Genomic DNA, 70,671 nt, shown 5'->3' with positions numbered 1-70,671 from the left:
TGGCAGTAACAGACTGGCTGGGCCCGGGGAGCCTGGTCTCTCCCAGCAGTAAAAGCTGACAGCTTTAGCACGGCTCTCCCTGCACCTCCTTAAAACGTCTCCCTGCCCAGCTGGGAATGTGGCCGCACGTGAGACCACCTGACCAGCACAGAGCTCCCAACCCATGTCCACATTCTGCCTCAGCGTGCACGCGCCCACCGATCCACAAAGCCTGGCCCAGGGCACATGCATAACCCCCCCCCCCCGTGCATGCATGTGCACCCACATCCTGCCTCAGCATGCACGCGCCCACCAATCCACAGAGCCTGGCCTAGGGCACATGCATACCCCCCCCCCCGTGCATTCATGTGCACCCACATCCTGCCTCAGTGTGCACGCGCCCACCGATCCACAGAGCCTGGCCCAGAGTGTACGCGTACACCTGCCCACCCCCCCGTGCATGCATGGGCACACACACAGACTGTCTCAGGGTGCATGCGCGTGCACACACACACACACACACACACAACGCCCCAATGCATGCATGCTTGCATGCACACAGACTATCTCAGGATGTGTACACCCTCTCCCCCTCTCACCTACACCCCTTTTTCAATGCAGGCATATGCACGCACACAGAGACTCTCAGGGCACATGTGCACATGCACACACGGCGCCCTAATACATGCATGTGCACGCACACAGAGACTGTCTCAGGGTGCAGGTGCATGCACGCACACACACCCTGCCCCAATGCATGCATGCATGCGCACGCACGTCTCAAGGCGCTTACACCCCCCCATACACTCCTGTCTCAGTGTGTGCGTGTGCACGCACACAGAGACTGTCTCTGGGTGCAAGCACATGCATGCATTGGGGCGTGTGTGTGCATGCATTGGGAAAGGGTGTGTGCGTGCGTGCACACATTCCTGCCCCAATGCATGCGTGCACACATGCAGACTCTCTCAGGGCATGTACACACACACACACACACACACACACACACTCACTTTCCCAATGCATGCATGTGCATGCACACAGAGACTGTCCCTGGGTGCATACACACCCACACCCACACCCCCCTTTCTCGATGCAACAGACTGTCTCAGGGCGCATACACACATACAGACTGTACCCAGGCACACACCTCAATGCATGCACGCACTTGTGCACAGAAGGACTGTCGCAGTGCACACACAACACAGCCGACCCCGCTGCGTGCTGCCCACACACAGCCCGGAGCTCATACAGCGCACACGCCCTAGGAGAAAGATATTTTTTCAGTTGACTTTGGGGGAATTTTGTATTTATGCTTTAAAATCAGGCTGGAGCCTCACACCGCACAGGCAGGAGCTCTGGGAACGTCCGCCAAACAATTCTACCAGGGCGCCTCAGTCCTGATTTCCCACCTCTGTCTCCCCACTATCACACCCCGCTCTGCTGATGGCCCTCAATCCCATCCCACAGCTCCCTGCTAGCCCTACCCACTCTGCCAACTTACCCCGGTCATCCAGCTGCTTGCGCTGCTCTCTGCTGGTGCCTCCAATCCGCAGCGCTTTCTTCCAAGGCGGTTAATAAGAATGACAGATTAGCCGCACACCCTACGTTTCTATGAGTCTCTTCATTATTATTATTATTTATTCATTTTCTCTTTAATTACATTGAAAGGTCGCCAGCATAAAGACTGGCCTGGGTGTGTGTGTGGGAGCGAATGATGCAAAGAACACAAATCAACCTTTCCTTTCCAGCACCCTCATCAAGGCAAAGCAGACTGTAGACTCCCTGGGAAAGGAAGCTGTGCAGAGCACGTGAAGGCTGGTGTTTCTGAACGAGGGAGCAGCTCAGAGAGCAGGGGCAGAGGGGCTAGAAAATCCCGGAGCTGGAAAAGCAGGGAGGAAACCTCACCAGGATACGCAGCACGGAGGAGGGAAGAGAAAGAAGCAATGGGCCAGATTCAAGGTTGCACTGTCGTCCCTTTGCACCGGGCCTGGCCACAGGACGGGGAGCAGGACTGCCTAGCCCAGGGAAGACTGTGGTGCAGAGAACTCCTTTGCCACCACGGCAGCCCTGGACATAAGGGGGACTGAAGGCGGGAGGGAGGGAGGGATCAATAGGGACCATTGCAACAAGTAGGTCTGAGCTGGGACCTGCCTCCTCCTTTCCATCCCTGCACTGGGACTTCTGCCCACGCAAGGGTGAATCTGCCCCAGTGAGTTAACGCCATCCCAGGAGCAATCCAGCGAGAGAAAGCTGCCCCTTTAAGAATAAAGAGGGGCAAGAAATTAATGACGATTCTACAGGGGCCGAGATGCTGTGAAACCTTTACGTGTCCTTAATGAAAACAAAGTTCGGACAATTAGGACGCAATGAAAATGCTGTAAAAAAAAAATCAGCTGATAAAGAGCCATCAAAGGAGTCACACAGCCGCCGCTCAGCTGATCTGGAGGGGACACACCCTAGGGCATGGAGGGAACTGGCAAACAAGCTTCCTGCACGGCTGAAAATTATTTCTGAAAGGCCGTGGACACCAGGGAAGGGGCTGAGGGGAGCAAATGTGGTACCGAGCTTCAAACAAGGAGAGGAAGAGCGATCCTGGCAGTGACCAGCCTCTCCATTTAGCTTCTTCAGCCCTAATAAAAACAACGGAAGACGTAGAAAGAGGCAGAGAAAAAGTGGAGGATAGAGGAACTGCAAGCAGTATCGGGAGTTTATCAAGGCGTAAGCAGGCCAGGCCAAACAAACGCGCTGCGCTTTGTTTGATCGAGTGGCTGAGGCAAATGCATTACCTGGACATGTATCTTAGTGAGGTATTGAGCACGGTGTGGCAAAATCAGATTCTCAGGGTAACTCTAATTGGCTTAAAGAAGGAGGAGTCCTGGGACCGAAAACAGGCTGGAGGGTCGTGATAGCGAGCAGTGGGGGAGGTGTTCTGGGAAGCAGACGCTGTGGCCAAAAGAACTAATGTGATCCTGGGATGCATAAACAGGGGCATCTCGAGTAGGTCACCTTGGCGGCTCCAGTGCAGCGACACCAGGGATGGGTTTGGCCCAGTGATGAGCAGCAGCTAAATCAAGCCAATCATGGATGGAAACCTGGGGGTGGAGCGGGAGGGCCCAAGTGGGAACCCCCTGGTGCCAGGGTCATGGCGCTGAGCAGCCCTTCGGAGGCAACTGCATGGGGCGGGGAAGGCTGAACCTTTCTCTAACTCCCCCAATTCCCTCGGAAGGGGAAGGGTCAGAGGCGGGTCAGCCGAAGGGAACTCTCTGGCTGATTAAAGGAACCACTCGGTCTGGGATTTGTCTGGTTTCTGTCAGATGGGCCCTGGGGAAATGAGAACCTCTGAGCCGCACACACAGCGAGAGCTGGCAGAGCCCAGCCCGAGGGATGGAAACAGAGCGGAGAGGGAAACCGGGGGGCTGGAGGGAGGGGGGAGGGACAGCCCCCCAGAACTAGGGAGGAGGGGAGAGGGCAAGCAGCTCCTGGAGCAAGAAACCGACCGGCGGCATCCACCACAGGCACTAGGCGAGTCTACATGGAGTCCTGAGCCGGTCAGGGGCCCAGCACAGAGATAACTGCAGCCAGGGCTTAAATCCTCACAGAGTATTTCCCTGAGCCTCGGGGCTTCTGCCCCACAGGTTTGAAAATATTGACCGGAGCTCCGCTGAATTTAAGCCCCGGCAGCAGCCTTCGGTCACACCTCTCTCATCTCCTCTCAGCCGCTTCCGCGCAGCGCTTCAATGAAGATTAATGGGAAGCTGCTCTCCTGTCACAGGCAGCCCCAGCGGCTCCTCAGGCAGGGAAAGGGAGCCAGTGCGCGCGGAGGTGGGAAGAAGTTTTCATGCTCTGGAATTCCAGGTCATCTGCAATTAGATTAATTAGCTAATGTTAATGGCAGCTAATTAGTAACTGTTTGCACAGGGCTTTGGGAATGTGACGTGCCTGATAAGGGTTAAGGATCATCCCTCATCAGCCCTCGCCCCACTGTGAATTTGGGCGGGGAGCTCGGATACCCTGGTGATGGGCTCAGTACCAGTACCCTGAATAGAATAAAGGGGGTTCTTAGGGGTGCCAAGGGCTTAAGGGGCAAAGGGAAGGAAGGAACTTGCCTGGGACTCTGCCACCGATGGTATGTGACCTCGGGCAAGTCATCTAGTGTCTCTGTGCTTCTGAGAATAGGCCTGCCCTCCCTGGCAGGGGGATGTGAGGATCCATACACCAGCGCTCATGAGGCGCTCAGGTACTGCCGTCATGGGGACGCCCCACCTGACAGGCTCTGCCCAGAGGGGGGAGCTGTAGTGACTAACTTGACAGACTTCCTGTTTACGAGACACTAAGGGCGTCTCATGGCTTTGGGCAGCCCGCACAGCAAGAGCCCAACTAGAAATGACTTTCCATGAGGCTGGCATCCCCCCAAGACATGGTGTTGAGCTCTGGGAGAGGGAGGTCCGAGGAGAGCCGTGGGAACTGAGCAATGGAAATATATTGAGGGGTATACTATGAACAGGTATAAATGGTAGCTAATGGCAAAGGGCCAGGCCGTGGGCAGGCAGCAGTGGGGAAAGAGGACAATAGACGAGGGGCTGAAGGGTGCAGATGACAAGGAGGCAGAGGCCTGGGGCGATGGGATAAAATGCAAAGGTATCAGCAGGTGTTTGCCTGACAGCAGGATGGAGCTGGCTATGGGGGAAGTCCCATTATCTGATACATTTGAAACTGACAGGCCCAATCCTTGGAGAACAGGTTATCAGTGATCCTGCCCTGCCCTGGGTGGGGATGGGTTCTGAGAGTCCTACTCATCGTCTCTAGCTCCAATCCAAAGGCCCATGTCCCAATCATGAGCAAAACTGAGTGGGAGGAAAAATGTAAACACAAGAATGTGACTGATCATTGGGAATGGTTGGAGGATATTTTGAATAGATGCCTAAGAAACACCAATTCTACAGTTGTGACAGGCAGGTTCTTTGAGTAAACAACATCTGGGCGACAACAATATATATAACAAATGGAAAAATGGGGAAGCGGATAGCAATGAGTACAGATCAGCAGCTAAGATATGCAGACAATTGATAAGGAAAGCTAAAGGTAACACTGGACTATCTATGGCCAATAAAGTTAAGGACAATAAGGGAGTCTTTAAATATATCAGGAACAAATGAAATCCTAGCAGTCGTATATATCCAATATTAGGTAAGGATGGTAAACTTGTCAATTGTGATGTAGACAAGGAGGAAGTATTCAATAAATATTTCTGTTGTATATTTGGATGATGTATTCATATCTTATCTTACAGTCATAATGAAACACTCTCATACCATCAGTAACTAAGGAGGGTGTGAAACAGCAATTATCAACATTAAACATTTCAAAAGTGTTTAGGGCTAGATAATTTGCATCCCACAGTATTCAAAGAATTGGCCGAGGAGCTCTCTGAACCAGGAATATTGATTTTTATCAAATCCCTCGCTCTCTGTTCACGGGGTGCGGGTTCCCCCTAATCCCTGGCCGGGGGGACGGGACGGAAAGTCTCTGGGTCTCCGATAGAGGCCCTAAGCCTTGGCTATATAAATGCTAGAGACTTTGGCTTCAGGTTAACAATGGGCATGGTGAACTGGCACGAAGATCCTGTGGCTTATGAGACCAGTCTCAGTTCGAGAGCCACAGAGGAGAGGGAAAACCTAGATGGGGCCATGAAATATGCAGCACAGACCTCTCGCCCCACTCTTAACATTCATCCCCCCTCCCACCGCGGCCGAGCTAGGTGCTCCCCCACCCCGAAGGTGAACTGCCCTCTACGGTTGTGTGAACTGGGTTCCACACCTGACTTGGGACTCTCCCAGTGTAAACGCGAGGAGATGCCCAGTCACGGGCAGTTATAGTGGGGACAGAAGCCGAGGCGGGGGTGGGGACAGAAAGGCGTCCAAGGGGGGTCAGCTTTTTAAAGCCTCTCAGCAGGGCTGTTGCTGTTTGGCTCTTCCCTGTCACTTTCGAGGGGGAAGGTTAAAGTATAGACCATTCTGCTCAAGCCCCCCTTCACCAGCCAAGCTGCAGTGAACTCCATTTCCAGGCGTTCTCCCTGACTTCCTTGGTCAGTTCCCACCAGGTGAGGGAGCTCCCTCCAGAGCCCACGCGTAGCCCCCCACCTCACACCCCTCAGGCCTTTGTTCTCCAGCTGGGGTCTCAGCCCAGCGTCCTGTTCCAGGAGTCCTTGGAGCTTGCACTGGCTGTGCGGATCCCTTGCTGATCTGGCTTGGTTTCAGCCAGTTTCTTAAGAGCTCTATTCATTCCACCCAGACAGGGAGGAGAGAAACACACAACCTACGGCTCTTCGCCTGCCCTGAGAGCAAACTTAATCCCTTTCCCCCTACCGGGCAGCAGTGCAAAGTATGGGGGGAAACTGAGGCACACATCGGCTTCATAAAAAAATTCCCACTTCGTCACAACAGGCCACTGTGGTAGACAGGATACTGGGCAAGCTGGGCCGTGGTCTGACCCCGCATGGCAGCTTTTATGTGCTTATGGACCAGAAGGGAGACAAACAAGGCGCTTCGCATCAGAGTGGCTTGGAGTCCTCACTTGGCTGCTGGGGACGCAGCTTCTGGCTGGAGATTGTGAGGCGAGAGAGAGAGAGGGGAGCCCCTGGCCTTGCTTCTCAACCCACGCAGCAGCCTCACGTCCTAAGGGGGCCCCTCCCTCCCAGCCCTACGAACAGGCTGCTCTGCCTCACAGATGGAGAAGGCCGTAGGTCCCAGGGCTGGCGTGCTCCCCAGCGTACAGCTCATGGTTGTGTATCGCAGTGGTGCCTGCGAACCCAGCCGAGATCGGGGCCCTGCTGTGCTGGCCTGGGCACAGACATAGACGGTCCCTGCCCTGGAGAGCACACAGTCTCAGCAGACACGACAGGCACTGGGGGGAGCGGGAGGAGGGATATAACATACAGGCTATTTCTCACTGTTCCAGCCAGTCTAGCGAAGGACTTCCTGGGCTGGGTTCCAACTGACTGATAAACCCGTCTGTTTTTACAGCGCTGCTTGTAAATGCTGGGTGAGGTGCATTAGTCCCCGAAGAGCGGACAAGTCTCCCTCCAGGAGTCTATTGCAGTGGGACTCGCTGTGCAGAGCTCATGATGTGAGCCAGGGGTGCAGTCTCAGGAGGTGGTGAGGCCCTGCGGGAAGAATGAAACCCCTTCGGGGGTCTGGGACATTGAAGGACTTCTGCAAGAGACTGTTACAAAGGTGGGGGCATAGACCAGATCCTGTGTACCAGAGCTTCAGGGGGAATGTCTGGAACAGGGCAATTATGAGTGATCCACTCCCGTCTTCCCTTCCTGGCTTTCAGCAGTCACAGGGTCAGGGTTGCCCTAAGCATGGGATTGTGTCCCTGACCATCTCGGCTAATAGCCATTGATGGATCGCTCCGCCATGAACTTCTCCAGTTCTTTTCTGAATCCAGTTATTCTTTTAGCCATCACCATATCTCATGGCAACAAGTTCCACATGTTATGCATTGTGTGAAAAAGTACTTCCTTGTCCGTATTAAACCTGCGGCCTGCGACAGTCATCGGGTGACCCCTGGTTTTTGTCCTGTGGGAAAGGGTAAATAACACTTCTCTAGTTACTTACTCGTAATTTTATAGACCTCTATCACAGCCCCCCCTTAGTCGTCTCTTTTCGAAGCTGACCAGCCCTAATTGTTTTAGTCTCTCCTCGTACAGAAGCCGTTTCATACCCTCAATTGTCTTTGTTGCCCTTCTCTGAGCCTTTTCCAGTTCGCTATATCCTGAGCTGGGGCAACCAGAATTGCACACACTACTCAGGGTGTGGGCGCACCAGGGTTTATATAGCGGCATTATGGTATTGTCTCTTATTTTCTACTCCTTGCCTAGATGCTGCACACGGAGGGGAGGTTTCCACAGAACTATCCAGGAGAATTCCAAGATCTCTTCAGTTCAGTGGATTCTCTCTCACTTTGAGGCAGGAGCACGTCCTGTCTGTCATCGCACGGCTGCTGCTTTGCTCTCCAATATGTCCTGGGACATGGGGGCATTGGGGAGGAGAACACAGGCCGTGTGTCTGTCTTGGGGGCCCTTGGCCACCATCCCCTCAGAGCAGTGAGCATTAGAGGCAGTGCGGTGAGATGCTGGGCTGGGCACCAGCTCCAGGACTCTTCTGAACAGCATCAGCTCCTCATCTTCTCCCACCAAGCACGGTTCACTCTGCTCTGGCAAAGTTCTTCACTGCGGTCCTCCTACCTTCCTGCTGAGGGGCTTTCAGGGCAGAGCCGGGGTCACACACCCTACACACACACACATGCACACGGAGCCTGCAGCATGGCCCCCGGAAACACCCTGGTTACCAGCAAACCGGACAATCTCCAGGTTTGAACGGAGCGGCTGTTCACTGCAAACCAGCTCTCAGCTCCCCTACCGCAGCCAGCCCAGCCCAGCCATCTGTCCTGTGTGCAACAGAGGCCAGGGCCAGCCGAGTACATCATCCTACACCCTTCCCAGTGCTCCCCATTCTCGGCTTCAGCAAACGGGGGGCAGCCACCAGCTCACCCAGGCCTGGACAATCCCGCACTTTGCAGTTCTCCAAAGGATCAGCACGGCCCCTCGCCCAGCTTTTGGGAAGAACAAAAATAAGGCCGCAATCACCAACTGCTTCCCCCCCCTTTGGGAGGACGACGCACTCCAGCCGTGAGGCGCTGCAGAACCACAGGTAGGTTTGTTTCCCGGTTTCCCTCCACGCTGAGTGGGGGAGGGACGGGCAATGGCGCAGAGAAGGTTACCTCATAAATTCCAAAAGCTGGCACAAGATGTCCTGCCTTCAGAGAAGGCAGCGAGTGTGAAGTTAAGAGATAAAGAGGGAATTATGAGATAAGGTCTCCTTAATCCCAGTCGCTTCATGCAATTAAAATGAGCTTCACCCGCCTGTAATTGGGTGGAGGCATTCTGCCAGCAACAGCGCGACCACAGGCAGCACACAATCAGCAGAGGAGGGTGCGCGGAACGGAGCAAGGAGACTTATCTCCGCACCGGAGAAACCAAGGGGGCAGCAGGAGAGCAAACGGGAATTAATGAGATGAGTGCGGAAAGGCTGACACAAAGGATTAGCTCCCTCCCAGCTCCGCTGGCGCAGGCCCCAGCTTTTCTGGGAAGGATCCCTTGCATTTCACGCACCGGGCCAGCTCCTGCCCCGCCCCACCGCCCCGTGCAGCCCCGCTGGCCTCCAGCGGCAGCTCAGAACTCGGGCCCTGCTGACTGCTTTCGAATGGGCCCAAATGCCACCCCGCTGCCCTGCCCTCGTCCCACAGCAATCACAGTCTGCAGCCTAAATCTACTACCACCCCCTCCCTACCACCTCGGGCCAGCGGTGCTAGGCGCCAAGCTCCCTGACCCAACCCCCCCAACTCCCACCCTGTAGCCATTCCCTAATGCTGCATTAGAGCCCAGGGGCTGGGATGCGTGCCGGTCAGAGCAGAGGGGATGCAGCTGGGGCTCAGAGGGGGGGCCTGGGCTGGTACGTAGGGTGGTGGGTGCAAGCTGTAGTCCTGGGCTCTGTAACAGAGGCTCCCATGGCAGCGCGGCTGCCCAGGGAGGGGAGTACAGGTGGTCGGTTCCCAGGGGCTGGAGGAAGTGGAGGGGCTGTCCCAAACACCCGGCGTCCCCGGCGATGTGGCACCGCTGAGTTGCGGCTCAGGGCCGGGATACAGCCGAGGGGCCACACTCGGGCCTCGTACCCTAGCGAGTATTCGTTTTCAGGCTCGTCTTCCGACTCCCCTGCCCTGCCCCAGTGCCTGCCTGCCCCTCTGTCTGAGCAGGCAGGATTTACGACGGGGGCGGAGGACAGGATTCAGCGACGCTCTGCGACGACTGAGCCTTTACAGCTTTAATACACTTTTTGATAATGAAGTTTAGATAGCCTCATAAAAGGCCCCCCGAAGGCGGGAGAAGCCTGCGGTTTATTAGGGCCATAACTCTTCGGCTGGCATTTCATCAATGTCCCTTTAATCGGCACTTGGTTATTTTATTTCTGGTTAATATTAGCGGCTGTAAATGTTATTACGGGTGGTCTCATCCCGGAGCCAGGGGTCCTGTGGGGAGACCTCTCCACAGCAGGGGCTCAAGGGGAGCAGGAGGCCCAGGACGATGGGGACCCCGGGGAGGCGAGACTGGCAGAAGGCTTGGGGGCCCAAGGGAAGGAGGAGTGGGGCAGGTGGGACAGGGAGCTTGTGGGCTGCGGGGAGAGTCCTAGAGCCGCTTGGCTGCAGACTGTGGGGCTCATCACAGATGCAGGGATCCCCTAGGCCAGGCATAACGGGGGGACTCAGGCCAGCCAGCCAGAGTGGGCCAGGGAGCGAGGAGGTTCTCACTGCGGGGGGACAGCAGGGTCCTGGAAGGGGTGAAACTGCTTTAAAACCATTAATCGGCTACCTGTAAAAATAACATGCTAAGAGGATTTAGTGGCTCAGCGTCTCTCTCCACAGGGCAAATGCTGAGCTTATCCCCCACTAGTCAGAAAGAGAGTCATAGCCAGAGTCTGAAAACTCCTGAAAACTCTGCCGACTACTCTCACTGCTGCCTGTCAGTCCCCTGTTAACCCCGCCCTGCCCCATGGCTCTGCCGACTGCCCATCAGCCCCCCGCTAACCCCACCCTGCCCCACGGCTCTGCCAACTGCCCTCTGCCCATCAGCCCCCCGCTAACCCCACCCTGCCCCACGGCTCTGCCGACTGCCCTCTGCCCGTCAGCCCCCCGCTAACCCCACCCTGCCCCACGGCTCTGCCGACTGCCCTCTGCCCGTCAGCCCCCCGCTAACCCCGCCCTGCCCCACGGCTCTGCCGACTGCCCTCTGCCCGTCAGCCCCCCGCTAGCCCCACCCTGCCCCACGGCTCTGCCTATGGGAGAAGCCCACCCATCGACATAACACTGTCTACCCTGGGGGTTGGGTCGGAACCACCAGATTTTCCACAGCGTCGTTATACCGGCCAGTTTGTGGTGTAGACCAGGGCTCAAACCCTGAAGGAAGCAGAGCCCTGTCAGCCTCCTTGGTTTGCGTGATCCCTGCACACCAGTGGCTCTCAACCTTTCCAGACGACTGCACCCCTTTCAGGAGGCGGATTTGTCTTGTGCACCAAGAGTGACCAGATGTCCCGATTTTATAGGGACCGTCCCGATTTTTGGGCCTTTTTCTTATATAGGCTCCTATTACCCCCCACTCCCGTCCCGATTTTTCACATTTGCTGTCTGGTCACCCTCTTGCACCCCAAGCTTCACCTCACTAAAAAACGACTTGCTTACAAAATGAGACATTAAAATACAAAAGCGTGGCTGTGCACTGTTACTGAAACATTGCCGACTTTCTTATTTTTACCATATAATCAATTGGAATATAAATATTGTACTTACATTTCTGTGTCGAGTCTATACAGCAGTATAAACAAGTCAGCGTCTGTATGAAATTTTAATTTGCCCTGACTTTGCTAGCGCTTTTTATGGAGCTGGTTGTAAAACTAGGCAAATATCTGGAGGAGCTGATGTGCCCCCTGGAAGACCTCTCCGTACCCCCCAGGGGTATGCGTACCCCTAGTTGAGAACCACTGCTGTACACCACGGATCTCACCGCCACGCCGCAGCCTCCCAGCGTCTGTCACTGGCCAGGACTCCCCCAGCCTCTCTGGCCAAGGAAGGAAAGATTAGGCCGGGGCTACATTAAAAAGTTTGGTCGGCTCAGCTACATGGCACAGGGTGTGTGAAAAATCCACACCCCCGAGCAAGGTAATGAAGCCGACCTAACCCCCGGTGCAGATAACACTTGGTCGACAGCAGAATTCTTCCCTCGACCTCGCTACCACCTCTCGGGAGCGGGATGAACCGTGCCGATGGGCGAACCCCTCCCGTCGGCGTAGGCAGTGTCTGCCGTGCGGCTGTAGCATTTCGAGTGTAGACAAGCCTATATCCCCTGCCCGCGGGCCAGCGGGCGGTGTGCAGTGGTGCCTGGGTGAATGGGAAAGGGAGGAGAGAGAGGGGACCGGGACAGGTCTGTTATTCCTTGCTGGGTTCCCAAGGGTGCCGATGGCCCAGGAGGGTGCTGGGAGCCGGCAGGGAGATGGGACAGGCGCACGGTTATCTCTCCGCAGGGCTCAGGAGAAAAGGGAGGCTTTGGTTGTGCCTAACTCATCATTTTGCATCCAGTTTTCCTGGCTCGAGTTCACAGACTCGGAGAGATCCGTCCGCTCTGACTCGCTGCGGCACGCCCGCCGGCTCCTCGCGGCTGGGCCTGTGGCCCTGCAGGGCTAGTGCTGGGGCGCTTCCCTTGGCCTTTCTTCCACTGCTCGGCCAGAGCCGATCGTCCCGAGCCGATCGTCCCACACTCTAATCTGGCCTGCCCTTGTGGCTACTTTCCCTTCACCTGCCGCGGCCGCTGGAAGGGAGGGACCAGCCAGCGCCGTCTCCTGAACCGTCTCTCTGGACTTTGGGGCCCCATGACGGGCGGGAGGGGGAGACCAGAAACACGCCAAAGCCAGGTGATTTAAACATGCGGGTTCCCGTGGCAATGCTATCTCAGCCACACACTGATCACGGCCCTCGCAGAACAGGATAAATGAGGCTGGATCAGCCCCTGCAGTTTGTTTGGCTGTAAACCCTTCATAGTGCCAACTGCACCACCACGGAGAGCTTCTCCTGGGCACTCCCCTGCCCTCTCCCGGCCTTGGCCTCCCTGCCCAGCCGCCAGCACCTACTAACCTGCCCACCCAGCCCCATCTCCCAGCCCAACCCCCGCTCCCTGCCCAGCCCCCAGCGCCTATCAACCTGCCCAGCCCCTGCCTCCCCATCCAGCAGCTGATTGCCAGAAAGCATAGGCTGACTATGAGAGCCCCCCCCAGGACCGTGATCTCACCCAGCCCGTATGAAACAGAACTGGGGGTGGGGAAAGGAAATCAGCCCTTGCTCTAGGATGGAGTTTCCCTCTGGCTCACGTGTGGGGTTTGGCCGAGTTAGCACAGTCCCTGCACGGCGTTGCTCTGTCTGTTGGTAACGCCCTAACGTTTGAACCCCACAGCCGCCCAATTCCCAAAGGTCAGGGCAAGTTCTAGGCATCCATGGGCAGAACCCGACTGATTTTGAGGAAAATCGGGAAACCAGAAAGGGGCAAACGGGCGACACCCGGAGCCCCTGGCATGGGAGGGGGTTGCAGGTAGTCCCTGAGATAGAAGGGCAGGGGAGGGTGGCAGGAGCTTGGGGTGGGGTGAGGGGGGGTGACAGAGGGATGCAAGGAGCAGCTGATGTGTGCGAGGCGTTTGGCCTACAGAAACAACCTTCTAGCGCTATCAGTATCTACCACCGATTTATACTGTTGTCCATCACCATGGCCTCTGCGAGCCTGTCTCTCAGGTACCGTTTTCTCCTCTGGAGCATACCTCTGAGAGCACCTGTCAGGGCTCCACATAGAATCATAGACTATCAGGGTTGGAAGGGACCTCAGGAGGTCATCTAGTCCAACCCCCTGCTCAGAGCAGGACCAATCCCCAGACAGATTTTTGCCCCAGATTCCTAAGTGGCCTCCGCAAGGATTGAACTCACAACCCTGGGTTTAGCAGGTCAATGCTCAAACCATTGACCTATCCCTCCCCCCAAAGTAACAATAGACACATCCTACCAATCCGATCGCTTTTCCCCTTTCAAGGACACAGCGGAGACGTGGGCACATTTTGCAGAGAGCGAGAGAAAGACGCTGGAGAGACACTGGTTCCAAGTCAGGGCTGCTTGGAGTGGAAGGTCTCCGGCTCGGCCACTGGCTGAGCAACACTGCCGGTGTGGGGGTGTGTGTGTGTGTGTGTGTGTGTGTGTGTGTGTGTGTGTGTGTGTGTAGGATCCAAGCGGGCGTGTCAGTGCTCTCTCTGCGACCCCCGGCCAAACAGATCTGCAGGGATGACATTTGACAAAGTTCACGCCCAAGCTCTCCCCCATCAATAACCCCCCCCCCTCCGGGTTTGCTACAAACTGGCACGGCCCATCTCCCCAAAGCTGGGCAAATGGGCAGCTGGACAAGTACAATGGGGAGACCCTAGAGACCCCTAGCATGGGACGGGCCATGCAAATAAATGGCTGCTGCGTCGGGGGGGCGGGGAACGCTGCCATGCTAATGTCTGTGTTACGCTCCGAGCATGCCCACTGGATCCTGTCTGTGCCCAGGAGCTGGAGGTGACTCATGCCAAGCCAGGGGCTGGGCCCACAAACCGGCCTCCTGCCTCGTGCGGTTCCTCACGGGGATGTGTCTAACAGACGCCAGCTGCCCCAGGCAGGGGCCGGGCCTGGTTTCATTGCCCAGGAGGCTCTGGGCCACCAGTAGCCCGCTCAGCGTGCCCGTAATGTTGGGGTGGTGTGCGAGGAGGCTGTTGAAGGTGCAACGCGCGGAGTGGCGTTGTTGGTGATATTGACTCCCAGGATCTGCTGCATCGTGGTGCCGTCCCGGGCCCTGGCAGGCGCCGGCGTGACCTACTTTACCAAACCCGCCTCGGCGGTTGGCTCTGTCACGCTTAGCAGCTGCCAGGATTTCACCCCGGTGCAGCCAGTGGGCTACTTGACTGGGTCTCTCGGCACGTGAGCTGCCGACGGGGAAGGAGTCACATGAGCCTCGCAACTGAGCTGTGCGTGCGTGTGTGTGTGTGTGGGGGGGGGGGGGGCAGACAGCACAGGAGGGCGCTGTAGCAGGGCTGAGGGGCAGCGTCGCACGGTGGGGACAGACCAGTGTGTTGGATCTACAGGAACAAGATCTGTCACCCCCTGGCAGAGACTCAGGATGAACGCTCAGCTCTCCTGCTCCCCCCGCCCCCACACACAGCATCTTCGGGGCAGCCCCCTCCCTGAGCTGGCAATCACAGACCAGGTGAACAGATGTTCCACCTACAGCTGGGCCAGGAGTTTATCCAAGGAGCAGAAAGATACCGTTCAGCAAACCAGACGCTCTGTCTCTGTCCAGCCAACCGTGGTGTGATGCTGCCAGGGCTGGGCAAGGGGCACTGGGGAAGGCGGCAAGCGGGCTGCGCATCGCTGTGTGTGTGCGGGGGCAGGAGCGCCGAGCCGGGGAGATGGGGCTGTGTGCAGGCCACACGCAGGCGGCAGGGCTGGTGTTGGCAGCACCGCGGCTGCAGATGGCCCGGGGGAGAGCACTGAGAGCGGAGGCAGAGCTCAACTCCGGGCACTCCGGGAGGATGGGGAGTGCCCAGGGCTCATTGTCCCCGGAGCAGGGCTGAGAGCCCCGTCGCTCCCTAACGGGGGATAGATCCTGCCGGAAATCGTCCCCGGGGCAGGGCTGGGAGCCCCGTGTGATCCAAGCACCGGAGAACGTTGTAACAAATCCGTGTCCCCCTCAGGCTTCACCAGGGTCACTCTGCTGCCCAGGGAGAATGGAGATCTGCTCCCCTGTGCTAGGGACACAACCCCCTGAGCTAGGGGTGAGCAGTCTAGGGCCTAGGACACAGCTGAGCAGGTCTGATTCCACCCAGCAGAGAGCAGCGGTGACAGCTACAGAGACACCCCCGTGCCAGCCAGTGCCGCGGGGCACAACGCTGCCCTAGACGCCACCAGTCTCCCCCCACGCGGACATGCCCGTCACGCTGCCAGCCCCCTGCCTGCACAGCACAGAGCCTGCCCCCTGCGTTACGCAGCAGCTAGGGAGTGAAGCCAGGCCGAGGGGCTCCGAGCCTGCCCCCCACCCTGTTACTCCAGCTGCAGCTGGCTTCGGGGAACACCCAGACTGCAGCGGTCCTGGAAACCATCCCGCCAGAATGTAGGTTTATTTGCACAGCGATGAAAACATCGGCTCACATACCTCAGCATGTACACCGGGCCCCAGCCACGCCCGCCTGCCCCGCAGCCTTTCCTCGGCGGCCTGGCCAGAGCCGGCTGTGTACACAAACACCCACTGCTTCCCCCAACCCCGCCTGCTGCCATCTGGCCCTGTCGCCCCAGCGCCCCGTTTGCCTCCTCTCGGCTCTCCTGGCAGCTTTAATCTCCAAGCCGAAGGCAGGGAGAGGCTGGGGCCACGGTTGCCAAAGGAGGCCGCCCCAGCCGGTCTCCGAGGGACAGACTCAGAGACGGGTCATGGTTTCAATAGATTCTCCTTCTCCAAGCCCAAGAACAGCCCCAGCCCTGCTCTCTCCTGTGTGTCACTCTCCTCACTTGAGAGGCGCTGGCGGGAAGCAGCCAGACCTAGCCAGGCAACCGGCCTTGCAAGCCTAGGCCGTGGCCAGAGCAGAAGAAGCAGCTCTCTCTGCTCTGTCATAGAGTCACGCTGCCGCCATCAGCCATTTGCAAACCCGGCCGGCCCCAGCATCTCCGGCGGAGCAGCCTGCTTGGCAGAGAAGAGCGCCCGCATCCCAGCTGGGCTCGGCAGGAATAACAAGGCCCAGGCCTAAGGCATGACCAGGACTCGGGCACTAGACGTACCCATGGAAGCACTTGTGGCAAGCAAGGCTCTGACCTCTCCTCCCCAGCCTGCTGGAAGAGCATAGAGTGCCCCTGGGCCCCTCGTGACAGGAGCCAACCCCGGTGCCCACACCAAAGCCCACAGGCGTACAACACGTAGTTCAAGGGACTGTCCCATGGCTGATGGCACCTCCCTCTGGAGGGAGGACTCAACGCACACCACTCTCCAATGCCACCGCCAGCATCCTGAGTCCATCCCAGCCCGGCTTCAGGCTGGGGTCTGGTATGAACCTGGCCCTTGCTGCTCCCATCCATAGCCCAGAGCCACCTGTCCACACTCGCCCTGCTGGGCCTCTCTCTCTGCAGCCAGCGGCAAAAGGTCAAAAGCAGCAAACAACTCTCGTGAACTCAAAAAGCTTTGGAAAAGCAGCGTGATTGGCCCTGACGCAAACGCACGCATTTTTAGCACCGGCATTATGTCTGGCCTCCTTTGTGGAGCAACCCGGAAATCTCCATCAGCCATTGATAAGAAGATCAACTCGTTCTAAAGTCAACGCCTGCGGAAGTGCTTCAGATTCCCCTCGGAGGAGCTTCTTGGAACATCACAAATCCTAAGTGATGCAAACCAAGCTACATCATGGGCTATGGCAAGAAGGCAAGGATGGACACGTTGAGGACGTGCTCTAAAGATGCCACCACCAGGACTTCCAGGGCGAGTGAGACCATTGACACCCCCTGGAAAGAGAAAAGGAAGCCGGCCTCGAGAAACGCGCAGAACAACGGAGAAAGACGCCGGATCCATCAGCATGACACCCCGAAGCCTGAACAGACCGAAATACGTGGCGGAACCTGGCAGCCGTCCCATACACCCCAGGGTGCGGGTGGAGAAAGCCCAATGATGAGAAAAGCCCACACGGATACAGCAGGAGATAAATACACACGAGCACATAGACAGGCAAAGAATGGCCCGCACTTTCTGTATGTGTGTGTCTGTGCACACCCGCCCCCACCACTGTGCTAGGTACACACACAACACAAGCCATCGCCTGTTCTCTCTCCCTCCCTCGGAAAGCCCCAGTCCCAGTGGGGATTTGCTGGGATTCGGGCTGCCAGGCTCCCCAGGCAGGGAGGCAGCCAGCGCACACTGGTTTTCTTTTCTTGAAGGGGCTGTTTAATCTTTAATGGAATGGCGGGAGCAGCCGATTGTTTAGAGAATAATTCAGGAATGTGAGCGCTTTGCAGTTTGGGGCTGGCGGGGAAGGGGGAGGGGCTGCGATCCTCTGGCAGGGGGGCAGAGGGAGAGATTGGCTTGAGTGTAGGGGCTGCAGGTCAGGATTGGGGGGCATCGGCAGAGCTGGGGGGGGCCCTGGATTGAAATATCAGGGAGTTGCAGGTTGGGATTGCGGGGTGCCAGCACAGCTGTGTGCGTGGGGAGTCCAGGGCTGGGACAGCAGGGGGCTGTGGGTCGGGATTGAGGGGCACTGGCAGAGTTGTGTGGCGGGGGGGAGTCCAGGGCTGGGACAGCAGGGGGCTGTGGGTCGGTATTGAGGGGCACCGGCAGAGCTGCATTGGGGAGGGGAGTCCAGGGCTGGGACAGCAGGGGGCTGTGGGTCGGGATTGAGGGGCACCGGCAGAGCCGCGTGAGGGAGGGAAGTCCAGGGCTGGGACAGCAGGGGGCTGTGGGTGGGGATTGAGGGGCACCGGCAGAGCCGCGTGAGGGAGGGGAGTCCAGGGCTGGGACAGCAGGGGGCTGTGGGTCGGGATTGAGGGGCACCGGCAGAGCCGCGTGAGGGAGGGGAGTCCAGGGCTGGGACAGCAGGGGGCTGTGGGTTGGGACTGAGGGGCACCGGCAGAGCCGCGTGGGGGAGGGGAGTCCAGGGCTGGGACAGCAGGGGGCTGTGGGTGGGGATTGAGGGGCACCGGCAGAGCTGCGTTGGGGAGGGGAGTCCAGGGCTGGGACAGCAGGGGGCTGCAGGTTGAGGGCCCTCGGCAGAGCTCTGTGTGGGGTGAGCGCTTGCTCGCACTAGGCCTGACTTTAGCCATTGCTAGACAGCTCAAGTTTTATGAGCGGTAAAATTCACACGCCGCCCCCACACAACAGTGCCCCAGTTTAAGGGCCCTCAGCCCCTGATGTTTCACACGCTGGATCATTAACTGGTGCAGAGAAAGGAAACCCATTAATGGCATAAAATGACTCCAGGCTGCAGCCACCGAGCGAGCGAGCGTGGAGCGGAGATGAAACCCACACAGCTGCTCCGAGAAAAGGGGGAGTTTTGCTTTGAACTTTCTCAGCAGCTTCAAGCACTGATTCATGCTTTTGGAAACTCTCTAAGGGCTGGGATTCCGGGGCAAGGGGCAGGGAGGGCACGGGGAGCTGGCAGACGAGGCCCTGGCAGTGCCGAATGGCAGGCAGATACCAAACCCATTTTCACACCTCATTACGCGTTACACACGCAGCCTGGAGCAGGGCATTCATGTCAGCCTGTGGCTGCTTCTGCACCTTTCTAGGCTGTCGTTGGTGGGCTCTCCCTGCTGTGTCTCGCACAAGCTGGCACGAAGAAGGGATATGTGTGAGCATGCCCCACCTGCGTAAGGGACTTAGGGTTCCCAACCCTCCAGGATTGTCCTGGAGGCTCCAGGGATTAAAGATGAAGCTTTAATTAAAGATTACATCATGCGCTGAGACTGCAGGAATATTGCCAACCACAACTGCCAACCCTCAGAAAGGTGCGTGCGCACACACACAGATTGCCACCTGTGCAGATGTATACACATCAACGCATATGTGCAGAAGCCTGCACCCCCTGCACAAATGTGCCCCTGCACATGCACCACATGTGCAAATGCATGCCCACGTACAGGAGCGGGTATTAGCTGTGCAAACTCTTGCACCAGTGTGCACTTGTGCAGGAACGTGTATTGTCTGCTTTCAACACACACACACACACACACAGACACACGCACGGAAGAACATGTTCTGCGTGGCTTATGGGACAGCCTGCAGTGATGCCAAGAGCAGGTATTTGCCCAGTGCCTCCCCCGCCCCCCCCCGCCTGCAGCCTGGAGCGGATTCGTGCTCCACTCAGCAGTGAGCTCTGGGCTGGGGTCTGTCCGGCTCTAATTCCCCATTAATGGGGAGCAGGTGGAAAATGCCACACAATGCAGCTCCGCTCCTGGCCTTCCCCCCCAACCGCCCCCGCCCTGTCCCTGGCTGTGTCACATTCCACAGCAGCTGCACCCAGGCCGCTCAGGCAGGGACATGCAGAAGCGTGACAGCTGCCCCCTTCCCTCGAAGACTCAGGCAGAGACCGGGGCTAGCACGGGGACGCTACACCCCTGCCATAGGGCGGGAGGGAGAAGTCCCGCGTGCAGAGAAGCCCCGTGAACCATGCTTTTAATGGGCAGGGGAAGGGGCTGCTGCGGAAGTCACTCTGCCCTCCCTCGGGGTTCCCACTTCCCAATGCCAGCCACACCCCGTTTTCTGGAGACATCACGTTGGTGAGGCAAGGGCGACGGGTCTGGTAGCAGAGCTGGAGGAGGGGCAGGCTGGGAGGTAAAGGAGTGAAGTAGGAAGAGGGACTCGGTCCACAATAAGACCTTACGCAAGCGAGAAGGAGCCCTGGACCCTAGGAGTAAGAGGGGAGGCCGAGAGGAGCTTACCAGGGCTCAAGGCGCTCGCCTGCTGGAGAAGGGGCCAGCCCGCAGCCGCAGTCACTTGCCACATGGCCTCTTTGCAGCGCTACCTGCACCTCTGCTGAATGCAAAGGGCCAGCCCCCAGAAAGGCATGCTGGGAAAAAGTGCTTGTGATCTCACCGGCAGCTGCGCTGAAGGCGCGATTTTTGTGCAGAAGGCCGCATGGCCGCGCCAGTTGCCACTGAACCAGGCGCAGAGCGCTTTCGCGGGAGGCAATTAGGAACAGGTTCAAGCGAAGCCACAATATGACTCATCGACTGTGAGGCCAGCAGGGACGAGCCTGATCTCCTGCACATCGCAGGCCACAGACCCTCCCCCACCCGCTGCAGCAATAGGCCAAGAACCTCTGGCTGAGTTACTGGAGTCTTCAAATCTTGATTTAAAGACTTCAAGTTGTAGAGAATGTGCCTCCCTTAAGCCCAAATCAGAGCGTCCCCCAGGGGTTTGCATTTGTTTGACTCAACTGGCCTAAGAAAGGATTTAAGTCAAAGCTGTGCAACTTCCTTGTATAACTGCGGCCTGTCAGAAAGAAGTTCCAATTCATGATTTCTCCCTACTGTTCAAGAGGCAGTGCAGCATCGTGGATAGAGCATGAGTTGGGACTCGAAAGAGCTCGGGTCTACTCCAGGGTCTGCCCTTGGCCTGCTAGGTGACTAAGCCTTCTGCATCTCTGTTTCCCCGTCTGTAAAATGGGAGTAAGAATACATCATAAAGTGCTCTGAAATCTGCTGATGGTAAGAGCTAGGTATTATATTATCAAAGGGCACCCCTGCACTACGACCCCGGTAATCATCGAGGGCGGGGTCTCTGGGGTGGGGATTGCTGAGATGTAGTGTGTCTCACCATTATACACTGGTGCAAGGAGTTTAAAAACTCGAATGCCGGGCAGTAGAGGAGAACACAACAGGCGTGACTGAACCATGGTGAATAGCAGCAATCAACAGCATAGTGTATGGGTGTTGCCAACTCGCGTGATTCTGCCACAAGCGTTGTGATAAAATCAGCTGCTGGAATCGAGAGAACCTCTGCTTTCATTCAAAAAATATGTGAGTTTCTGGCCCTGATGGGTGCAGAGAAAAAGCTTGAAAATACAAAGCAAGCGTGGCCTAATGGATCAGAGGGAAAAGAAAAAGAACCCATGACATATTATTTTAAAATAATTCCAAGCTGTTCTGGGGCCTACCCAGAATGTTGTAAGAGCCTATAAATTATTGAGGAAGGTGGTGGGTGGTGGGTGGATGAGAGGGGAGGGGGTGAAGTACTATACCGAAAAATCTTCCTAGCATCTAATGAGCTGACATTTCTGAGGAGCTGGGATGTGTGGTAGAAACTTCCTGGATACAGCTCCCAGATCATAAGAATGCACATATAGAAGGGGTGGGGGGTGGAGGGGCAGCATTTGGAAAAGGGTCCTGAGTGCACGGTTTTGAGGGCGATCAAAGAAGTAGCTGAGTCTAATAAAAGGTAATAATGGGTGACTTCAGCTTCCTGCACGTAAACTGGCAAAAAGTGTTACACGAGGACGGGGTTTAGAGAAGCAATTTCTCAACATCCTAAACAACCGCTTCTTGGAATAACTAGTTCTAGACTGCTCCAGCCGGGGGTTAGGTAATAAGCAACGTTGATTCAGACAGTAACACTAGGTGAACCATCAAGTCATGGTCACCAGAAATAAGTTCAGCATTCTCCAGCGAAGATTCATAGTTTTTGGGTTCAGCTCCAGGAAAGGGGATTTCCCATACAGAAGGAAACTCGTCACAAATGAAGAATTTCAGCAGGGAGGCTATGGGAGTGAGAGGAGCAGAGACGCAGCAGGTGCACACTCCCCATCACAAGAAAGGAAGCAGGAAGACAAACAAAAAACAAAAGCAGGGTGGTTAAATGGCAAAGGACAGGTGGTTATAGGAGACAAACTGACATCCTTCAGAAAATGGAATTCCAGCCCAACTGAGCACCAGAGGAAGGAGCATAAACTATGGCCAGTTCCATTGTAATAAGGATTTTGAAGGCAATACATTCTTTAAGTTAGATCAGAAGCAAGAAGTTGGCAAGAGAATTGTTGGCTTCGCTGGGCCACCAGGGAACAATTAAAGAGGAAAAGGATATTGCAGGAAAACTCCCCAACCTTTTTTTGTCCATCAGGCTCCACCACAGGGGAAGCTGGGGAGATACCCACTCTTTTTGGTGCGGAGGAGGAGGTACTGTCATCATTTGAGGTGCCCAAAGAAGAGGGGCTGCAATAAACCGATAAAAATAAATAGCAACAGGTCTCTGGGACCAGATGGTACCTCCAAGAAATCAAAAGGAGCTTCTGAAGTGAGTGGCCGAGTTTTAGCAAAAATATGCCATTGCTCATTAAACTCAGCTGCTAGGCTGGCCAACTGCAAGGCAGCAAATGTTGTGTGTGTCTTTTAAAAAGGCACTAGGGGTGTTCCTGAGAATGTCAGACTAGCAAGCATTACTTCAATACCAGGTAAACTGGTTGAAAGATTAATTAAACAGAGAATTATCAGACACTTAGATGACCATGATATGATGGGGACAAACCAGCCAGACTTCTGTAAAGGAAAATCATACCTCTTTAATCTATTAGGAGTCTCTGAACCTGTTCAGCAAAATAGTGGCCAAAGCAGAGCTGCTTGACATAATGAAGCTGGACTTTCAGGAAGTCTTTGATGAGGTCCCTCACAAGTGGTTATTAAAAAAAATGAAGTAGCCATGGAGAGAGAGGCAAAGTAGTACCAGGGGTTAGAAACCAGCTAGATGGGAAGCAAAGAGTAGGAATAAATGATCAATTTACCACATGGCCCAAGGTTAGCAATGGAGTGGAACATGCTGCTTACTATCAAATAGATCTGTCATCTAGAAAAGGGATGAGCAATGTGGTGGTAAAATATGCAGAGGATACAAAATTCTTGTCTACTCTAGAAAAGGTTTGCCAATAGAGCTGTATTGGGATAGCTATTCCAGCACTGATCCTAGTGGAGATGCAGCTTATACTGGCAAAAGAGTGCTTTCACCTGTCTGTCCTATGCCCCCATCTCCCTTCCTTGATGAGGCATCGCAGGGAGGAAGCACTGGATTAAAAGGCCCCAATCCACGGGTTTCTCAGCTTTGATTGTGCTTGATAATCAAAATATGTGTTTTGTCTCTTGGGCCAGTCCCATTTCAGATTTTCCCTGAAACAATGCAGACAGGCAGCCAGATGATTAATGCGGGTATGTTTGCAGTGAACCTTCCATGCTAGTTGAATGTTGCCAAAGAAGATCTCAGCTTGGAAATATTTTGGGGTAGCGCCATATTCTCTATGGATCATGTCTTCTAAGGGCTGCATCTCTGCAGTGCCCCAAATGAGCACCTCCAGTCTGGGGGGAAGCATATTTTCCTTGCTTGTTTCTGCAGCCTTTACAGAACCCCCGAGAGTTTTCTCCCACGTTCTTCTGTAACATAGTGCAGGGATGAGGGCCATATAAGCACCCAGCTAGCTAGCTCGCATTTCTCCTGGCTATTAGCCATCCAAGTAACAGATGATCCTGGTTAACCCCTACCGCCCCAGGTCCCTTCTACTCTGAAACACTGCAAGTATCCTGGCTACACTACGTAGTTAGTAACCCTTTCTCAGAACAGCGCTGTCGTAGTAAGGAATCTTTTTGGAGACTGGTTTGAATGCCCCTTGCTGAGATACCTAAGACAGGTCTGGTCTGGGAACCATTCTTGCTTCTTCCCGTGCAGGAAATACGTGTGGGAGTGTTGGAAATACTTCGACCCTGCCCTGCAGAGCCCTACGAGCACAATCACATGGCCAGAAATGGACCCCAGTCCACCTCCAGGCAGGGCATCCAACACAGCCCTCCTTTTGGGGCGTGCACACAGCCAGTGCAGCCCGCTCCCCTCGTTGAGCATCTCCTAACTGCCCTCCTGCAGGCTCCCCAGCCCTCGGGCACAGGGGGAGCTGGGAGAAATCCAGCATTTCCTGCCACAGGCAGCCATCATGCCAGAGCTGCAGCGAATGCACATTTACCTGCTGCTTTTCAGCCCCCCACCGGATCCCCCCTCCCCCTGCGGCGCATGGGACTCCAAGCCCATTTAAGTTTGTTCCACCGGTTCCATGAAGACCCATTTCCTTCAGTCCCAGGGACCGGTAATGGCACCGCTGCGTCCTGTGGGGCCCGCCAGACATCCCCCTCTGCGACCCCGTTCACCCTGCTCTTATGGGGCTTTAGCGGCTTGTTAGTAACGGGGCAGCATTAGGAGCTGGAGCCAAAGGTGCACGTGGCAAAGATCAACCATCCCAGCCCCACGGGCAATGACACCCGGATACCCCCCTCCCCCGCCACACACAGCTGTTATTGAGCCACAAAGACTTTCACAGGGAAAAAAAACTCCATGGGAAAAAGCCGCCCAGGGGCCTGTGCGTTGTCAGCATCTGAGCAGACTTACACCTTCCCCATAAATAATCCTAACAGGAACCAGAAGGAGCTGAGCTGGGGCCAGGGGGGGCGTCCCACAGCACTGGAGACAGGCAAGGGCCACTCCCCTTCCATTGCTCCAGGAGAAGCACAGACCCCCCCAGCCGTGCAGGGGCCACACAGACTCCTAGGCCTCGCCTCAGCCCGTGACAAGGATGTGGCCCCGTCTGTCCCACCAGCCCGATCCCCAGCCCAGCCCGGCCCTCCCAAGCTGGGCTCCGAACTACTGCCTGGCTGCATTCATGGCCTTGCTGTTCTCCATTAAGCAGCAACTCCTGGGCGCATGGCCAGAGCGTGAGGAAAGCAGGGAGGGTCGTGGGGTCGGGGCGAGGGGGTTTCAGTGAGGACGTGGCCCGTTCCGGGGGCTCACTCACCAGTGCTTCATGAGCCCCATTTCGGCCCCTCCTCCCGTTCTCAGGTCCCCCCCATCCCCGGGCTGCTAGTCCCCGCTTTGTGCACACGGATGTTTTGGGCCTGGCCCACCCCTTCTGGGTTCGGCTTGTCTCCTGGTGGGGTGGGGGGAAAGAGGCCAAAGGCTGATTCTTTCCAGCTGTATAGGCCCAGGCAGCTGACATGGTTTCTGAGCCGCGCTGCCAAGTCTCAGGAGTGTCAGCCAACAGTTAACAGCCAGAGCGCGGAGAAGCCAACAGCCTCGGTCAATTAATCCCAACTCTTCCTCCCCTTTTCAGGGGAGGGACCGCGGGAGAGGCGCTAATATTCCCAGCCAAACTCCCGGCCAGCTTACCCCAGGCTCTGGGGTAGCCCTGCCGCCCTACCCCTCACCCCCAGGGACGTGGGAAGGAGAGAGCACCGTGCCAATCACCACACACCCAGGCCTGAGGGCCACGAGGGTGCCAGTCCGGCCCAGGAGTGCAAAGGCCATAGGACGACTGTCTCCGCACTGCAGGGGGTGGGGGCCAGTGCAAACCGTGATGGATTACGCGGAGCAGGGTGCGGTGTGGGGCAGGTAGCCCCAGCAGCCCTGGCCCAGCTAAGGAACCTGGGGCTTTCATGGAGCCTCTCAGGGCACTGCGGAGTCCCTCAGTGCACTGTCACGGGAGGGGGGAGGTCTGGCTTTCCCAGAGACAGGGGCCTGTTGTCCCTGCCGAGGTGCTCAGCTGCACGCCAAGCCAGGATTCATGCGTGGACAGGCCTCAGTGTGTGGTTACTAGGGGGCCTTTAAGGTTGCTCCCCCACTGGCCCTGTGAGCCTTGTCCGACGCTGGGCCGCATCCCAGAAGGGGGCGGTCTCTTTAAGTGGCTGCAATGTGGACTCCAAGCAGATTAAAGATTGCCCAAGCTGGCCCCCGCCTCCTGCCTGTCTTCACCTGCAGCCCCGGGGCCATCAGGGCAGTGAGACACAAACTGCAAATACCAGCCCTGTGAGCAAGGTGGGAACATAGCACCACTGCTCCAGAGGCAGGGCCCTTGGCTAGTTTACCCAGCTGGGTCTCTCCACAGACCTCAGAGGGAAGCGGCTCTGGTTCTAGAAAAACAGGCTTTGTGTGAGGCGCTAGCCAGGGGGGATCCTGGTGCGGAGGGGCCCCGGCCCTGAGAGGGGACAGGGGTTGCAGGTCTCTTTTAGACGTGATATTCTGGGCAGTGGGGCGGTCCTGCTCACCCATGCGAAATCCCAGGACGCTGTCTGCAAAAGCTGGGATGTTAGCCCCAATCCCTGCCCTGGCTAAAGCCTTCTGCAACAGCAAGACGCTGGATTCCTGCCCTGTTCAGCAGCCACAGTGTACCCCAGAGGGGGCTGCATTGCAGTGCTGGGCAGGCACTTCCCATGCAGGTTGATAAAGCCCCATAAAAACACAAGATCTTGCCTCTCTCCCCACCAGCCAGGCAGCTCCGCCCGCCCAGCTCTGTAACTTGCCTGGCTGGCTCCAGTCCCAGGTACCTGGCTGGGGCTCAGACGCAGCACAGGTAACACACTGTGCTTGGATTGAGCTGCACCTTCAGCAGCAGGGAATGAAAATAAAGGGAAACCGTGGGCGAGCTCTCCGGGCCCCATTCTGGGACTCCGATAAGCAGGCGCCAGCCGGGAGGGGAGGTTGCACCCACACCAGGGACATCTTGCAGCCCTTTCTCTCCCTGCAAGTGCAGGTGGAATCTCCTCCCGCTGCTGGGGTGCGGGGCAGGCGGCTTTGGGGCCCCTCCCTCCGGTTTGTTTGGAGACAGAGGCACTGCTCCCGCCCCCACCCCCGCCTGAACTTTCCAGCAGCTCCAGGCTCTCTCCAGCCCCAGGAACAATTGGATCCTTTGTCTCCCCCCTTAATCTCCTGGTTAGGAATTAAAAGGGGGAGAAAAACAGCAGCACAAAAGGCCCCTTTGCAAGGGCTGTGAGAAGAGCCGCCCAGGAGCCTGCATGGGGCCACTGGGGCCTCCTCCCCAGGAGACATGAGACCAACACACATGACCAGCCCCCACCCCCTCCCGCCTGCCCATGTTTCCTGCTCCTCTGCACAGCTGCCGCCATCCCATCCCTGACACGCCCATTCTGCCCAGTATCAAACCCATCCCGCTGCACGGGGCGCCCTGGGCCTGGCCCCTCCACCTCCCCTGGGGAGCAAGCGAAGGAATCTCCCTGCAGGCAGGAGCGGAGGGGCCAGGGATGGGTGGATTAACAGGCTGACCCGGCAGAACATGGAGCCAAGATTTGAAGTCGACACACACAACCACTGGGGTCCTGCTCAATGCAGCTGCTTCTGGAGACGGTTCTAGCAGCCCTGGGCCCCAACAAGAGGAACCAGCTCCTGGGCCTGTATATTAGGGACAGCCCCATGCTGGCCCTTGGTCAACAGCCCCTGAGAAACCTTTCCTTGGAGAGTTGTGGGAAGTGGCAGGGCCGGCTCTGGTGTCACCCACCCTTTATCTCATTGGCAGGTATCCAGGTGATGGAGCACTGGGGCAGATGGGGCCAGTGCTGGGGGATCTCCAGCCTCTTGGGGTGGGGGTACAGTACCAGCTAACACCACAGCCCCTGGGGGGGTGGAGGTGGCAAGCCTGGAAAGCTCAGCTTTGCCACTTTATACCTTGGTTTCCACCCCTCACCCCCCCGCCTAGGTCGCTCTAGGGGGTCCAGCTCATCGGTTACTATGGCAGCATAGCACAGCCTGGATTTTACTTCCCCAGTCTCCTGTTCCTACTGTCCCTCATTTACAAAGCTGCAGCTCAGGGGGGAGCCTGCCCCTGCGAGGAGCAAGCCCCAGCAGGGATTGTATTGAAACCGCCTAAGGTTACTGCGCGCAACTGACGCAGCACCGTGGGGCTGGAGCTCAGGCCTAAACCCCCTAGCAGCTCCTCTTGGCATCAGAACAAGGTGCTCCAGGAATCAAATCCTTGCAGGATCGAGCAATTGCTTCTCCGCAGCCCCTGCCAAGGGCATGCGGAACACAAAGCACCCCCCATAAGCTGGGGAGTGCAGAGAAGAGAAGGGGGACCTTGCCCCTGTCCCATCAGCCAGACTCCGGGGCTTAGCACCCCTGCACACAGGACTGGGAGCCACATCCCAGGGTAGGGGACAGCCCGACTTTAAAAATCTTTCCCTAATTAAACAGAGCTTCTCTGTGGCTGTACAGATGCAGCTCCCAGCTATTGCTAAGGCATTTATCTGGAGCACCAAAGGCTGCCCCTCGGCCTGCAGCAAGCCCCCAGCGTAGGCGATTAGGTTGTGCAGGGCATGGCCGGGGCAGCACGAGGAGAGAGGATTCGGGCTGGGAGATGGGGCAGCCGGTGTTCCGAGAAGGGTTGGCCCAAACAGGGGCTGGGGCTGGAGCACCGGAGACGGCCCAGTGGTTAGAGAGCCATTGAGAATGCAGGGACACCTGCTAACAAGCAGCAGGTCTCTCTCCTAGCAACTTCCTTTTGCCGCCTGCTTGGGGCTCTGTGCTCCTCCCTTTGCCTTGGGGCTCTGGTGGGAAGCAAGAATCCAGCAGACACTGGCTGAAATGGGGACAGCACACCAGGGACAGTGAAGTGCAAACAGCAAGCAAGGAAGGACGCCAGAGCAGGACCACAGCTCCCTGGAGAGTGGCCTTGTGTTGAGCCCCCTCCACTACCCAGTCTCCCCCCCAAGAGCAGCCAGGCCAATAAACACACACGAACCAAGGAGCTCCATAGATTTCTTAAATAATTTAATTGAAAAAAGTATTTCTTTAAAAAATATTTCTACAAATGCATGATTGCATCATTTGTTTCTTTCTTTCTTTTTTTTTTTTCCTTTTTCACCATTAAATACATCTCAATATATAAAAAAGGTGGCAGGTACAGTACAGGAGAACCAGTTGGGAGGTGGGGGCGGGGGACACACCGCCTGGAGAGACCTCCGAGCGTCACCAGGTGCAAACCAAGCTGTGCCGAAACGGGACTGGCCGGGGGCGGGCTGGGATACGAAACTCAGGTTCAGGAATGCTGCGGTTGTACGGGAGCGAGTCGGACTCCTCAAGGCCTGCTGCCAATCAAACTTCAGGTAGGGAGTCACAGATACTGTCCCACTAGCTAGGGCTCCCACCCCATTAGAAGCGTGAGAGCTGGAGTGACGCTAGCAGCCGGGCTGTACGGCGGAGGAACATGGGCAGGTCAAGATAGCAAAGAGGATTACGGTGTTGGTCACTTTGTTTTAGAGCCAGTGGGAAGTAATTTCTGCCTAGTTCGTAACAGGAGCGAGCGTAGCTAGCGTGAAGCTCAGAATCGGAGAGGACCAAGAACCGGTGGGCACTGAGGATGCACCGTGTTTGTTTTAGAAATGAATCTGAGTGCCAGGTGAACCATGGCCCAGACCAAGCTGGCAGGACTCACTGCCAGCCCCGCTGCAGAGGCGGCATAGGAGGATGAGGCAGGGATGCAGATCTCAGAGCTACAGCGTGCAGAGACAGAAGAAGGGGTGACCAGAGTACAGGACTGGGGAGGGGGGTTGTCTGTATAGACTTGGTGCGAGAGGAGACGACTGTATAAGAAAAGGGGCTGATGGACAGAGCAGAAGTGAGGAGTGGAGACACAGCAAGTTCTCCTGATGGATCACTGTAGCAGTCAGGGCTGTGGAGTGAGCATTTGCTCTGCAGGGAACAGGGCAGCACACGACCGCCCAGAAAAGAAAGCTCAAGAGGTGAGGCAGTGGCTAGCGAAGACCAGAGGTGGCCGGAACGAGCCCACTCATTACAGGGAGCGGCGGACTGGGAAGAGCACTGCAGAGAACTGTGCCAAAATGCCAAGAGCTGCAGCTGGAGATTGAGCCAAGTGAACGGAGAACTGCAGCAGCACGCGCAGGGGAACAAGGTGGTGGGAGGAGGCGGCATGTGGGTCAGTGCCAGCAATGGCCTCTCTGTGGAAAGGGCACGAGACAATCATCTGGGCCAGGCATTAGTCTTATATTAGTTAGCTAGGGCACACTGTGAAGACGGGACCCAGGGCAGCAAGTGGGCTGAGCACCAGGGAGACCGTGTAGGGCACCCACACCAGAAGGGAGAGCCATTCAAGGTGGAATAAGGGACACTAAGAAACAGAGGAAGATCTCTAGCTCTCAGCTTCTTCTGAGGCCTCTCTCCCTCCCCTCCTTGCTACTGCCTCTCTCTCTGCTGACTTGAGGGCTCAGTGCGCTTGGGGAGGGATCGGGCCGGGGGGAGGCAGAGCTGTGCAGCAGGCGTTCACCCCCTCAAGTCCGCGATCCCGGCTCTGCCCTTCACGAGGGCTGCATGATCCCAGCCCCCCCCCCCCCCCCCCCCCCCAGCTCCCATCGGACACAGCACGGTGTGCCCGGAGAACGGAGCTCTCTGTCACATCATGGCTGCAATGCAGGCTCTGAGGCGGTTCACTACTAGAGATACCAGGCTCCCGGCTGCCCAGATACCGTGTGTATCCGGGCTGATAGCGTCCATCTCCGGGGGGTGGGACTTCATGCGGATCAGCGGTTTCCATCTCAATTCACCCTGGACTGGAAGGGCGGCCCCAAGCAACGTGGTCCCCAAGACTCTGGCAGCTGTTTCTGGGAACTCCGAGGACGGGCACATTCCCAGGAGCGGGAAGCGGCAAACAGCCCCTGCTCTGAGGGAGGTGCAGGGAAAGAGACCAATCAACGCTAGTGCCTGCTTAACGGCTGGAGGAGTCGGTGCGGAGCACCCAGAGGAAAGGGACAAAGAGGCAAGATGCCTTTGTCAGAAACAAACCAGGCCACAAAGGAGCCTGGTTCCTTCCCTGGGCAGGCGAAGACGCTGATTGGACAGACAGGGATGGCGCCGTTGGAGAGCCCAACACACATGGCACATTTCACGCCATTTTGGAAAGGATCCGCTTGCCCCGCTCCACACCATGTGCTGACAGCTGCTGCTGGGAAGCCTGTTGCTAGGCAACTCTGGGCCCTCCGGCACTGGGCAGCGTTAAGCCAGGGGCGTATTCACTCGGCAGCAGACCCATCTCGCCCCGACAAGGCCCTGCTCTGGGCCAGGCTGTGAAACGGGGAGCGATCTCGTTCCAAAGCTGGGCCCGGGTCAGGTCCCCCCCCCCCCACAACGTCGGCGGTGGTCGCAGTTGCAGAGCCCAGCCTCAGAGCGCAAATGGGCTTTTGAAGGAGTTTTAAAAAAAAAAAGCAAAGCAAAATTAAATGGACGTTCGTTTCATGCCACACGGCATAGCCGGACTCAAGTCAGCTGTCTGATGCAGAGCAGATGGTGGTGGACCAGAGAAAGGAAGTGGAACCAGTACAAAAACGGAACAGAACTACCTGTCCCACCCCTCACACCCTCCCAAGGAACAATCCAGGACTCCCCCTGAGCTGAGACCTAACCTACGCAATATTTCCATCAGTGAGCGGGAGGGTTAAGAGGCAAGGTCTCTAATGAAACTCAGCTGACGGCGGTAAGGATCCCAAACGCTCAGAAGGACTGAATTAAAATATAGCCTGAGCTTGATAGAGTGAAGGAAAGGGCTAAAAAACAAAACCTGGAATGAAGTGCCACGCAACAGAAGTCAGACAAAGCAGAACAGGCCACAATCCCGGAGCTAGAGCGGGTCCCGCCGTGGAAGAACTGACGCTATGGAACTGCCTCGTTGAGCTGTAGGACAGAACGTCCCACACAAGAGGAGGGAGGGGATCGTCCAGCCCAACAGGGTGGACCGAGGGCGCTATTCAACCTCGCATTCGGTTCTGGACAAACTGGGGAGAGTTCAGAGCACAGCGACACGTGATTAAGGTTTGAGGAGTGCCAGGGTGATGCCCCCGCATTATTCAGGCCGGACAAGATGATCCTGGCCCCTTCGGGCCTGGATCTCCAGGAAGCTAGGATCTGAGGAAGACCTGAGAGAAAAGGCAGGAGATTCAGACTGGTGGGAGGAGAACCATCCACATCAAGGGATGTCAGAGAGGAGCAAGCCCAGTCATACTCACTAGGCGCCGCAGACGCACCGGGCAGAAATGGGCTTGAACTGCAGCAAGGAAAACCCGGGTTTCCATCAAACTATTGGCACACAGCGCGTGTTGATGCCAGCCCTGGAGCTTTCGAAGGCTATGGGGGACACTCCTCTCCCAAGGATGGTGCAGGGATCGTCAAGTCAGCGGCGCCACAGTGCAGAGAGGCCACTAATAGAGAGGCCAAGGTTATGATGCGACAGACATCCCCACCCGAGAATGAACGTCCGCCCAGGCACTCCCAGCAAGAGGCATGGACCAGCAGCCAGCGGCACCCGACCCTGGGCAAAATGAGCTTTGGGTTCTCCAAGTTCTGGCTGCTAGGAGAGCAGAGTGGAGGGGTATAGAGACAGGACTCCCTGCGAAGGGTAGGGAAAACCCGTGAAGAGCCATCCAACTCCAAGCCTTCTATGGTGTTTGGGCAGAAGTAGCTGGCTCCGGCTCAGCCTGCCGGGGAGCTCTCGGGGAAGGGCGTTTGCCTTGAACGGCTTCATCTCCCGCTGTTTGAAGTCACCGTGTTTCTCTAGCAGCCATCTTGGCAGCTGTCCCACATGGGAGGTGGCCAGGCTAGGCAGATTTCAATTTGTATTTGGTCGTCACTTCGACTGATAATATCCAGGTTTCTTTTGAAACTTTTTTCCAACTTATCAATTTAAGTTTTCACAGCTGGGGGAGAGAGAGAGAGAGAGAGAGAGAGAGAGTGTGTGTGTGTGTGTGTGTGTGTGTGTGTACGTACACATCACATCTCAAAATACAGGGCATAAATACCCTTAAATCGAACTCCAATGAGTTCTCAAGCAGCATTTTCCTATTGCCTATATGTAAATTGCCATTTACATGGAAATATTTCTTTCTCTGGTCTGCGTCTGTGCGGTGAAATTGATGTTCACTGCCGATAAACATCTAATCCTTCCAAGCCTAGAGGTGGCTGAGGATCAGGCATGAATTTTATAGCTGAGTCACGGGCGTAGCTAGTTGCTGCACTCCACCCGAGTTGTCCCCTCCTTACGCTGGGCTAAGTAGTCCCAAGGGAATGCTGGGATGCTGGAGGACTGAAGTTCTCCAGCGAAGAGCAAAGTTGGGTGGAAGATGGTCTCTAACAGCTCTCTCCCTGGGAGAGCCCTGGGGATTTGTCAGTCTAGAAGGGCTATCAGCAAGAGTGGCCAATAGACAGGATAGAACGGGGCCTGGCTCAGCAGCCAGGAAAGTCAGACAAGCCCAGCCAGCCTGGGCGGTTTCTCCAAATTTGGGGTTGGGCCCAGGCAGAGCTCCTGGCACCGGCAACAGAGGCTCTGCTCCCAGCCCGCTGGCTGCACCCGCTCGGCTCGTCGCGCCTGGCTTGGGCTCTAGGTTTGTTTTGCACAGTTCGATTCAGGCTGAGAGGGTTAGAAACCAGCACCATATAGTGCCCTACGTGTAGCTCTTCGTGGCCAAGCCTGTGTGACCCTTAAGCCCAAGCCCCACTTCCTGCTAGCCCTCACTCCCTATGCGGCCAGGGGACAGTACCCTTCTCCTTGCCCTTAGAACTCCTATAGGGCAAGGCTCCCTAGTAAGTATTGCGGGGAGGAAGGGCCGGGGGGGGGGGGGGGGAAGCTGGTGGGTTTGTGGACACAGCTGAGGAAGTGGCTAAGACCCTGTATGACCATCATGGCATCGGGTGGCAGGACAGCAACGCCTGATTGGCAGGGAAGGGGGTGATACTAGTGAAGCCAGCCCTTCTGCCAGCTCCCTGTGATATTTACAGCCAGGGTCCGGAGCACAGGGCTGGGGGCAGGGAAGGACCGTGCCCCGTGCTCCAGGAGGGGGAGAGCACTACACCTGTACAAAGGAAGGAATGGGCTTGTGCTCCGTGTCTCTTGGGTTCTGTACAGCGGCAGAGACTAAGCGAGCGAAGGAAACTCAAGTAAAATTCTTATTGCCTTTATTCTGCCCGTGCCCTCACCCAGCCGGCCAGCACACACGCACACACATGCACGCACACACGCTCGCGCTGGGACTCTCCCGCTCGCTCGGGAAGAGCCGAGCGGCCAGGAAGAGTCAAAGAAGCAGAAGTGAGAGTCTTTTGGCAGCAATCACAGCGGGTGTCAGGAGAGGCTCTGCAGAGATGGCTGCGCTCTGACAAGACCCGCTCCTTCTGCATAAAACATGAGACTGGGGAGAAGCCAGGCTCTTCAGTCAGCTCGGCCTGGCCTCCCCGACGCCTCTCCGAACTCTGGCTGAGCAGGAGCAAGGCAGCCTTTGCTCCCCTGGTCCCTGTGCAAACTTGCGCTGATGGCCTTTCTCCGCAGTCCAGATTCGGCCATAAAACAAAGAGGGACGAGAGATCTGGAGTTGGTATGTCCAACTCCCTGCATAGTAATCTCACTGGGTTCAGATTCCGGCATCCAGAGCCAAACGGACCGATACCCTCCCTTCCGACACATTCCAGTGCAGATCCCTGTATGGGGGCAGCAGGGGGACATGATTGTCTGGGGCTGCACAGGAGAAGGCCAGGCCGGACCCCGCTCCATGCCCTTCACGGTCGTGCAGCTGCTGTGTATGCTTGTATCCCCACAACCCCCTCTCCCTCGCTAGGCCAAGAGCTCGGGAAAGCGCCCGCAGCGTCTCCAAAAGGCGCGTAGCAGGAGGAGAACATTTGCGACTTCGGGGTTAAGGAAATCCAAGAAGTGGAACAACTCCTGAACCCACGGCGCTGCGAGCAGCGGAGATGGGGCAGGAAGAGGGGGTGAAGTCTTCATCCGATAATCTGTCTTCAATATGAAGACTGCATCGCCGGCTCCGTTCCAAACACAAACACAAGGCTGGTCTCCCTCTCGGCCCAAGTGCCTTGGATTCAGGGAGGCGAGTCCCATCCCGTGTGACTGTCAGAGGCCGAGAAGCTCCACGCAAAGGGGAAAACAGGAAGCCGGGCTGCACTGCAAACTAGAATCTTATCGACAGATTCCCTCAGTCCATTCCAGTCCCAAAATTTCCTGTGGTCAAACCTGAACCGGGAGTGTCTGGTTCATTTGCAGTCTCATGTCCTGAATACTGCTCAGGATCTTCTTTTGATGTCCTGCGAGCGTCACCCCTATCCTGAGCAGGTCTCTGAAAGGACAAGAGGAGGCAGAGCTCGTAACAAGTCTACACACTCCTTGGAGAACCCTGTGCAGGGGCATTTCCGCTGCAGCATTAACCACTGGCTGATGGAGCAGACAGATATTCCCCAGCTGTGATTAGAGGGGCCCAGAACTCGGCAGCAGAAATCCTTTAATGCCTCTTGGCCTCCTGGCCAGACACAACAACAATCTAGTCAGGGCCTGCCCCCGCCCCTGGCTTCGTATGAATCCCCTCCACCCCCAGCCATGCACTTATCTGCGTCTACTTCTCATGGCCACTTGGGGTACATCTCCACTGCAACGAGTCACAGAGCCTAGGTCGATTGACTCCGGCTCGTGGGGCTCAAACGAGCTACGTACACGTTTGGTCTAGGGCTGGAGTGTGGGCTCTGAGACCTGGCTTAAGAAGCAACTTAATTCTGAGAGCAGAGGTGCTGGACACTGATCACAGAGCTTTCCCAGCCCAAGAGGGAAAACTCGGGCACACGTCATTGTTCTTGGGCAGGAGGCCATCAGAGCTGCTGAGTGCTCTTCCTCCCAGGCCCAGCTCCCAGCCCCACTCACTCTGCTGTCATCTGCGCCACCAAGTCGAAGGATGCAAATCCAGCGTTGACAAAGCTCTCCTTGTACCGTCCCATTTTGATGGCGTCGAGCCAGTCGCCCACGGTGGTGAAGGTGGTGTAATCCGGCACGGTGCGGTCCAGGAGTGGCTGGGACACGCTGCGGCGGGGACAAGAGCGAGCCCAGAGTTAATGCGGGGGGGGAACACAGGGTGCTGTTGGGCTGGGGTAGGTACAGGCATCTGCCCGGCACTGGTGGATCATGGGGTTCCCCCCTGCGCTGTCTCCACCTGGATCCCTGCCTCCAGCCCTCTAGGTTCTAGCTCAGCCGATGCAAAGCAGATTCCCCAGCATTCCCTGCACTGCAAAGGGACGAGAGGCCTGGCGGGGTCGGTACCGGAGCAGGGAGGGGAGGGGAGGGCACTGACCCGGACTGGACGGTGGCGATGACCTTCAGGCTGGCTGCGTTCCGGATGAGCTTGTCCAGCGTATTCACTATCTGTGCAAACTTGGGCCGTAGGTTGCGGTCACGCACCCAGCAGTCCAGCATGAGCTGGTGCAGCGCCGTGGGGCAGTCCATGGGCGGCGGCAGGCGGTAATCCTGCTCCACCGCGTTAATCACCTGCCAAGACACACAGGCACACAGGCGCTCAGAGCGGCCGTGAGTCAGCCAGGCGGCCAGGCCCCCTGGCGCCGCCACAGCCCGGCTCCCGCCCGTGGTCGCACTTACGTCCTGGTTGGACATGTCCCAGTAGGGCCGCTCCCCATAGGACATCACCTCCCACATGACAATCCCGTAACTCCACACGTCGCTGGCCGAGGTGAACTTGCGGTAGGCTATGGCTTCCGGAGCCGTCCACCGGATCGGGATCTTACCACCCTGTGGGGAGAGACGCTTAATTCCATTATTTAGTGCCTACCTCAGGGCTCCCCCGCGGCCCCTGCCCTCCGCAGCAAGGCAGAGGGTGCCGACGAGAATCTCACATACCAGCGAGCTGGTGTAGGTGGGGTCCGCGGGGTCGTCCTCCAAGAAGCGCGAGAGCCCGAAGTCCGACACCTTGCACACCAGGTTGCTGTTGACGAGGATGTTGCGGGCGGCCAGGTCCCGGTGCACGTAGTTCATCTCCGCCAGGTACTTCATGCCCGCCGCGATGCCACGCAGCATCCCCACCAGCTGGATCACCGTGAACTGCCCGTCATTCAGCTGCCGGCAGACAGAGGGGAGTGATCAGCGGGGTCTCGAAGGTGAGCCCTTCGTTCTCTCCTTTCACAGGGGGCTTGGGGAGGGGTTCTGCTCTCCCCATGGAATGGGCCTCCCCCTGGAATGAACCTCTAACACCCCCACTGCAGGAAAGGGAAGTGTGTGTGTGTGTGTGTGTGTGTGTGTGTGTGTGTGTGTGTGTGTAACCCTAACACACTATTACTCTCCTCAGTAAGGTGTCACCCACCTCCCCCCACCATGCTCCTCCAATAGGGCCCCTCCTCCCCATCCCAACACGCGAAGCCTGGGGGCGTCAGTGTGAAATGCAGGGAAGCAAATGCAAGTTCGAGCTGAACGTGGCAGGAGCGGAGAGTGCAGAGCAGAGGGCTGCCCAGCCAGAGAGAGAGAGGAAGGGGAGTGATTCCATCCCAGCCTCCTGTCCTCCCACATCCCTGTGGCACAGCCTGCCCCGCAGCGCAGCAGGCCTGGCCCGAGACGGCGCCTCACCCGGAGGAAGGAGTCCAGGGCGCAGTTCTCCATGAACTCCGTGACTATCATGACCGGCCGGCTCTTGGTCACCACGCCCTCCAGGTGGATGATGTTGGGATGGTCAAATTGCCCCATGATGCTGGCCTCGCTCAGGAAGTCCCGCCGCTGCCGCTCCGTGTAACCCACTTTCAGGGTCTTGATGGCCACAAAGATCTCCCGACGGCCCGGCAACTTCAGGCGGCCCCGGCAGACCTCCCCGAACTCCCCTGCAGGGGAAGAACAGCAGAGGGGTTACAGACAGAGAGAAGCCACTGGCAGCCCCGCCACATGAGCCGCATCCGGTCAGGTGACTTGCCTGCTCCAATCACCTCCTCGATCTTGACGCAGGAGATGTCGATCTCTTTGGCAAACTCCCGGACCGCCTCGTTGGGGTCCTCGTAGGTGAAGGGGTCGATGTAAACTTTCATTCCGGGAGTGACTGCGAGAGCAGAGCAAGTCAGGCCCAGTGTGAGGGCACAGTACCAGCAACACCCCTCACCCCGACCTACAGCATTATAGGACGTCCTGGGGCCCAGGCCAGGAACCCCAGCACCAGATACAAAGCCCCGACAACAAAGGAAATCATCCCCGTCTCACTGCCCTGCACACACCTGGGGGTGCAAGGGCTGGGTCACACTCCCATACTGTTGCAGCATGTATTAGGGCCCGGGGTCATACTCACTGTACTGCTGCAGCTTCTCCGTGTACTCCGAGTCCGTACTGCTCCGCTGCTTCCTGCCCAAAGGAGACAAGAGCCATTTCAGGACAGTCCATGCCTGCTGGGTGCCGAGGGGGCCACAGGTAAGTCCGCAAGCCAGCAGCAGAGCAGATGCACCGCTCCGGCACTACACAGTGCCAAGGTCAGCACCTTTCCCCTCCTTCTCCCTGTACCGTCATCCTCACCCTAGAAGCAGGACATGGGCATGAACTGCTGGAGGGGACGTTTGGCTCTGGGCTCGGCTGCCCTGATTCACACTGGCTCAGAGGCCTTGCAAGGTTTGCAGCGGGCAGGGCGAGATCTCACAGGTGCACAGGGCGTGTCATGAAGCCGGCTCCACCTGAAGGCCCAATGCGGGCTGCGGTGGTAGAGGTAGGTTGAAAGCTGGCTCAGGTTGGGGGCGGGTTGCTAGTTGCGTCAAACCTAGTTTGCATCTGATGGCCTCTAACTGAAGAACAAAGCCGTGGGGAGGAACACTCACTGCCACGCTCCATTGGCGCAGACATGCTGCCCAGGGAGGCCAGGTGAGAGCAATGAGGTTTGGAAGGGGCACCTTGCTCGGCTGATGTTCCCCGACAGGACATCCTCCCCTGCCGGCTTAACACCCCTCTAGCACCACATGCAGAGGACAATGGAGCCGGACAGGCCTGGAACGATGGTTATTTTAGTGCAGCGGGAACTGCTCTGCTAGAACCCCCACGCGGACACTACGCTCCGGGAGCACACTGCTCTGCCCAGCCACAGCGGTGGAGCAGTCCCGGGTCTGGAAGGCCCCAGCCCCCTCACTCCAGAACCCAGCATGCAGATGGGTATTTGCCTTAGAACACAGGAGGGGAAACTCCAAACACTGCAGCGGGGACGAGGCCCCGTGGGACTCCTAGCCTGGGGCTCGCACCCTTTCCTCCGTCTCCCCCCGAACTGGTACCTGAAGCAGACAATAGCAATCACCACCACAGCGATGACAAAGACCAGGCCTGCGGTGGCCGAACCCACGATCAGGGGCAACTCCTGGAAGCTCTTCCCGCTGGAGCCTGTGGGAGACACGGGAGGCCGATCAGAACGAGGGGCTGAGCCAGGGCGTGGGATGGGAGGGGGAAGGGGGCCCAGTCCCAGCGCATACCGTCTTCTGCAGGTGTCTGGAACTCCACGGGGAGGCTGTACTGGCCATAGCCAGCCACAGTGCGGGCCCGAACCTGCACTACATACAGGGAGTTGGCCGTCAGCCCATCCAGCCGCACCGTGTTCTGCTGGCTGGTGACGGTGTTCGCGATGCCGTCACTCTGGCCCTGCTGTGGGGCAGGAAGATCGGGGTCACTTACAGCGGTTATCACAATCCCAAGCGCCATCCTACCCCCTGCACCGGGGCGACCTCTAACACCCATGCGTGTCCCGCAGGCAGCATGGCTAGGGAGCGGTGGCCTGGGCTCTGCTTTACCTTCTCAAAGTACTTGATTTCATAGTCCAGGATGATCCCGTTGGGTCTCTCCGGGGGCGTCCATGACAGCATCATGCTGCTGCCAGTAGTGCCGTGCAGCTGAATTCTGGGAACGGCCGAGGGGGCTGCAAAACAGAGGGAAGGGATGGGTCAGGTTAAGCCGCAGCATTCGCAGCCCCGTGCCGGGGGAAAACATGTCGTCAGTCACTTAATTCATCCCCTGGAGCCCCCCACCCCCTACAACGTCCCCCAACCCACATCTGTCTTGTAAGGCTGAGGCCAAACCAATGGGACAAAGATCCCACCAATTACTGATGAGACGAAGATCCCCTCCTCCTTCCTGCCTGTGACTCCATCACACTCCTCCTGCTCTCCATGGTCCCCTCCTCCGCCTCAGGGATGATGCCCATGAATTCTGCTCAGTGAGTGGCAGCAGTAGGTTTCCAGCGCATTGGAGCAGAGCCCGATGCATGGGAAGGTGGAGAGGGAAAGCAGAGAGCGCACAGCATGCTCTGAAGGTTTGGGAGGGTCCTGACCTTAGCCAGGCCCACAAGGGAGAAAGCCCATCTGCCCCTGCAAGCCGGGAGTCTCTGAAGCCAGGATTAGAGAACCACTAGCTCAGCCCCCATCTTTGTTTGCAGGAGTTCTGATCTCATTCCCTCCAGGGACATTGATTTAAAAAGAGAGAAATAGTCACCCAGGGGATTAGATGCAGGAGCTTAGAGCCAGCAACGCTGCACAAAGGGAGCGAACAAAGGACAGTGGCCTCAGAGAGACTTTCAGCAGGAAACCCTGCTCTGGTTACTTGGGATATTAGAGGAGCAGAGCAGAGATGCACCCTCTCCCCAGGCAGCAGCGGCTTCAGCCTGCAGCTGTCTGTACTGACCTGCCTGGTTGGTGGTGATGTTGACGGAGGCGAAGTGGGGGGAGTGGGGGCTCTTGCTGGACACGCCGTTCACAGCCTGAATCTCGAAGGTGTACTGGGTGTGTGCCATCAGGTTGCTGATGTAGATGTGCCGGTCCGTCAGGCCGAGCTGGCGGGGCACGAACTCCACGTTGTCGTCGCAGCGCGTGCACACCCGGCGCTCCACGGTGCACTTCTTGCAGATGATGTTGTACAGCAGGTCGTCCCGGCCCCCCGAGTCCCGGGGCTCGCTCCACTCCAGCGCCAGCGACGTCTCGTTCACGTTGGAGATGACGTTGAGAGGAGAGGATGGGACGCCTGCGGATGAGACACTCACGTCAGAGCAGAGAGCGCCAAGAGAAGCCCCCCAAGCCCAGCCCACACCTGGGTTTGTGGGGAGGTGGCCCAATGGACCCGCAGCCCTCAGGACTGGATTCACTGCCTCTCGGTCTGGCTGTTTGTCCTTTCCAGCGAGACGGTTATCCAGCACACCCCACTCCCCCAACAGAGGAGAACTCAAACCAGCGGCGCGCACTGCTGCAGACTGGGACCCCGATCCCGTCCCCCACTGTCAGGGTCTGAGTGACTGGGAGATCCAAGACATCCGCTAGACGGGGACAGACTTACTGGTGCAAGCACTGTCTGCAGAGTCTGCGTCAGCCCGGAAGTAGCCGATCCGACAGGTACAGAGCATCGCTGCCCCAGAGCTTGTCCGGCTGTTGGGGGGGCAGGGTGAGCAGAGACCTTCCCCTTGCTTCGACTTGAAGGTCCCGGGACCACAGGCTGCACGGAGGGGAGAGAAGGGAAAAATAAACTTGGTTACTAACGCTCCCGGACAGACCCTCCGCCTGGGTCATTAGCTGGGAAGGCGCCCAGAACTTTCCTCGTCAGCCCTCTAACTCCTGATGTCCACTGCAGAAACCAATCCAAGCCCTAATACAGAGTTACCAACAGATCCCTCTCCAACACCGCCCACCCTCTTGGTGACCCCAGCCCAACCCTGGTGACTCTGCCCGCTGCTGCGCTCTGGGCCTGGGGATTCAAAGCAGAGTCTTCTAATCCAGCGCTCAGCATGGCCAGCTCTCCAGGAACTGGTTTGTGATGGGAAACATGCCAAGAGCACCTGAGCTGGATGCAAGGGGCTTGCTGGCTGGGGCAGCCCAGCTCAGCTGAATTTTTCTGGGCTTAGAGTAGCACCCTGGGCTGAAGATGCCTCCAAGCATGGACAGAGGGCACCTTCCTACAAACATGGACACCTAAAACACCAAGGAGGAAGATCACTTAACCAGGAGGTACTGGCCTTCCAGGGAAGTGGAGTAAATCTCAACCAGACAGAGCCCCCAAGAGGGGTATAGGGGAACAATCCTACACGGGAAGTCAAAGATGTCAGAGACATCTAGGGTGCCCTCTAGTCCATCTCCTGGGTCAGAGTAGGACTGGCCCTAGAGCGTGTCTGCCATTGCTTTCTCCTGTCCCAAGCCAGGTCCCTTAGGAATCCATGTTGCAGATGGATATATCTCACCAACTGTCAGCCCAAGCTTCCCCTCTCAGTGTCTTCCCATGAGCCCTAGTTCTAGCCCCTTGTACTGAGCTGAACAGCCTCCCCCTCCTTGGCACTTAGCCCCTTCAAACACACAGGCATTCGGTGGCGCTTTGCCCAGCTGTGTTTTCAATCTTTCCTTCCAGCTCTTCGCTCTGTCCTGCTGACTGTCCCCGAAGCCCTGCACGGCATAACGGTGCCCAGAAGCGAACACAGTTCTAGGCACAGAGGAGGACCCCTGCCCCCCTTGCGCTGTGTCCCGAAGCCGCTGCACACGCAGCCCCAATGCCAGGCACCTCCACTGCTGCCCTCTCAGCCTTTGCTGCTTTCCAAAGGCCTCCTTCCCCGGTCAGTCTGCATCTCAAAATTATGACACCCCGTTCGTGCCAGCTGTTCTGTTTGCCCAGCGTTACTCTCAGCCTTCTTTCCCCAGGACAGTCCTGGGCACTTCAGTGGCCATGTCATTAGTTCTCTGTTCCTGCTGGTTTTCCTCAGCCCGCTGCATATTTGACATGCTGGTCACCCCTCTTCCAGAGGGGCCGAGCTGTTCAGACAGGACTCTGCATCGACTCCAGTGGCCCCTCCCAGCCCTCCCAGTTTTCAGTCCCCCCGACAGTGTCATTCCCCAGCCAGTTTAAAGTCGTTTGTCAAGTAAGGATAAGCCGTTCTACTAGCTGCTTTGCTAAACAGCTGCCTCTCACGTCTGAAAACCCTCCTGATTCTCATCACAGCCCCTCGCTGAGCAAAAGGCCTGGAGCCCAGGCCTGGTTTGAACAATGGAGCATTTAACCCTAAAGGGCTCTGTGAAAAGACTAACAGCACTTGAACCCAAAGGAGCCCAGCGGCAGAGACGTGCCATGAAACTAACCCAGGTCTCGAGCCATCTCATTCACCCCTGCGGTACCACTGATCCTGTCCCACGAGAAGGCAGGTCTCTCTCCAGGACCCTTCCTGAGCTACCAAGTACCAAAGACGCAAACGAGGCCACAAAATAAGTTAAACCTCAGCCCACTGAAATGCTGGAAATTCTTGGTTACAGCCAAAAATGTCTGCAGACAGCCCCTTGCTGTGCACTGGCATTGCAGCTCATGTAGCATGTCAGTCACCCATCACTGAGCCACAACTGTGTCCCTGAATAGCCATGGGCTTCCCAGGAGCTCAGAGATACCCTCCTCTCCCCTCCTGCCCTTCTCTAACCAGAGACCCTCCCCACTCCACAGAAGGCACGCTCAGGACATACCTCCCTCCCCACCCACCCCGAGGTGTCAAACGGCCTTCAGGTATCACTGGTCATCTCCGGCAGCTCCAGCTCAGCAGAGGAGCCTCCTGCTCTAGGCCTGCTACAGCTCATCACCCACAAGATGAGAAGACTGAACCGCTCCGTCTCTGGGGAGGCAAAAGCAGTTTCCGTTTACGAGGCATTTCCTACCACCCATAGCGATAAGTTTAACAGCTGGGAACTGCAGCCTTGCACACAGGGTGTGGGGCATTTCGTAATCACACAATGGCTTGTTTTTATACACTTGCCCGTCCAATCCTCCAGATTTCCTACAGACACTAATTTCTTTCAGCAGCCATCAGCACAAAGCAGACACCTGGGAACTAATGCCAACTTATTTCCTAATTTCACGCCATATTGCACCTTCCGAAGAAAGATGGCCCAGCATCACCACCATTGGTTCTTGATGTTGTAGTAGGGTCTCATGAGCGCAGAGATTCAGATCCAGAGCCACTGTCTCTCTCTATTGTTCTTCAATTCACCCCACTTTGTGCCTCACAAATGCTGCAGTGTCTTGTAGACCTTCAGGTCCAACCATCACAGGCTCGCAGATAAAATGGAGTTTTCCACGGAGAACTCCCTACACCAACCAATATTCCACATGGCGTCAGGGGTTGCACCCCTACCCGTACCGTTCCACACCAGGGACAGTAAGGACAACCCCAGCTTCACCTACGGCAACTGTGGCCCTTGCAAGTCAGTGCATGTGTAGCCACAATGCACTGAAATGGACATGAATGTTCCCTTCCCTTTGTTAGGCTCTGAAATAAACTAACGGAACAGAAGTGTTTGTTGTATTGTTTTTTAATTGCATATTGGGTCGTCCCCCCCACAACTGTTTTCGGTATCCAATAAAAACATCTATTTTTGGTAAACAATTCATCTTTGTTACTTCACAATATATGCTGCCGAATGCCTAGCGCTACTGAAAGTGCCCACTACTTGTTATTGTACAAGACGACAGAACTCACAGGATCAGGGCCTAACAACGGTAATAATTGTAAATATACAGCAAGCACCACAAGACTAAGAGGTACGTTAACAGCCAGTGTGATATTTACAGATGCACATCAAGCACCACCCAATTCCTAACAGCCCCCAAAGCTCCAGGGCCAGGTACAGCACAGTCCATCACATCCCATTACTGCGGCTGACTGTTAAAATGCTCTTTCAAGGCCTCCCTCAACCACACAGCTCCTTATTGAGCTCTTCCAATAGCCCTTGTGCCTGGCTGTTCCCACTCAGCACACAGCTGCTCCACCTCCACCCCAGAGCCAACTTTTCTCCCTTTGCTTCCCAGATATTACACAGGACACAGCAGGCAGCTATAACCATAGGGATATTTTTCTCAATGAGGTCCAATCTTGTGAGTAAACAGCACCCACGTCCCTTCAATCTACCAAAAGCACATTCAACGGTCACTCTGTGCTGGCTGAGCTGGCAGTTGCCTCTTTCTTTGGTGCTGACAAGGTGTCATTTCAACATCGCCAATGCTGATGTCAGGGAAGCATCCCCCGTGATCCACTAACACTTGCATAACCAGAGAAAAGTAGCCCTTTCTGTTGGATGTACTCTGTGGCAAGGTGGGTTGGTGCTAACATAGGGAGATGCTTGTTATCGATCACTCCACTGCAATTTGGGAACCACACTGCTGCAAATCCATTCACTATGTCCTGCACGTTGCCAAGAGTCACAGCTCTGCATAGCCGGAGACAATGGCCCTGCACACTTGCATGGCAACAGCCCCCATGGTGGATTTTCCAGCTCCAAAATGATTTCTAGGGTGACCAAACAGCAAATGTGAAAAAAATCAGGACAGAGAGTGGGGGGTAATAGAAGCCTATATAAGAAAAAGACCCAGAAATTGGGACTGTCCCTATAAAATCAGGACATCTGGTCACCCTAATGATTTCCCACTGGGCAGTAGCAATCCGGCATTCCAAGCTTCCACAGCATGATCACCACTCGCTGCTCCATGGTCAGTGCAGCTCTCATTCTGGTGTCCCGGTGCCGGAAGGCTGGGGCGAGCTTGGCACACACTTCCAGGAATGTGACCTTGCTCATCTGAAAGTTCTGCATCCGAAAATTCTTGTCATCCCAAACCTGAATTAGGACGTCATCTCACCAGTCAACGCTCGTTTCTCAGGCCCAGAGACAGCGTTCCACCACATGCCACTGCTCCGTGAATCACAGGATTGGAAGGGACCTCAAGAGTTCATCTAGTCCAGTCCCCTGCACTCATGGCAGGACTAAGTATTATCTAGACCATCCCTGACAGGTGTTTGTCCAACCTGCTCTTAAAAATCTCCAGTGATGGACATTCCACAACCTCCCTAGGCAACTTATCCCAGTGCTTAACCACCCTGACAGTTAGGAAGTTTTTCCTAATGTCCAACCTAAACCTCCTTTTCTGCAATTTAAGCCCATTGCTTCTTGTCCTATCCTCAGAGGTTAAGACGACCAATTCTTCTCCCTCCTCCTTGTAACAACCTTTTATGTACTTGAAAACTTATGTCCCCTCTCAGTCTTCTCTTCTCCAGACTAAACAAACCCAATTTTTTCAATCTTCCCTCATAGGTCATGTTTTCTAGACCTTTAATCATTTTTGTTGCCCTTCTCTGGACTCTCTCTAATTTGTCCACATCTTTCCTGAAACGTGGCGCACAGAACCGGACACAACACTCTAGTTGAGGCCTAATCAGCGGAGAGTAGAACGGAAGAATGACTTCTCGTGTCTTGCTTACAACACTCCTGCTAATACGTCCCAGAATGAAGTTCGCTTTTTTTGGCAACCGTCTTACACGGTTGACTCATATTTAGCTTGTGGTCGACTATGACCCCCAGCAGTCTGTCCTCCACAGAATCATCTTGTCCCCCCTGCTGTGGTTCTTCGTGCAGCGCTGCAAATACTGGAGGATCGTGCACCCTGTGTTTGCAACGCTCATGAAAGCAATGCAGAGCTGTACAGGCTCCATGTTCTGTCAGAAGCGGCGGACAGCGAGGAGCCCTGTGCAGCTTTGTGGGATTTTAATAAAAGGCACAAAAATGATGGGATATGGATGGCATTACAGGATGGAGAAAGTTGCATGATGGGACCTTGACCCTTTGCTCCCAGTCGCGCCTGTGAGACTCATTTCTGCCCTACTATGCATTGCCAAATTTTCCCAAAAGACAGAGCACTGGACAACGGCAAGTTGCATGCTGTGATACCTCCTCGCGGTGCACTAACACAAGCATTCCTGGTGAGAACATGCACACGCACAAGCGATATACTGAGTGCAGTAGTTTTATGCTGACGTAACTTGCGTAGACCAAAGCTTGTAGCGTAGACATGGCCTCAGCCAGTAGTTACGGTATGTCACTGGAAGGAAAGCTACTTACGGCAATGGTTCTCCAAGTGTATTGCCTCTACAGACCCTCCCTGGAGGGTCTGCATGCTCTGCCACACGCATCACCATGCAAAGCAGAAGAGCTGTTAGGGGCTAGAACACCAGGGTATGTCAGACCAACGCCTAGCCACTGCTTAGTTTTTCTCCCTCCCACAGGAACACCACTGAAAACTCGAATGCAGAGGGAAGGAGGGCAGGTCAGTGCGGATCTACAAAAGCAATACTTACTAGTGAGTGCGCAACCTCTCTTTCTCCTTCACTGCACTGTCTTTGCAGTTCCCCACCCTACGAGACAATTAAGCAGCAGAAACCCTCAGGAAAAAGCCTAGTGCTACTGATGAAGAGCCTTATGCATTACTCTGATTTGGAAATCCAATCTAGACTCAGCAAAGCAAATGCTTTTAAGTCTACCAGGAGGTTGGTTCACACTCTTACAGAGACATTACACAGGCAGCCTGCAGAAGCTGCTATCCCTCCATCTGACTGGGCTCCAGCTAGGTGATACCACACCGATTACAGCGCTCCATTGTGTTACTTTCTGAGCTGAAGTCACCAGGTCTTTGGGTCCCCCAACAGCCTGGTAGATTAAGAGTTTTACCATTTAGACTGTTTACCTTGGCTTTGCCCTACAAATCAGGAGATACTGGTACGTGGACGGGCTCAGATGAAAATCCAGGACCACCACTAGCCACGAATGGGGATGGTGTCTCCCATGTACAGTTTCTCTTGATGGAAAGTGCAGAGGGAGGGTCTGCGGCTCGCACTTACCTAGCCAATTCCACGGCCACTACCAAACCACGCTTAAGTGAAAAATGGAGACTGCAGACACCCAAAGAAGCCTCTGCATGTTTAGATAGCCAGGCTTACATCCCGTATGGTTACAAACCGGTGGATACAAGTTCAGATTTAAGGAACCATACTATGAAGGGATGAGGAATGACTGAAGCCCCTTGGACATGTCAGGCTGAAACAACTGGCAAGAGATGCCTGAGTCCATCAGGGACACAGAAAATCCAAAACAGAGACAACTTCCTTAGTTTGAACAAGGCAGGAAACCCTGATGCTGCAAGTACAGCTTTACCGAGGCGATGAAACTGAGGAGTTCTGGCTAGATCCCAAGGGTATGTCTACACTACGAAATTAGATCGAATTTATAGAAGCCGGTTTTATAGAAATCGGTTGTATACAGCCGATTGTGTGTGTCCCCACATAAAATGCTCTAAGTGCTCTAGTCGGCGGACCGCATCCACAGTACCGAGGCTAGCGTCGACTTCCGGAGCATTGCACTATGGGTAGCTATCCCACAGTTCCCGCAGTCTCCGCCGCCCATTGGAATTATGGGTTGAGATCCCAATGCCTGAATGATGCAAAACAGTGTCGCGGGGGGTTCTGGGTACATGTCGTCAGGCCCCTCCTCCTCCGTCAGAGCAACGGCAGACAATAGATTCGCGCCTTTTTACCTGGGTTACCTGTGCAGACAACATACCACGGCAAGCATGGAGCCCGCTCAGCTCAGCTCACCGTCACCCTATGTCATCTGGGTGCCGGCAGACGTGGTACTGCATTGCTACACAGCAGCAGCAGCTAACTGCCTTTTGGTGGTAGACGGTGCAGCATGACTGGTAGCCGTGGGGCTGGCAGCCATAGGGCTGCATTGCACCAGCCCCTTGCCTTTTGCCAGTAGATGGTATATTACAACTGGTATCCATCGTCGTCATATTGCGGTTCGATCAGAGGCACCTGGGCAGACATGCTCAGTCCTATTGAACTGTCTTGACGATGATGGCTATCAGTCGTAGTATGCTATTTTCTGCCAAGCGCCCAATATTTTCTGCTAAGCACCCAGAAGAGGCCAAGGGCGATCTGGGTGCTGGCAGACGTGGGGCTGGCAGACGTGGGGCTGCATTGCTACACAGCAGCAGCCCCTTGCCTTTTGGTAGAAGTTGGTATATTACGACTGGTATCCGTCGTCATCGTACTGCAGTGGCTGTCAATCATGGGCACCTGGGCAGACATGCTCAGTCCTATCGAAATGTCTTGACAATGATGGCTATCAGTCGTAGTATGCTATTTTCTGCCAAGCGCCCAGTATTTTCTGCCAAGCACCCAGAAGATGCCGAGGGCTATCAGTCATGCTGCACCGTCGTCTGCCAGCTTAAGATGTAAAAAATAGATTTGTTCTGTATTCATTTGCTTCCCCCTCCCTCCGTGAAATCAACGGCCTGCTAAACCCAGGCTTTTGAGTTCAATCTTTGGGGGGCGGACATTCTGTGTGACAGTTGTTTGTGTTTCTCCCTGATGCACAGCCACCTTTGTTGATTTTAATTCCCTGTACCTGTACGCCATGTCGTCACTCGCCCCTCCCTCCCTCCCTCCCTCCCCTGGTCCGTCAGATACTAGTTTCGCGCCTTTTTTCAGACCAGACGCCATAGCTAGCACTGGGATCATGGAGCCCGCTCAGATCACCACAAATTATGAGCACTATGAACACCACGCGCATTGTCCTGGAGTATATGCAGAGCCAGGACATGCCAAAGCAAAACCAGGACCAGCCGAGGAGGCGATTGCAGTGCGGCGACGAGAGTGATGAGGAAATTGACATGGACATAGACCTCTCACAAGGCACAGGCCCCAGCAATGTGGAAATCATGGTGTTACTGGGGCAGGTTCATGCCGTGGAACGCCGATTCTGGGCCCGGGAAACAAGCACAGACTGGTGGGACCGCATCGTGCTGCAGGTGTGGGACGATTCCCAGTGGCTGCGAAACTTTCGCATGCGTAAGGGCACTTTCATGGAACTTTGTGACTTGCTTTCCCCTGCCCTGAAGCGCCAGAATACCAGGATGAGAGCAGCCCTCACAGTTGAGAAGCGAGTGGCGATAGCCCGGTGGAAGCTTGCAACGCCAGACAGCTACCGGTCAGTCGGGAATCAATTTGGAGTGGGCAAATCTACTGTGGGGGCTGCTGTGATCCAAGTTGCCAGGGCAATGAAAGACCTGGTGATATCAAGGGTAGTGACTCTGGGAAACGTGCAGGCCATAGTGGATGGCTTTGCTGCAATGGGATTCCCAAAGTGTGGTGGGGCCATAGACGGAACCCATATCCCTATCTTGGCACCGGAGCACCAAGCCACCGAGTACATAAACCGCAAGGGGTACTTTTCAATGCTGCTGCAAGCCCTGGTGGATCACAAGGGACGTTTCACCAACATCAACGTGGGATGGCCGGGAAAGGTACATGATGCTCGCGTCTTCAGGCACTCTGCTCTGTTTCGAAAGCTGGAGGAAGGGACTTTCTTCTCGGACCAGAAAGTAACCGTTGGGGATGTTGAAATGCCTATCGTGATCCTTGGGGACCCAGCCTACCCCTTAATGCCATGGCTCATGAAGCCGTACACAGGCAGCCTGGACAGGAGTCAGGACCTGTTCAACTACAGGCTGAGCAAGTGCCGAATGGTGGTGGAATGTGCATTTGGACGTTTAAAAGCGCGCTGGCGCAGCTTACTGACTCGCTCAGACCTCAGCGAAAAGAATATCCCCATTGTTATTGCTGCTTGCTGTGCGCTCCACAATATCTGTGAGAGTAAGGGGGAGACATTTATGGCGGGGTGGGAGGTTGAGGCAAATCGCCTGGCCGCTGATTACGCGCAGCCAGACACCAGGGCGGTTAGAGGAGCACAGCAGGGCGCGGTATGCATCAGAGAAGCTTTGAAAACGAGTTTTGTGACTGGCCAGGCTACGGTGTGAAACTTCTGTTTGTTTCTCCTTGATGAACCCTCCGCCCCCCCCCCACCCGGTTCACTCTACTTCCCTGTAAAACAACCACCCCACCCTCCCCTCCCCCCTTCGAGCACCGCTTGCAGAGGCAATAAAGTCATTGTTACTTCACATTCATGCATTCTTTATTAATTCATCACAAAACTAGGGGGATACTTGCCAAGGTAGACCGGGATGGGTGGGGGAGGAGGGAAGGAAAAGGACACACTGCAGTTTAAAACTTTAACTCTTATTGAAGGCCAGCCTTCTGATGCTCGGGCAATCATCTGGGGTGGAGTGACTGGGTGGCCGGAGGCCCCCCCACCGTGTTCTTGGGCGTCTGGGTGAGGAGGCTATGGAACTTGGGGAGGAGGGCTGTTGGTTACACAGGGGCTGTAGCGGCGGTCTCTGCTCCTGCTGCCTTTCCTGCAGCTCAGCCATACGCTGGAGCATATCAGTTTGATGCTCCAGCAGCCGGAGCATCGACTCTTGCCTTCTGTCTGCAAGCTGACCTATCATCTTCAGCCCGCCACTTGCTCTGTTCATCCCGCGATTCAGCCCGCCACCTCTCCTCTCATTCATATTGTGCTTTTCTGTAGTCTGACACTGACTGCCTCCATGCATTCTGCTGTGCTCTGTCAGCGTGGGAGGACATCTGGAGCTCCGTGAACATATCGTCCCGCGTCCTCCGTTTTCTCCTTCTAATCTTCACTAGCCTCTGTGAAGGAGAAACATTTGCAGCTGGTGGAGGAGAAGGGAGAGGTGGTTAAAAAAGACATATTTTAGAGAACAATGGGTACACTCTTTCACGTTAAATTTTGCTGTTCACATTACACAGCACATGTGCTTTCGTTACAAGGTCGCATTTTTCCTCTTATATTGAGGGCCTGCCGGTTTGGTGTGAGAGATCACTCACGCAGTGCCAGGCAACATATTTTGGCTTGCAGGCAGCCATGGTAAGACACAGTCTTTTGGTTTTTTTAACCTTCTTAACATGTAGCGCTCTCATTTCCCATACCAAGCACCCGTTGGGTTGGCCATTTAAAATGGGTTTGCAATGTAAAAGGAGGGGCTGCGGTTTCCGGGTTAACATGCAGCACAAACCCAACTAACTCCCCTCCCCCCCCCAATTCTCTGGGATGATCACTTCACCCCTCCCCCCCACCGCGTGGCTAACAGCGGGGAATATTTCTGTTCAGCAGAGCAGGAAGGGGCACCTCTGAATGTCCCCTTAATAAAATCGCCCCATTTCAACCAGGTGACCGTGAATGATATCACTCTCCTGAGGATAACAAAGAGCGATAAGGAATGGATGTTGTCTGCATGCCAGCAAACACCGGGACCATACGCTGCCATGCTTTGTTATGCAATGATTCAAGACTACGTGCTACTGGCCTGGCGTGGTAAAGTGTCCTACCATGGCGGACGGGATAAGGCAGCCCTCCCCAGAAACCTTTTGCAAAGGCTTTGGGAGTACATGAAGGAGAGTTTTCTGGAGATGTCCCTGGAGGATTTCCGCTCCATCCCCATACACGTTAACAGACTTTTCCAGTAGCTGTACTGGCCGCGATTGCCAGGGCAAATTAATCATTAATCATTAAACATGCTTGCTTTTAAACCATGTGTAATATTTACAAAGGTACACTCACCAGAGGTCCCCTGTGTGCCCTCAGGGTCTGGGAGCACGCCTTGGGTGAGTTCGGGGGTTACTGGTTCCAGGTCCAGGGTGATAAACATATCCTGGCTGTTGGGGAAACCGGTTTCTCCGCTTCCTTGCTGCGGTGAGCTATCTACATTATCTCCATCCTCATCTTCCTCGTACCCCGAACCTGCTTCCCTGTGTGTTTCTCCAGTCAGGGAGTCATAGCACACGGTTGAGGTAGTGGTGGCTGCACCCCCTAGAATGGCATGCAGCTCCGCGTAGAAGCGGCATGTTTGCGGCTCTGCCCCGGACCTTCCGTTTGCTTCTCTGGCTTTGTGGTAGGCTTGCCGTAGCTCCTTAATTTTCACGCGGCACTGCTGTGCGTCCCTGTTATGGCCTCTGTCCTTCATGGCCTTGGAGACCTTTTCTAATATTTTGCCATTTCGTTTACTGCTTCGGAGTTCAGCTAGCACTGATTCATCTCCCCATATGGCGAGCAGATCCCGTACCTCCCGTTCTGTCCATGCTGGAGCTCTTTTGCGATCCTGGGACTCCATCACGGTTACCTGTGCTGATGAGCTCTGCGTGGTCACCTGTGCTCTCCACGCTGAGCAAACAGGAAATTAAATTCAAACGTTCGCGGGCCTTTTCCTGTCTACCTGGTCAGTGCATCTGAGTTGAGAGTGCTGTCCAGAGCGGTCACAATGAAGCACTGTGGGATAGCTCCCGGAGGCCCATAACGTCGAATTCCGTCCACACTACCCCAATTCCGACCCGCTAAGGCCGATTTTATCGCTAATCCCCTCGTCGGAGGTGGAGTAAAGAAACCGGTTTAAAGGGCCCTTTAAGTCGAAAGAAAGGGCTTCGTCGTGTGAACGTGTCCAGGCTTAATTCGATTTAACGCTGCTAAAGTCGACCTAAACTCGTAGTGTAGACCAGGCCTAAGTTGGATAGTACCTTGCCTCCCGACAGTCTTCTGCATACTCGAGGGGACACGGCCTTCTTTGCTTCCTGTTCTAAACTGTGTGCAGCGTTGCTGTGGGCCTGTTAGCCCAGAAGCAGCTGCATTTCAGCTGAGAGAAAAGTGATTTTTGTATCTGGTTTTTACCAGCACCCACTGTCCTGGGTCTGATCTGGTTAGCCTGGGTCTGTACTTCAGGTGGAAGAACCTACTTCCTTCCAAGCCCCATTCCCTCTTTTATTAATGTCCAATGCATAAGAACTGCCATATTGGGTCAGACCAAAGGTCCATCTAGCCCAGTCTCCTGTCTTCTGACAGTGGCAAATGCCAGGTGCCCGAGAGGGAATGAACAGAACAGGTAATCATCAAGTGATCCATCCCCTGTCGCCCATTCCCAGCTTCTGGCAAACAGAGGCTAGGGACATCATCCCTGTCCATCCTGGCTAATAGCCATTGAGGGACCTATCCTCCATGAATTTATCTAGTTCTTTTTTGAACCCTGTGATAGTCTTGGCCTTCACAACATTCTCTGGCAAGGAGTTCCACAGGTTGACTGTGTGTTGTGTGAAGAAATACTTCCTTTTGTCTGTTTTAAATCTGCTGCCTATTAATTTCATTTGGTGGCCCCTAGATCCTGTGTTATGAGGAGTAAATAACACTTCCTTATTTACTTTCTCCACACCAGTCATGATTTTATAGACCTCTATCATATCCCCCCCTTAGTCATCTCTTTTCCAAGCTGAAAATGCAGTAGGGGAGCCCCTGGTTAGACAGCAGTAAACGCATTGTCATCACTTATTTATTTTGCTTATTAAGTACTTTGGGATGAAAGGCACTTGAGTGTGAGACAATTAGTAACCGATTTGACTCATAGCATCACCACCTCGACAAGTTTCAAGCCAGCAATCCCGGGGAGGAGCAGAGAAGCGCGGGCTCTAGCAGAGTCACTCTCCCAGCCAGATACAATCTCCCGAGCGTCTACACCCAGATACAGGAGTGCAACCGTTCTGCTTTACTCTACGTCCTCCAGAGTCTGGAAACGAGCTGGCAGTGAGAGAAGCAGACTCATCCTTCTGGGATTCTTGCTTCCCCTATCCAAGCTACTTATTACATGGCTCCGTCACCATTCTCTCCATTGTATTTATCCTCTTAGCACCCATGAGCCAGGGCATGGCTATTATCCCCACTGTACAGATGGGGAAACGGAGGCACAGGGAGGCTACGTGATCTCGCACAAGAAAATACGAAATCTGTGGCAGAGCAGGGACGTGAACCCAGGTCTTCCATGTCCCCAGTTAGCGCCCTAACCACCGAACCGTCCTTTCTCTGTGAGAAACTGCATGCGACAACCACAGTCTGGGCCGATGCCCCCGGGACTGAAGCAGAGCTCTCCAAGGATGGAAGCATGAGTCTTTACAGCTTGGGCTAAAGAGCCAGCATCCCCTGACCCTCCCGACAGGAGCTGACATTTCTGTAAGTGCTTTTCAGGCTGAAGAATCCCCAGAAGACTCCTGACACACAGATCACGTCTGTCAGAACCGAGATGCAGCCACCTCTAGGGGGAACGTGGCAGCCATTTAACAGTCACAGCACAACTGGACGCAGGAGGGGAAGCGAAGCAGAATCTCTGTCTAAAAATAATAATAATATAAAAAAAAAATCAAGCTACTAAGACCAGGGGAGAGGGACAGGCTGGCAGAAAGTAGTTCCTCACTCTGGACTTTCGCCAGGACTGCAGGGATGACGCTGCCACAGGATGACACCACAAGAAGTGAGGATTTCGGTTTCGCATCTGGCCTGCAAGTCAACTACTCCTCCAGCGACACAGCACCTCTTGCATCACGGGCAGCACCAGCTCCCTGCCAAAACACCACTTCCTGCAGCACCTGGGGTTTTCGGTAGAGATCTCTCCCATCCAAGTATTGACTCAGCCCAACCTTGCTTGGCCTCTGGAGTCAGACAGAATGACAGTACCAGGTGGTCTGGTTGCAGAAAGCTTCTCTTTCAAAAACAAAGCCCCACCCCTGTGAATAAGGGGAAAGGGAGGGAGCTAAAGCACACCGAAATAAATCATCCCAACATCACATACCATGACTCACCATGTACAGTGCCTGCGATTACCGCACTGGATGTGGGCAAGGAGAAGGGAATCCCCCCGATACACACTGAACTCGATATTCCGAGGTCCCCTCCCTCTGCAGGGATGACGGAGGATTGTCCCGACAGCATGAAAATTCAAAACTGCATGGTACAGTGTACTTCACTGTCCAGATCATTAGTCAAGCTGTTACTCTCCGCCCCAGCACCAACTCCTGTAGGACTCTGCTGCGTTCTAGCTCCTTCTTAGGAGTGGATAATAGCCTCGAATTATACTGTTTAAGGGCTGAGACAGTATTTGATCCACACTTCAGTACTCTAACCCAGACAGCGTCTTTCCAATTTCTCTATTCCTTTCCCTGCAGGACTAAAGCAAAAGCCTCACGAGTCTAGAGAAATTAAACCCATCACATCCCTTTGTCCGGCAACCCTGTCATTTTGTTAAAGGCAGCAATCAAGTTTGCCTGGGACAATCTGGGCTTCGTGAACCTGCGCCGTTCACTCACATTACTCTTCCATAAGTGTCTACAGCTGGATTAGCGTCACGGCAGCAACGTTCCAGCTGCGGTTCAGGAGACAACGCTCATTCTAAGCCTGTATTTTCAAGGCACTTCATTTCAAGAAAAATTACCCTTTGGGCTGAACTGTCTTATGCCGGTTCAATCCAAAAGTGGTACGTTTGGGGGGGGGGGGGGGGGGGGAGGGGGGAGAAGAGAAGGGGCACACAGGTTGGAGTAAACTTGAAAAAGCCTTTGGGTATTTGAATGATGCCCAAATAAAGTGTAAAACCAACTCTAAAAAGGATAATTTTTTTTTTTTTTTTACTCAAATCACAATAATATGAATGTAAAGGGCACTGATGGGTCAGAAATACAATTTAGGACTCAGATTTCCTTAACTGTGTTGCAAGTAACAGATTTTTAAAATTCGAGCTTTCTTCTCTTGGAATCGGTCACCTCGTCTTTTAATTATCTAAATAATTAGTTTCACTTCCTGGTTTTCATGCAGTAACCCAGTGTTGCAACGTGGGGCTGAAAACAATTGGCATATGCTATGTTTAGTAGGCAGTTTTTTAAAAAGTCACGGTAACATTTCTATTAGTCACTGGTTGCAAAAAGTTTGCTTCTACGAAGTCCAGACTTTGGCCCCAATTTGACCCAACGGTGCCCCTTGAAAAAGCTCAAATTTAATACACAGGTTTTGAGGGAACATGTGCTTTGCTGCGTTTGGAAGGGAGCTGGTTGAGGAATAAATTCAGGAGTGAGAAAAGCATAGCATGCATGCTCTGGGCGCGCTCTCTTTCAGCATTTAACCGATTAGATATTCACATATTATTGAACTATGCAATCACATTTCTCTAGTCTAACAAAAGAGAAGGAAATGTACACAAAGCCCATTGTTCCTGTAACACGATGACTCTGATTTTATGTGCACAGAAATCAGGGAAGCTGGGCTGCTTTCCAGGAAGTGGATTACTTTGAATATTTTGCCTCCAATCTTGTCTCAGATGATCATGTGAGTAGGGACGTTGAAAGACATGGGGAAGGGGTGTGTTGTCAATGAGACTTCAAACAGACATCTCTAGAGATCCCATCAATCTGATGTGATGGACACCAGGAATGAAGAAATCTGGATAAACTGTTCCCTACAAGAGTTTTTTTGAGGGTGGGAGGGGGAGATGTCAGAAGCAAAGATTACCATGCATTCTGTGCCGCTCCCTCAAAGACAAACGTCTGACAGTGCCAGTGCTATCCCATGGGGGGCCCTACGCAGGAATATTTGCCCCCCCCCCACATATTAATAATTAATAGGAGCCCCCTTGAGCTGCTCAGGACCCTAAGCAATTGTTTAGTCTACTTATGCCTAGCGCTGGCTCTGGTCTGATATGACCTGCACCTGGAGGAAAAAACTCCAGTAGGCGATTTCACCCTAACAGTGTCCCATCCAAAGTAGGAATTGTCTGGTTTTAAAGAAAGAGACGCAGCAAACAAATGAAAGGTGACGTAGCAGTGCGCTGAGGCAATGCAACGAGGGCACGTCTACACTGCAAAAAAATATATAAAATAATCATCACCTGGAGCAGCAAGTCTCAGAGCCCGGGTCAAGCCAGCTCGGGCTAAAAACTGCAGCCCAAGCATCCACACTGCTAGGTTTAGCCCAGCAGCGTGAGCCCAGGTCAGTTGACCCGGGCTCAGACTCATTGCCACTGGGTGGGTGTTTTTCTTTTTTGCAATGGAGATGCACCTGGAGTCACACAAAGCAGATGGAGTGCACATGCTCACAATGAAGCTGGCCTGGGACCCTCTGGAAATTAGCAACCGTTTGGGGGTGGGGGAGAAGCTGGCGCATCCCTTCGAGGAACTCAGCATTTGAGCCCCAGTATGGAAAAGGCAGCAAATCCTCCCCGACCCCCGCAACATTCTTCCTCCTTCAGTGATCCAAAGGAGTCCAGAGAAGCTGGGCGGGGTTGGTGGAACCGCAGAGGCAATGTAATCCAAGAACCACAGCCACGGGTCAGCAACCTTTCTCCCTCCGGAGAGAGCTGCCTCTGGGAATCCCCATGCTGGGAGAGCAGCGAGCAGGGCAACCGCCCCGAGAGAGCGGTGTGCTAATGAAATAAAGACAACGCGCCCGAGAACGAGACGGCGAACCAATGCTGTGGAAACGTATTGTACAAAGCACGCCAAAGACGCTGCCTTCCGCCTGGCAGAATGAGCCCTCGACCCCCAAGGGAGCAGGATACCAGCTATGTCTAACCAGTCTGAATACAAAGTCTAATCCCGCTGTGGCTTGGAGATAACGGAAATGAGGATCTCTTCAAAAGCCATAGAAAGTCTGCAGAGGGGTGGATTTACAGAAGAGTTTTCCCCATCTCAGCAGTAACTCAGGATTGGGTTTTCCTCCTCCTCCTCCCCCCCATTAAAATGATTCCTGGCCCTTATAGGCACTTTTCACCCAGAGATCACAAAGCGTTTTACAAAGGATGGTAAGTAACACTGACCATTAAAACTCTCTGGGGCAAATACCATTTCTACCTCTGTCTGAACAGCGCTCGGCACAATGGGGGCCACAAATGTGATTAGGACCCCTGGGTGCGCTGCAATAAACAACATCCCCATGTTATGACTAGAAAGGGAGGCAGAGAGTAGTGGAATGAGCTAACACGGTTCACATCACTATAACGTCCATCTTAGACAGGTTACGAATGGGCGCACACATGCACCAAACCTTCTACTATTTTCCAAAGGATGACAGAAGACCCCTCCCTTAGACAAGTGCGTGGAAGGCAGAGATAACAGCTAATTACTTTTTGGTTGTATCCCAGGACAATCCTTAACTCACTAACAGAAGAACTCTAAAATGACTGGTAAAGGGACAAGAAAATGGAGCGACTTCTCTAGGTTCTCCGAATCCTTAAGCTGCTTTCCTTTGTGGGCACGTGACCATTTAGCAAAAGATCTCCTATTCCACAAGCACAACACGATTTTCCCAGAGAAATGCAAAGATTCCCCTTTTAATAACCCAGCAACTGGTGCATCACATGGAGATTTTTAGGTCTAAGGAGCTTTCCTTATTGATGAAGAAAGAGGGCTGGGCAAGAACAAAGGGGTTGCCATGGACAAGGATAACAGAACTCAGATCACTTCTTGATCAACTTTTGTTGAAAGAAGGAGATGAGGAACGAAAGATGCATCCTCTTCCCCAATGTAATGATCATTTAACACAAAGTTGGAACCCCTGATGCACTGGAGTAGACAGATACTATTCTGACTCAGAGATTCATGGATGGGGGGGAATCTCATTTGGCAGAAAAGGAGTTTGCTTCAGTCTCCATGAAAACTACTCGTGTTGATCTGACTTATCTGCTGGTGAGTTGTTCCCTCCTGCCCTAGAAGGCAAGCTAAAAGCATTACCAGAAGTCCCATCCCGTTACTCGTCAGCACAGTGTGACTCCAGGATCTCCCTGGCTGTTCAGATAACTCACTACTGCAAAGCACTGCTCCTTCGAACCTCTATTGCCTTTTCTCTGGTCAGAGAAACAAAGGCACAGACACAAGTTGGGTAAAGTCTTAGCTCCAGCAGCTTCCTGTGCAAGGTGAATTGTCTGAGGATTGCCGGGCAGGGCCTCTGCCTCACAGTCTAGTCTCTGAGACCACCTGCTAGAAGCCCCCCCATCTCCTGGAAGGGGGCTAAGGCCCCCTTGGAATCCAGGAGAGACCCTATCAACGTTTGAATCTGAGCAACACCACAGCCAGCTTCCCCATGCTCACTCTTGACCTTAGGGTTAAGAGAACCAAATGAATCACACCTTTATAAGTACAGGCTCTTTGAAGCCAGTTCTCTAAATATGGATACCCCTGCTGCAGGCTCTGATGGTGACAGTTGGCTGCCACCACTGCCAGATGCTCTCCCAACACCCTCACTCCTGCAGTTTGCCCTATGGGCACTACTCTGTACAAATTAAGGTTGAACCCACATTATTTCCTGCGTTGCTGCCTTACGGACACATGGAAGCGAGTGTCCTAAATGGCTGTGGGTTCTGAATAATCTTGAGAATTTAACGTAAGGATTATACTGCCCAGAGATGCAGTATGGCTCCGACATCAGCCCCACTTCTCTAGCCTCCCTCTCCAAGAGATACAGGGACCTCATCCCCTAGCTGCCTAGTGCAAGGAAGACTTGGAAGTGGAATGGGGTGGGGACTGGGTTCTGGCATGATCTCATACTGAGTATCCCATTCAGTAAGTGGCGGGACCCACTGATCCCAAGGTTCCCTGTTAGGCCTGTAAATAGGGACATCAGAAGCTGAAATCAGAAGGGGGTCTAGGGGAGGTCTAGACTGGCTATTAGGAAACACTATTTCACTAGGAGGGTGGTGAAGCACTGGAATGGGTTACTTAGGGAGGTGGTGGAATCTCCATCCTTAGAGGTTTTTAAGGCCCGGCTTGACAAAGCCCTGGCTGGGATGATTTAGTTGGGGTTGGTCCTGCTTTGAGCAGGGGGTTGGACTAGAACCTCCTGAGGTCTCTTCCAACCCTAATCTTCTATGATTCCTCCAGCAAAACTGGAACCACTCAATGGCATGCGGTGCTCGCCCTGATGCCAAGAAAAGGACCAGGAGGTGGCAGGCCTGGGTCATAGCTCCCAGCTGCTGGAACCCACTGGGTGCCAGCGAGTGCACTACAGCTGATGTTAACTAGGTAACATCAGTGTGAGCTCTGAGGCTTCAAACACCATCAGGCACCCAGGCGGAGACCCAGAAGTACAGATGGTCATTAAGCTAGAATCACAGAAGATCAAACTCCAATGTCCAGGACAGAGCAGGAGTCGCTGCAAGCGCCAGGCCTCAGGCCACAGAACGCTCAACTCACAACTGGTCCAGCAGAGAAGTACCCACATCCTCTGCTTAGACACATACCTTACTCCAGAGGAAGAGAACATGTTACAGGCCATCTAGCCACGTGCTTACCTTGGCACTGGGTATCTTTCATGGCAGGCTCATATCCAGCAGCGCACGTACAGGCTCCAACTGGTACCATCCACTCCCCATCTCCATTACAGTACAGCTTCAGGGGCACAGACACTTCCACTGCATTGGGGATGCAGATCCCTGGGGCAATGACCAGAGAAGTGGGCTCAGCCCCAGTTAAGGTCTCCGGAAAAACAGCAAAGCCAGCAATGGTGTTGGAGCATTTCTTATAGAAAGCGCGGACAGAGATGAGGGACATGCAGGCGCCCAGGTCCTGGAAGGCCAGGTAAAAACCATTCTTGGAGAGAGGCCCAAAGCTGCGCACCTTGGTGTTCACGCGGCCAGACTCCAGCTTGGAGAAACTCTCATCGGGGGCAATTGTATCCACTTTGATGTAGGGGTTTTCCATCCAGAAGGGGCTAGAGGCAGAGGCAGAATCTGTATCCGACTCGTAATAGAAGAGATTGAAGGTCTCTTTGCAGGAGCCCGGGATGTTGGGGATGCTGTTACAGTCCCGTACAGTGAATTTCAGCTCCACGTAGACTCGCTGGACGTCCTGGCGCTGGATGAACTGAGTACGGAGCCAGTTGTTCTGATTGGCCTCCCGCACATTGCACACCTGGTACGTTCGGATGGGGTTCATGGCCTCATCGTAACCGCTGACTTCCTCCCACTGCAGCGGAGAGAGATTGGAAGGTTAGCCACTGGGATGGGCAGTCCAGAATGCTTCAAAACACGGCCCCCCCACCCCCACAGCAAACTAATCCAAACCACACTGCAGAAACCAGACACGTGATTACCCCAAAAAGCACCAACACACGCGCACAGCCAGTACGAACCGAGGTACCCATATGGTCTGTCCTTGCCCTGCTCCCTCCTGGCGCTACTCCCCCTGTCATGCTGAAGCCTGTGAGAACTTCACTCTTCTCTGTGTAGTGCCGTGCACTTGCGACTCCCATAGTAACGAAGGAGTCGGCATCAAAGAGCTATGAGCTGGTCTGGGGAACGGGGGTGATTTCACAAGGCACCTAACGGGAACAGGAGGGAACCCAAAGGGTGCCCTTGTCTCGTGAAGTGTCCCAGTTCGGAACGGATAAGACCTGCAGCTCAACCTGGAATCCAGAGCCCTGTGCAGGCTCCTAGAGGAGGACCCGAGTCTTACCCCGGTCTCTGGATGAGCCGTCCACGCCAACTCGGACGTCACCCACTTCGTATCCATCAGGGTTTCTGAAGGAAAAATGGAATTGAGAGACAAGGTCAGGGTTTGGGAAAGAAACAGGAGGGAAATCTTTCAAAACGTTTGCAGGCAACGCAGAGCAATGCAGCTTGGGGGGCGGGAGGGAGAGGGGCAGAGTGAGACGGACTCCGGATTTCCTCCAGTCAAGGGGAGAGGAAAGACCCCATCAAGAGAATTACTAAGGGAGCAGAGCCACCAAAGAAACAGAAGGAAGGGGAATGTGGACAGCAAGCAAGAGCAGCCATCTTCCTTTCAGCAACCTGTACGCTGAGCCCCGCTTGTTGGGCACCCACACAACCCTCCTCCCCCCAAACACCTCCTTTGCCACGAGGGTCTGCCAGCAGGGAAACAGCCCCCCCCCCCCCCCCCCCCCCCCCGGCACTGGTGTCTTTGCGACGGCTCAGGCTGAAAGAGCCTGTTCCCATGACAGGGCGGTGCAGGCCAGGCAGGTTTCTCCAGCAGGGGAGGGACGGCAGGCTGCTCTCTCAAGCTGCCCCACATCACTCATTTCACAAGAGGCGAGAAGAATTTGACCGTCTGGCCGACATTCCAGGAGCGGATTACAAGCCAAACCTCCCCGTCAGCATTCCCCCGAGAGCCCCAGCCCCAGCCGTGGGGGGAGCGAGAAGCCAGTCTGAGGAGAGCTGGAATTGCAGCCAGCTGCGGCCAATCCCAGGCTAGGCCGGGCAGCCCTACCGAACCTGAGCACGCTACAGTGGGAGAGTCTTGGCTAGCAGCAAACTGTCTTTATCCTGGTCTTAACCCCAGCCGTGACCCCTAGCAATTCTTTGAGGGGGGTGTCAGAGGCCTGGAGGCACACGACCCCCCCCCCCCCCATCTCCTCCACCACGACCAGCAGACAACCTCACTCCCACGCCGAGCGCCAGCACTGCCTAGCGAAACGGGTCTTCGCTCATGACCAACACAGCCGAGCTCCCGCCCCGTTACCCAGCACAAGCTCCCCAAATCCAAGGCCTTTCCCGAAGGCACAAAGCAGATTCAGGTCAAAATGCCATTACAGGGCAAAGAAACGCCCCTTCTGAACTCCAAGTGGGTCTGTGTCCCCACCAAACCCTCCCCACAGACAGCCTCCACCTCAGACTGCCCCCACAGTTGGCACACCACTCACTGCCCCTCTCAGGGAGCCTCTCTTCAGGGCATAGCCCCGGCCAACAGGAAGAGAGAAGAGTCTTTCCTCCATCCAGTTCACATGTCCCCATTCCCTTTAACTCCCCCTTCTCCCCGCCCCACTTTGTGCCCTCCCTATAGGCCATCCCCCGCCCCCACCTCCAACTCACGTCTAACACACTCTGATGTTATTGACATAATCTGTAACTGTATAGATCACTGTTGCGACCACTGTTATATATTTGCAGCAAATATTGTATAAAGGTTGTTGTGTAAGGGGTCTATGGAGAGGTTATGGTTTGCTGGTTATGATTATACTGTCTATATGTGTGTATCATTTTTGTAGTTGAAGTTATGAATATTGGCTTTATACTGTCTATATTTCAAAATTTAGGCTATGCTTCTGGGTGACACCCCAGACAAGTTGGTGTCAGCTCTGCCTAGCCTGCTTGATGGCCCATTAAGGACCATCAGCTATACAATTGACCCATTGAGAGAAGGCAGATACACCTTGTGACTCAGCAAAGTATGCAGGGACTTGCCCATGTGACTCCAAACTCCATTTTGCTGTAATTTTCCACAGTAAGAACAAAAAGGTGCTCTTACACCTGGAAAAGACTATAAAAGGCTGATGCCTCATCTCCATCTTGTCTTCAATCCTGCATCTTACCTCTGGAGGGATTTTGCTACAAACTTGCGAAGTAACTCCCTGCTCTCCATGTGTCAGTATATAATGCCTGCATCTGTAACTTTCACTCTATGCATCTGAAGAAGTGAGGTTTTTACCCACTAAAGCTTATGCCCAAATAAATCTGTTAGTCTTTAAGGTGCCACCAGACTCCTTGTTGTTTTTGCTACAAACTGAAGCTCTAAACAAAGGACTGAGGACCCATCCCAGCTGGGGATGTACTCCGAAGACTTGATTTGAACCTGCAGCTTATTCTATCACTGCTACAAGCCTGAACCAAGAACTTTGCCATTACTGTATGTAATTGATTCCATTTAACCAATTCTAGCTCTCATCTATATCTTTTTCCTTTTATGAATAAACCTTTAGATTCTAAAGGATTGGCAACAGTGTGATTTGTGGGTAAGATCTGATTTGTATATTGATCTGGGTCTGGGGTTTGGTCCTTTGGGATCGAGAGAACCTTTTTTCTTTTACTGGGGCATTGGTTTTCATAACCATTCGTCCCCATAACGAGTGGCACTGGTGGTGATACTGGGAAACTGGAGTGTCTACGGGAATTGCTTGTCTGACTTGTGGTTAGCCAGTGGGGTAAAACCAAAGTCTTCTCTGGCTGGCTGGTTTGGTTTGCCTTGGTGTGCATAGAAGCCCCAGCCTTGGGCTGTAACTGCCCTGCTTTAAGAAATTTGTCCTGAATTGACGCTCTCAGCTGGGTCCCGCCAGAACCAGCATCGTTATACAGACACTTCCCAGGAGGCCTACAAATCCCAGTCCCCCACTGCCACTCCCTCAAACATGGCGACACTGAGCAGCTGGGAACCCAGCACCACCGCTCAGTCCCCAGGCCATCCCACTCCCTTACGCGTGGTCTCGTCAGCGAGCTCTAGAGCAGGAGCTCCCTTGCGAGCGCTCAGCACGTGCAGTGCTATCCAAACACCCTTTGTACGCAGGGAGTCAAAGCTCGTCGGCCCAGCCTGCGAACAGGCATCTGGCATCTCTTGGGGCATCACTCTAGTGAGGGCATTTCTCCCTCCCTGGCTGTGGGAAGTGCCACATCCCGCGGCCCAGGGCCGAGGCACGAGACTTTCTGATCCTTCTGCCTCTCCCAACTGCCACGGAGCCTTCCCCGTCCGTGAGGCATCTGCCTCTTACAGGAGCTGTACTCGAAAACGGCTTTCCCTGCTGTACCGTAGTCTGGATACAGAGGCCACGGGTCACTCTCAGGGTGTGGGCAAGTAGCTCCCCATCCCAAGCATTCACTAGCACATCCCCATAGCCTCCTCCACGGCTCACGTCCCTGTATCCCAGCAGCACAGTCAATGATGCTAGAATACTCACCACTATTCTGCCAATGGGATACAAGGAATCTACCCTGGGCCAGCAGAAATTGCCCCAACTGGGGACCCTTTAGAAGAGGAAGTGAGAGGACTATCAGATGCCCCAGTGCTGGCCAGTAGGGAAAGGAAGGTTACTGAGCAGTAACTGGAATTCTTCCCTCAGAGGCTTCTCACAGGCCCAGAGCCTAAGAGATGCACATGTCAGCCACCCGCAAGAGAACCTCAAAAGAGGTTCAACGAATGAGGAAGGAAGGAGGCCCTGCTAATGCACATCGTTATGGGAAACTCCATTTGCTGGTCAATAACCTTCCTCTTCATGACTTGCCGCAGCAGAATCCCAGTCTTGGAGACTAACCAAGGGGAGGATGGTGATTACAGGAGATGCTATTAATACCACAGCCCTGGTAGAGCCAGTGAGCTCTGGTACCAGGATCCCAGACTGGTCTCAAGAGCTCTGACAGCCCTCTCCACTATAACAGTCTGGGCTGGGCTGGTCTTCCCCATAGATTTTGCCAGAGAGAGACAGAGGAATCAATCTGTTTAGGAATCCCCATCCGGGCAGGAACTGCTGCTTTTATGTCAAACACCAGGCATTTGGCATTCTCTGGAGAGGTAATTCCATTTCAAGACAGACAATGCGACTGATGCTTCACACCCATCCTTGGTGCTTGTCACTCCAGCTGTTCACCAGGGAGTTCCTTTTCCCAGCCAAGTGAATGGCGGAAAGGAGGACACGGCGCATGTTCTTCTGCAGCAAGAGAACTCTGTGGGACAGATGCACTGAGACATACACTGCCCCTGCACTGGAGGGTAAGGAACAATGCTGCTTTGCTTCTGACCAGCACAGAGAATCGTGTTGCTCAAAGCTCAGGGCTATGTGTGAAGCCTCTTGGGCTTCTGAGTCTGTGGGAGGCGACTCCCCCAGCATGAATTGGAACAACTGTCCCAATTTTTAATTCTCTAACAGCTCCTGTAGGTCCCCTTCACTGATGCAGTGTGCATGCGCACCCCCACCCACCCGCAGCAGGGATTCCTTAACCTAAATTGACCTGGTTTGTAGGGGGAATCTAACCCTGAAACAAGAGGCCACATTTCAGCCTTGTGGAAGCAACATACAAGGATCAGCGAGGCCTAGACACCAGATGAAGCACTGTGAATAAATAGCATTTAAACCACCCTTGCTATTAGGCAAAGTGAGTCTGGATCCAGATGTAGAACCTGACCCTGTTGTTGAAACATCAAGGGACAGAGTGGAGGCTCCACTGCCAAGACCAGAAGAGCCATGCTCCAGATCTGGCCAGCCCAGGCAATGGCTATTAGATCTGGGCTCTTCCCAGCTTCGCTCTCCTGAGATAAGAGTCCCTCTGCAGGAAATGGCAGAGAGGTCTTGAGCATGGCCCAGGAGAAAGCATCAGAAATCTCCAGCGGCCCTTAAATAAGAGAGAACATTTGGCAGAGGCTATAGAAGTGACTGTGCCACACCCCATAAAACTGATTCTCATGGTTCCCCTTAGAGACCACCAGTGCTAGTCTGGATTCTGGTGATGTCCTACCTTGCCCCTAGCAGTGAAGACCTGGTTTAGTATCCCTGCTCCCACACACACATGGCCTCAAGACAACAGTGCTTCTCCCCCCATGCCTTAGTCACTCCAGGCTGCAGTCAAATTGCCTTAAATTCCAGCGAATTTATAACATCCTGGATTTGCCAGGTTTCCTGCAGAACTCCGGATGGGAGAACCACCTGAATATGAGCCATCCACAGCGAGGGGGCTAGGAGAGAGATCAAGGTAATTGGATCGCGCTGACAACCAAAGTGGAGCATCCCAAACTATTTAGGGCAGGGGTAATCAATAGGCAGACCGCAGGCCAAATCCGGATTGCCAGATGCTTTTGAACAGACCCCAAAATAATTGTATTTACTCATTGTTGTGTGGGGGGGGAGGTTAATTAATTTCTCTGGTGTCTCGACCTTGACAAAAAATAATTGACTACCCCTGATTTAGGGCATCGCTAGCCACATGAGCAGACTGCATTCCTAGAGGGTAAGCAGTGGTCAGCCTGGACTGTAGCTGCAGTCTGGCAAAAGGTGTCATGTGCCAGAGACATGAGACAAGCCAGCTTCAGGGAGACCTGTCTGTTCCCTGGGGATGTAGCATCATTACAGAGATTTGCATTCCCCATTTCTAGGAGCCTTTCCTTCAGCAGAAAAGCTGTAGCCACAGGAGTCCAGGGTGGCTCCTATAAAAGTCAGCCCGAGCCAGTTTGTTTGGAGTCCCAGATCCCTGCAGGGGGAACAAGTTGCACGCAGGGATATACACCCTTTGAAAGTACAGAGCCCAGGACAGAGTCCTGACGAGCCAGTTGTCCAAATATGGGCACACTTGTGTTCCATGATGCCTGAGATATGCAGCCACTGCCGTTAAACATTTCATGGAGACCCAAGTGGCTGTAGTGAAGCCAAACAAGTACTCTGCATTGACAGGGATTGGGCTTTGCCAAGTCTGAACGTTGCCATTTGAACTCACGCAGGAAGATGTGACGGGGGAGTACGGCATGCATCAGCAAGGTGGAGAGCTCCGAGCCAGGCCCGAGGGCTCAGAGAGAAGGAATTATCGCTTCCAGTGGAATCATACAAGACTTGAGCTTCCGCGCAGAACCCTAGGTCTCTAGCGGGATGGGGCATGAGCCTCTTTTGGGATTAGGAAATACTCGGAATAAAATCCACACTCCCCCCAGAGTGGACTGGGTATTTCTATGGTTCAGTCGGAAAGCCCTTCCCTGAGCAGTTTCTCGTGCAAGGGGTCTGAGAAGGGAGGAGGAAACGACCTGAAGTGGGAATGGATTTCCTAGCTCTGCTCTCCCACCTCCAGGTCCCAGTGATCTGAAGCAACTCCACTTTGTGTCAAAAGGAATGAGAGAGTGGCTGACCCCAGAGGGGGAAGAGGAAAGGGCTGTAATGGGGGCTGGCTCAGGAAGGCTGTTGAGAAGGGCCAGAGGGGCCGATGCAGACACTCTCCAGGTGCCAGTACTGGGTGCACCAGGATGGGGAAAAGAGATAAAGGTTAGGGAGCCCAGTGGCTGAAAGCGACAGATTTGGGAGAGAACTCGGATTTGAGGAGCCTAGAATCAGCCTGCCATTCCACCAAGAAGGAGCCAGAGGACACCTGAAGGTGAACAGACCCGAGTCTCCGAGCGACGCAGACATGCACACGCGTGGATAAGGGATGCCCAGGACAGCTCAGCACACTGGGCGTTCCCCCACTCCAGAGATTGCAGCTAAAGCAGAGTCTATAGATTCTTAGCACGGGACACAGCGCCCCGAGGACATCTGCGGAAGACAGTGGAAATGCACACAGACAATGGGCTCTGCGAGGCCCAGACCCTTAGCACCCGTGCCACGCATCCCACAGAGCCAAAGACTCCCTTGCTACAGTCCTCACTTGTGCAGATGATGCCTAAGGAAATTCCACCCATGGCACTTGGAGTATTCCCTCCATCTCCGCCCCCCAGTAGCTGGTATGCTGGCCTTTGGGAGGAGCCTCCCTCCCAGACATCGTGTTCCTGCAGTTTCCACACTAAGGGCAGTGGAGTCCTGTGCCTTGCTGAGACACGTGGTGGGAAGCAATATCATGGACCCTGACAGGCTACGAAGCATTCAAAGCCTCCTGCAGACAGGGGGGCCTGCTTTGCCAGGCAGTACAGGCCCCCGTGGGACAAAGCTGGCACACCCAGGAAATGTCCTTCTCCAAGGTAGCGCTGGTAACGCACGTGTTGATCTACAACAGACATGTCACTCTGACAGGAGACAGGCGGCCCAAATCCTCACTATTCCGGATCCACTATCTTAGCTGAGAAACCGCCGGGCAACAGCGCAAGCCCGCAGCCAAGGCCAAACGCCAGACAGAAAAACGAGAGACAGTCAGTTAACAGTGAGCTCCGAACCAAGGAAAGGGCTGTAAACAGAGGGCAGAAGGCAGCTCCCAGGCCTGAGGCGGTGGGGCCACTTGGGCGTTCCAGGCCTTCTGTAACCTTGTCTCAGAGATTGGTTGTATGCGAGGGCCATGCTCAAAACGGTTCTGGGACTCGCTGTACCTGCCGCCTGAAGCATGGAGCTGCAGAGGCAGTTCGCAGCAGGACGCTGTCCTGAACGCTACCCTGCCACCTTGTTTTCTTCATTAACTCAAAGTCTTTACAAATCCAAAATTGGATACAAACCACCCGCCCCTTTCCCTTTCTGATGCAAAGAATTAGGATAGCAAGCGCGATGTGCCAGCTGCTGTCCAAACATAACAGGCACAGTCATCGCCTGCCCTGCCCAAGCTCACAACTGAAGACAAGCAATACGGAAGAGGCGGCGGGTAGACAATAAGCAATTAGCCTCACCACCCCTCTGCTTATTCATGGTTAGCTGGCGACTTTTTGCGGGCATTGTGGCACAGGGGTATTTTGAGGAAGGATTTGAAGAAGGAGCGGGTGGTAGCTTTACAGATCCACGCCACATGGAAAGTCATCTGCGAGTGGAAGACAGCATGAAGAGTGTCTTGGGAGAAGAGGAAGAATAGGTGGTCGAGGCGGATGTTGATGGCGAAGCACTGTGAAGCAGCAGCAGAAGTAGAAACTTTTCAGTACTTAAGGCTTGGACGCCCCATTACAGTCTGAGTTTTGCTACTGACCAGGATTAGGGTCAGGATTTCCTCTCAGTATCTGCTCCAGTGCTCATAAGCAAAACTGGGGAGACCACATCTCACAGTAATTCTGGGCAGTTATTGAACCAAAGGGGGGCAAAAGAGAATTGGATAAGTTCAGAGGACAGGTCCATCAATGGCTATTAGCCAAGATGGTCAGGGATGCAATCCCATGCTCTCGGTGTCCCTAAACGTCTGAGTGCCAGAAGGTGGGACAGGCAACAGGGAATGGATTACTCAATAAATTGCCCTGACCTGTTCATTCCCTCAGAAGCATCTGGCACTGGCCACCACTGGAAGACCGGATACTGGGCTAGATGGACCATTGGTCTAACCCAGTATGGCCGTCCTTAGGTTCTTATGCATTCTTTTCAGTCAGCTCCTCAGAAAGAGTCCAAGAATCTGATCCAGTGGGTACAAAACCTTACGCTTTCTTGGCTTTGAACTTGCGACACTGCCAGCTATCATGATGTTCTGGCAAGGTAGGACTTTGGCCTCTCAGCTATACCTACCCCATTGGGAAAAAAGAAGGGCTCAGATTCGAGTGAAGAGCTCCTTAGAAACATCCCAGAGACAAGTTCATGGGTTACCCAGACCACAGCGTCAAACAGAGGGGCCGGGTTCATTCTGCAACCCACTGAGAGAGAGAGTGCAGAAGCCAGGGATCTTTGACGCGCGCCCAACATTTGGGTCCGTACCAGAGGTGAGCCTCACTCCGGAGGGCAGGAACGGGGCCATGGCCAACACAACAGTGCCGATGCTAGACAATCAGTGGGTGGGGCTATTCATGAGTCCTCATCCTATCCACAGCTCCTTTGGAAGAGGAAACAGTATGCACACCGCAGTGTTTGCTGGGAGGGGGTGCCTGGCTCTGGGGCTCGGTCACCTCCCCTCTCCTGCAGCCACATAGAGAGGTCTCTGAAAAGAAGGGGGCGATTCTATGGGCCTGTGGATGGCAGAAGCTTGCTAATATTTGGTTGTGGCTTATTGGCGGCATACAGGAGCAGAACAGGCGATGACCTGCCGGTGGTGCTGCCACCAAAGGGGGCAT

The 70,671-nt window shown here is 54.7% G+C and overlaps 1 protein-coding gene across 1 annotated transcript; it reads right to left on the bottom strand.

The window, feature by feature from the left end:
• Positions 1 to 34,946: 34,946 nt before the first annotated feature.
• EPHB3 (EPH receptor B3) lies at positions 34,947 to 61,770 on the bottom strand. The gene is made up of 16 exons (XM_065410694.1): positions 61,708 to 61,770; positions 60,546 to 61,218; positions 41,040 to 41,195; positions 40,395 to 40,730; positions 39,509 to 39,633; positions 39,194 to 39,359; positions 38,999 to 39,104; positions 38,224 to 38,236; positions 38,038 to 38,086; positions 37,672 to 37,860; positions 37,335 to 37,582; positions 36,615 to 36,830; positions 36,357 to 36,506; positions 36,055 to 36,248; positions 35,631 to 35,786; positions 34,947 to 35,055 (listed from the first exon to the last, which is right to left on the bottom strand). Exons 1-16 carry the CDS (start codon positions 61,762 to 61,764, stop codon positions 34,947 to 34,949), a joined length of 2,943 nt encoding a protein of 980 aa, XP_065266766.1. The 5' UTR covers positions 61,765 to 61,770.
• Positions 61,771 to 70,671: the final 8,901 nt, after the last annotated feature.

This window comes from Emys orbicularis, chromosome 9 (assembly GCF_028017835.1).
Source record: "Emys orbicularis isolate rEmyOrb1 chromosome 9, rEmyOrb1.hap1, whole genome shotgun sequence".
In the NCBI taxonomy this organism is placed as follows: domain Eukaryota; kingdom Metazoa; phylum Chordata; order Testudines; family Emydidae; genus Emys; species Emys orbicularis.
The sequence above is the reverse complement of the archived record's forward strand: the minus strand, read 5'-3'. Positions and strand labels throughout refer to the sequence as shown.

Coding starts and splice junctions, on each gene's coding strand:
- EPHB3 (XM_065410694.1), bottom strand. CDS start 61,764: ATGGATACGAAGTGGGTGACGTCCGAGTTGGCGTGGACGGCTCATCCA. Junction 39,360..39,508: donor AAATCAAGTACTTTGAGAAG/GTAAAGCAGAGC, acceptor GCCCCACAGCAG/GGCCAGAGTGACGGCATCGC. Junction 36,831..37,334: donor CCCTGGACTCCTTCCTCCGG/GTGAGGCGCCGT, acceptor GTCTGCCGGCAG/CTGAATGACGGGCAGTTCAC.